The sequence below is a fragment of the Varroa jacobsoni genome, unplaced genomic scaffold (genome assembly GCF_002532875.2).
Source record: "Varroa jacobsoni isolate VJ856 unplaced genomic scaffold, vjacob_1.0 scaffold_1066, whole genome shotgun sequence".
In the NCBI taxonomy this organism is placed as follows: Eukaryota; Metazoa; Arthropoda; class Arachnida; order Mesostigmata; family Varroidae; genus Varroa; species Varroa jacobsoni.
In genome coordinates this window covers 256-72,344 of record NW_019213968.1, presented here as the reverse complement: position 1 = coordinate 72,344, position 72,089 = coordinate 256, and the positions used below count along the sequence as shown (strand labels likewise).

At 41.0% G+C, this 72,089-nt stretch overlaps 1 long non-coding RNA gene across 6 annotated transcripts; it reads right to left on the bottom strand.

Moving 5' to 3' along the window:
* Positions 1-39,614: 39,614 nt before the first annotated feature.
* LOC111266246 (uncharacterized) lies at positions 39,615-61,578 on the bottom strand. Of its 6 annotated transcripts, none has more exons than XR_015313357.1 (5): positions 61,392-61,576; positions 47,886-49,212; positions 47,382-47,421; positions 45,812-46,002; positions 39,615-43,404 (listed from the first exon to the last, which is right to left on the bottom strand). It is a non-coding gene; the product is annotated as an uncharacterized LOC111266246 (long non-coding RNA). The 6 variants fall into 6 exon arrangements; XR_015313358.1 differs by having other exon boundaries at positions 39,615-39,837; positions 61,392-61,575; XR_015313359.1 differs by having other exon boundaries at positions 47,087-49,212; positions 61,392-61,578.
* Between the last annotated feature and the right edge of the window lie 10,511 nt (positions 61,579-72,089).

Sequence of the window (72,089 nt, the reverse complement as noted above, 5' to 3'; positions counted from 1 at the left end):
GTGTAAGGCAAATAAGAGTGTCTGGTCGCAATGGAGTCTCGGAAGTCTGGAAAAACGAACAGGCAAAGTTGCACAGAAAATGGTGTTGATCGAAAGGGATAGACATAATGAGACATTGACAGTAGTTGACTGATGCCATAAAGACGCTGATACACCTAACCACAGCGAACAAACCTTATATAGTTGATCCAGGGCTTCTACGTGCGTAAAAATATATAGGCTTACGTAATCGGCTGTGCTGAAATTAACCTATGCTAGCATAAAAAGATAAGAGCAATCCTTGCTGTGGCCTGCAAGTGCTATGTCTTTATTTACGTTTAATATTTAGATCATTAGACGTTGCATAAGCTCTATCTATATTATATTTAAAGGCCGCTAATTGAAACGCTCGTATATTGTATTTTCTTGAAATTAATTCATAGCAGAAAACTAAATATACAAGGTACATCGTGATCGGTAATGCTTGCCTTCTATTTACCTATTCAGCTCCTAAAGAGCAGACCTTCATTTACTTTTCTTTCCTTTCTCTAACAACCTTCGTGATGTGTTCTTACCTGTCGCTCAAATAGAATCGAATGGAATGGGACGGCTTCTATAGTGCTACGCTCATACGAGCAAACAAGGTCGATCGTCCGTCGTTACCCCAACAAGAACATCTATGTCAAATAGGCAAGAGAAAATGAATTGGTAGGACGTATGTGTAATACAATATAGTTCGTAACGCAACAAGCTTTTCTCACCAAAAACGATACCGATCGTGAACCCCACGATTCATGGAATCAAAAAAGGCGATACTGCCAAGTGAGGGTGTGTTGTTGACACCTTCGTGAAGTCAGTACAGAAACGAATGGGTAAAAAGACATCGTCTAGCGGGATCTTTTTATACGATTTTTTTCCTTTATACACGAAAGACATTAATTCTATCGCTCAGAGCAGTAGGTATGATAGGTAGACAATTCAAAGATAATTAATCTTTTATTTTGCATTTACTAATCGAAAAAATTGGCACACGAACGTACTCACAACTGAGAATCTGCGAAAAAGAAGCACACAGAGGGTACATCTAGCCCACCTTTGATTTTCAATATGTTAAGTCATCTTACAATGTGTTTATGTAATTCTAGTCGTGTGCATTTAACTTTACTTTAATAACCTTTATGTATATATTTGTTTCATTCAGTAGCTATGCAAACTATTGCAATGAAAAGCGAACTTATATGTGGGGGAATAAGAGGGTCACCCCAATGCCCTCTTTATGCCTCATATAACACTATGTTATAATGCCATAGCATTAGTACACGTCTAAATTGCAAAAGCTGTGAAGTACGCGAAACGCTTATAGAACGTTAGAACTGGAGCAGCGTTGTTTCCTGTGAAAACCTGATATTAATGTGGCGGAGCCGTTACGGTGACAGTCCGCAGGTGTCGCATAGAATACGGATTACGGCTTTCATTGGTCAAGGTAACACTAATTGATGAAGAAATTCTAAGGGACTGACTTACTTGCAGATAAACCGAGGCCGTGTAGGCCATGAACCGGACAGGACATCATAGCATCGCCGCCGTATCGAGTTGTATGCATGACCTTAAGACGAGGCCGTGCTTAACGACTCACCCTTTAGACGAGTACTGTACAATGCATTCTGAGGCTGTGGGCTTATGTTAAGGACTACTTGTATCAAACATCGCACAAAATACTCGAGGACCTGAAACACATGATTCGTTGCAATTTTGGTTGAACTCTAGTTGAATCGTTAGCAACTCTGTCATACGAATTTATGTGAAATAAGAGTTAAATGGGATAAACTGTACCTAGAACGAGAGTTTGATAACGGGCGTCACACTAACAATCGTGTATGCTCGCATCTAATTCGGAAAGAATAAAAATACTCTGCTTTAAGAATACGCAAACACACGTCTAAGATCGAAAGAAAAATACAATAATTAACCTTATTTCCAAACTTGCAAGTATGATATTGCATCAAGTTCCATGTTAGATTCAAACCAAAAATTTTGTAATTTCGAGACTCCTACGCTAGCGAAAATTCCTTCCCATGGATATTCAACACTTGAGAATTAGTCGGTTTTTTAAGTAAAATAGTTAAACGCTGGCTAACTACAATTAATTGACCAACTATTTAGTTCTTTATTTCACTAATGAACATATTTTCTGCTACTTTATCAGCATAAAACGATGAACCTCCGATCACCAAAGGAGTTTTGGCCCACCCTGTATATCGAGGTATCACTGACATTTTGCCTTTAGATTATTGTTACAAAATTCAAAGCGATTTTAGTGCAATAAAGATTCTCATTTGTTTCTAGGTGTTGCAATTTATAAAACTGAACATGACTCTCTATGCGTATAAATCAAATGTAGAAATAAAAATATGGGTGTTCGTCTCGACTATTATTTCTAAGCTGCTTTTTAACTTCAACATCTTATCTGTTGTTAAGAAATTGACAATGATCTTTATTGGCAGTGCGCTTGGTTGAATAACAAGCGCTCGAACTGAAGTAACATTTGAAGACATTCTTCGCTCCGAGCAGCAAATCGTCAACCCTTTCCCTGCGCGCCCCCACCGCCTCCGCCGTTACGGCATCGGCCTATTTGGATCTGCGTCTGTTCTTGGCACCATAACATAAGCGGAGGATTCACACTCCACACAGTGTTTTCTCTCTATCCCTGTTAGACACTGTTGCGACGGGCGAGCTTTTATCACAAGGGGGCCATTGCTGAGGGACGAAAACTGCACCATTGAGGTCAGACTGACTATTGTAGGGAGCTGCGCTAACGCTGTATGACTGGTATGGCTGAGACTATGAATGCAAAGGTGGCAGTGAAGGGGAGGCGATGGTTGGTTGGCGGAGTTTGGACGGAAAAGCCGACCCTGCTCGTCAGCCCTGCGTTTGCTGTGACAATTGCAAAGCTGAATGGCGAATCGACCGTTCACCAACGGACGACGAGAAGAGTCGCCGACCTCTTCAGCAGTTTCCGTCGCGATAGCGTTGTTCCTGCTAAAGAAGCAAAGAAGCATACTGGAAGTGAGACGGGAGAAAAAATATACCACAAGGTCCTTATGACTTTTCCAATAAGGAACTACTCCTGGCGAGAGGAATAGATAGTAGTATAGTGTGGCGGAAAATGGGGCGGATCCATCTTTTACACAGATGTGCCTAGTTTGGCAGTAAATACACGCCACGGGCAAACGAACCCTGCATTGCCCTCATCCACAATTTACTTATTCAGCTAGTCGCTAGCGGTAGATGCATAAGCAAGGCATGCCATTACGCTCACTTCTAACACACCCATAGGCAAATACATCTAAAAAGTAGCAAAGTCATCGTCGAAGTCCGAACGTCGAACTCCAGTTAGTTTTGGCTGTTACTTTCTGTCGTCGTCCTTTATTAGTTGGACGACTTCTGTCCTATTCATTTCCATTTTTCACCATCTTTAATCTTGCTTTGGAATTCCATGGTCGTACGTCAAATGTATAGTCGATGTAAACAAGAACATACACACAAAGCCTCGTTTTCCTTCATGATAGAAAGTCCTATGATTATAAACATATCCATTGCATTGTACTGCTATTTAAAGATGGCAGCATCAAATTCAGAAGTGTAGAGCAATGCAGGGTGGGCAGCATCCATGCAGAATTCACGTTAATGGATGCTTAAGGACTTGCATTTGGTTTAGAAGATTTAATGTATCGAGTGATTGTTGTATGTTAGATATTCATTGAAGCGTATGAAGTTTTAACAGCGCTTAGAGTCCAATTGTTTGTTTCAGTGACATATAAACGATTAGCTAGCGGGTAGAGAAAAGGGGTGAGCTTTCCGCGTCTCATCTATGACCGTTTACACCTGCGCCATCAGCCGCAGCGTTTCAATACGAACGAGAACTTTATTTTCAGACCACCTCATCCGTGACGAGAAAAAGAAAACGAATGCTTCTTCACCCATTCACCGATACATGTGGCCCTTGGCGGGGCAACTGTCCGGGGCTTAGCGGCAGCACTTCTATCGTGAAAGTCGTTCGTTTACAACTTAATTCCCACGGCGTTCTATTAGCCTAAACGTTGCCCTACTCCATGGCGGCTTATCCCTAGTCCTCCCACTTGACTCTGGCACTCGCCTGAGCTTCTCACTTTCCGCCCGTTGCTTTCGTGTCGAGTAAAATCTTCATTGAAAATGTTAGCGCTGCAAGAGCGGCTGGCACTATAATTGTGAAGTAACGAAAATAGTTACTCTCGTCGATACCTTCGATCACCGAAAATATCAACATTCAAAGTAGTTTTTGTTTGCACACAGCTACTATGATTCAAATCTTAGATAAGTAATAATAGAAATTAAGTTTGTCAGCAACCTAAACGCTTGTACGTTGTCTTTTTCTCCACCTAGACTAGTATATACACTACCAGGCAGCGCGTACAGCAAACACATAGAGATCGTGATAGTATAGAATACAAAATAGAACTATACATATTTCAGGCAATGTTTTCGTTTTATCACTTCGTTAGGCCAACCTCGACAGAAATCCCAGTAGTTCGCTTTCGAAATAACAACATTATTATATGATCTATAATAGAAATAGATCAAGGGGCGTGAAAATAAATATTATAGCTATTATATGTCGTTTTGAATTAGTTTTGAAAAGTGTAAACAGGGATGGCTTAAACAAGCCTTTTTTGGTTGTGTATGTGTATTCTACAAGCAGAGCTTCCTTGTGTGCCAAACGCCTACGAAGCCCATGAGACCTCTCTTTGCTTTGGTGAAACCTTTATGGCTTCCCTCGTGGATTAACCACAACCCAGAAATGCAGATGTGATTCAAGTTAGCTTAATTGAACTTATAACTGTAGCCCCGTCTTCCGAAAAATCAGTGGTTGTACTGCGTAAAAGAAAGAAGAAAGCTTTACATTTTATTTCTACTGCCAGTACAACTATACTCGGCTTCTCTTCACACACCCATTTGACAATTTTCATAGCCCAAGTCATAAACGTATCCCTTGCCACGGCGGTTCACGTGTTCCTGAGCCCAATAAGAGGCTTCATTCAAGCCTGCCTTGCCTTGCCTGACTTTTGTCGCAGTTGTATGTGTCTGTCGTGATTATCTCTTGCACGTGACAGGCCGTAGAAGGCATTGTACATTAAAGCGTTGTATCGTGTATAACGAGTTCTTAGGAATATGGAAGTAGGTTTTAACCACTGGAACTTTGACGTCCTCAAGCCAAGTCACACAACCGAACGTTTAAGCCGTTGCATTAATGCCATGACGAACTCTCCAGCTTCGGATTGGCGAGTTCTTGCGTGTTGACGCGCGTAGGAATACAGGCATCTTACATTGGCATCGCTTCGCTGTTTCAATCAGCCGTACATCCCTCTCATTGTAGGTGTCGCAAGCCGCTAGGACAAGTAAGTAACCTAATGCCAATAGTGGTTCGTAAATTCGGTCGCGTATGTGCCCCATTCTCTAATAGTTTGTTTGCTACATTGATTCATTGACATTGCAAAAAAAGAAATAAATTAGTCAATATTTAGGCGATCGTATTCTCAAATGCGTCCTGTACCCATTTGTACCGAAACTTTTCAAATCATTTCGAAAAAGCACGCCAGATATTTCTCAAATTAATTAGATTCCTTGCAATGCTGCACGAAGATCTAGCTTTTCCTGCTAAGCCCTAATTATCAAACCGCTGAGTGGATCGTTAAAAGCCACTATTTGCCTGCATTCGCTGTCCGAAAACATCGTAATCGTCTTAGTTGACAATAAGCTTCAGGGCCGAAGCCCTATGATTTAGTTACTTACGTTGTGCAAATATAGCAGTAGCTCTCCAAATAATAACAATGTTTAAACTTTCTAACTAAATAGGCTTTCTAGTTGAGAGTCATTGAAAGGCCACGTCAGACATAAATGCTCGTAGCCTGTTTCTCCTGGCGCGCAAATTTAGTGAAAGCGTTACAAGCATCCCCAAGAGGTGTCTTTCCATTTCCTGTTGTCGTAAAGTAAACCGAGAGGTTGAATTAGCAAACGTTCTCGGACCCACAGCCTAATTGTTTTGCGTGTGCCAATCGGAAATGGCCGTTGATAAGAAAAAAACCATCCTGAAATTCAGGGGCTATTCGTTATCAAGGCTCAACACCTTGAAGGAGTGTAAAGGTACGTCTACAAGTATTACTAATGCACTTGCGATACTCAGCGGGAACGATTAGAGTGCTTTTCAATCCTGTACTTTAATTTTGCTCAGCTAATTTTTTCCGCCTTCACGATACCGTTGGTATTGAGGTCCGATTAGCCGCTGATAGAATTACGACTGAAAAGGTAGAATCGAAAGCGTAATTTTCGTGCCACATATCTCCTGCCTGTACGATATGTGTGTCTTCATACGAAAAGACTAAATAACGAATCAATGCAAAAAGGAACAATGTAAACAAAACTGGACACCTGTCAAAGTACACTTGGTGACTATTTAATGAACTAAGGCTATTGCAGGAGATAGCAATTCTAAGAAAAACATACAACAACCATTTTATACACAGTGTACATTCACTTCTCACGTCAGCGTTCAAACGACAAAGTTGACCATTGTTTGTTGACATAGAAGAAAATCTGCATTTGATTGCCCACTTCCTTGACACCATATACAGAGCGATATTTCCTACGGTAACCGTGGCTATATGTGTGCTGTTTTTTAGGATTCTACCTATCTATCTATCATTATTACTGCCTCATTCCTTTATCGCAGGCGCGCTGCATTACTTAGACGAACCGAATGCTACCTAACAGCCGTTTGTTGCTACTGAATATTAACCGAGTCCAGATCTGTTTGGCCTAACTTGAGTTTAGGTTGGTGCGCCTGTCCTGTGTGGCACAGTGACCTGGCTGTAATTTTCCATGTGTCATTGAATTGACTTTTTTGCTATATAAACAGGTCTAATGTTCGGCTTATTTTGATATGCAATTACTGTTGTTTTGTCGTTCGCTGATCACTCCGTGTTCTGATTGTAGGCAATCTATCACTACCATGTCCGCTACATTTAGCCTGTCAGTCCATTTAAGTGACCTCTGCCATGTAAGCTTCGAAATTTCATGCAAGTATTTTGCCATAAATGCTGAATCGAGGAAATGCGACATTTGAATAAACAGCAGAAGCAGGTATATTTTACAATTTTATGCTTCTGCTATAGAGTTCAGGCGATCGAGCAATGTTTTCATGTCGATACGTCACCAGCCTGCAAATAGTCGCGCTTGCCACGACTAGGGCTGGATTCTATGAAGAATTTTTCTTTCATTTTCAGCGTTGGAGCAATGTTTTTGAAGATATATCGTTCCTTCCATACTGTCTATTAAGTTAAGCCTACACAGAAAAATATGACAAAAATTATTGGGGCTGTTACATATCGATACATGTTCTTATAGGGTTCGTATAGGATTATTAAGTAAATGATCATTTCGATTAGAAACTCCTTGGATGAAACTTGCGGCATGCTTTACATCAGAATTGTTCCATACCATTCGAGTACTTGCGGTTAATAGCTGCTCAAGAATTGTATCAGATTATTTCTGGGTTCTAGCACTACTAGATAATATCTTACCCATACAACATCTGTAAAATGGTCAATTGTTTACAATAGATTTGGCGAGCAGGTTCCTTCTAGATATAGAGTACACCTAGTTCATGTGTACTATTTACATAAAAGCGAATTTCTGTCTGTGTTTTACATGCTCGCGCTAGCTCAGTCTAAGAAAAAAATGTGCACTCACATAAAAGAACAATGTCAACCAAATGTCCTTCCAAGGACTTTTGTATACCTCGATCCGCTTCGCATAATTCTCGATCACGCTTCTGCATAGTTTAGCATCAATGTCACCCAACGGACACGGTGCTTCAGGTCCTCGAGTATTTTGGACGCCGTTTGATACGAACAACTCTTTGCATAAGCCCACAGCTTCAAAATGCCTCGCAGCGTGATCGTCGATAGGAAACTGTTGAGAACTACCCGGTGAAAGGTGAATTTGTAGGCTCATCCTGCGCACAACTCCGTACTGATGCTGTGACAGCTTTTGCAATTTAGACGTGTACTAACGCTATGGCATTATAACATAGTATTATATGAGGCATAAAGAGGGCATTGGGGTGACCCTCTTATTTCCCCACATATAAGTTCGCTTTTCATTGCAATAATTTGCATAGCTACTGAATGGAACAAATATATACATAAAGGTTATTAAAGTAAAGTTAAATGCACACGACTAGAATTACACAAACGCATTGCAAGATGACCTAACATATTGAAAATCAAAAGTGGGCTAGATGTACTCTCTGTGTGCTTCTTTTTCGCAGATTCTCAGTTGTACGTTTTCTCGATTAGTAAATGCAAGGTTACTCTTTTTGAGTCCATAAAGTATGAGAGTTTACGATCGGTATCGTTCTGGTTGAGAAAAGCCTGTTGCGTTACGAGTTATGTAGCACTATACATGCACATACGCGTATATATAACCCTAATCACTTCGTTTTCTCCTTCATATTTGACATAGATGTTCTTGTTGGGGTAATGATGAACGACAGACCCGCTCATAGGAACATAGCAACCTAGAAGCTATTTCACTGTATTCAACTCGATTCGCGCGAAAGACAAAGGGACAGAGCGGAAGCCATTAGAGAAGGAAGATTAACTGAAGATCGGCTTTTTTGACATGAATAGGGAAAATCTGACGGCTCTGTATTTTTTAGGAAAAGTAAAGATATAAGCCTACTAATTTAAGTTGTTAAAAACAATGGGCCTATGTAGTTAGTATTGGTAAGCTTGTGTCAAAAATAGTAAAACTAGGATATTATTAATCTGCACGTTTCATAAGTACGCTACGAAAACATGTGCGGACAAAAATCAGTGAACATATTGAATGGCGACCTGATACTGTACATGACGATGCACAAGGACGTGCCCAGTACTAATCGTTTCATGTTAGTTTGAATATGATTCGCTTAGAGGCATTCCACGATTGTATGGGGTCGAATGTAAATTACACACAAACGTGCAGACACCCAGTTCTCGTGCATGCCATCCTCAACATTAACCCCATCTTTCCATTCAATGGCCTCTCTGGCATCGACCATTTTTTTCTGCCTAGTTATCTTTTCCTTTCTCTCGCATGCTTTCGCACTCGTAGCTTTTCATTTGCTCACTTTTCTCTTGCAAGCTGACCTTTAACAATTCCAAATACCTCTATGTATGAACATTGGAATTGTGCCCGATTCGTTCTACCTTTGTGGTTCTCCAACCAGCTACTACTATAGCACTACGATGGCACTGTTTTCCCGTGAAGCATTGACCGAAGCATTTACTACTTCGTGTGTTCCATTTAAGGTTAGCTCGTAGAGGAGCAAGTTCTTTCAAATGAGATTCGTCACGCAAACTGGGTCTCAGAGCCAAAGAGTGCTAACGACAAAGATTTATAACGTAAAACTTGCGTTTTGCTCAAGTGCACTCGCACTATCTGAGCCTCCAGTCTTAGGTCATTGACTAGTCAGGTCTATCAGTCCAGATGGTGAACTACCCTTCGATATCCACATGTATATATATCTATATCGTACATCTAGGTACATGCTTACATGCCTAAGACGTTATTCGAATTTATTTTTCAAACAATTCCTTTCATACTCTTCACAGTGCCTATCTGTAAAAAAAAAAAAACCTACAATCAGTCAATTGCAAAAAATGGTTCTTTAATCTCCTAGGGGAAAAATTCAAATCACATATGAGTTTTCATGTTATTGGGGCTGTTGTTACCGGACCTTACGCCTTTTTGGCCGCCTAATTCAATTATTTCATTATTGTATGCATGTTGATCAAGCTGAAACGAAAGTTCCCTGCGTTTTCTAAACAATAGAAGATACGACATTTATTTATTCTAGTGATAATATGTTATGTTAATTGCACCAAATATTGTTTGTTGTTTCGCCGGAAATCGGCGGGTTTCATTTTGAAAAAATTCCCAACCACGTTTTGAGTCGTTGACCCGTATCGAAAGCAAGGCCACGAAGGCTATTGTCAGGAAAACGGAAAAGGTTAAACTCGGTCAATACAAGGTCCGAAAAATGTAAAGGATGCAACAAGACCTCTTATTCGAAGTCCAGGAAGACAGTCTTCATGACGTTTGCCGTGTGTAACTTCACGTTGTCATCAAGTAGAATGACTTGACATACCCTCTTGAATAGCTTAGTTAGCTCGATGCGACCGAGTCAAACGAACGTAACCGGCTAGTCGCAAAGGGCAATTCCCACAGTGTCTCACCAAACGTAAATGTAACCTTTTTTTTTTATATGAAGATCTGGGTAAACTCTAAACCTTGCCTTCTCTTCTTGGATCCACTTAGTCTGACCTTCGGTTCACATTGACGTACAGATACTAGTTCTCGTCATTAATGACAACGTTGGGCAAAAATCCGTCACTGTAGCCGTCGTGGCTTAATACCGGGCGATATACTTGGATGCAGCGTTATGCTTTTATCCCTAAGTGGATTAAGGGAGTCCATGGGATACCCAAGCTCGAAATTTCTGTGTAAATTTAAAGGACTTAAGGTGCGGTTATGTGGTGGAAGCCCATATCTTTGGCCGATTCCCGACTTGTTTGTCGGCTGTCTTTTTTAAAAGATGTCTGCAGATAATTGGCCAGAGCACAGGGCAAGCTCTATGTATCGGGGCAGCATCTTCAAACTTGACAAACCCCTCTTGAAAAATCTTTCTACCGATGGAGTCACTACTACTGTACACAAGGCAAATGTTTTGGGCTGGCAATCAGGACAAGCGCGGGAACTCTCTCCAGCATACACACACACACACATATATATATATATTGAATTACTTTAATCAATAATTTTGAAGTGGTATAAGTGTTCTAAAAGTAAGTTGAAACGAAAAAAGACTTACGCCAACTTTAAGGAACCAAAACTAGGAAAGGTACGAATACTTGTTCTGTTTTTCATGATATAGATTTTCTGCATTCTCCCTACAGTGTGTTTTAGAACTTCCACAAAATGGGCCAAAAGGTTATATAAGGGTATAATAAATGTAACTTACAATTTAGGGTTAGTTGTACAAAAAGACCTAAGCTTACTTTAATGCATGCCACTACCGTATCAATAACAAAGACGAGATTCGGGAAAGAGTTTATGCAGAATAAACCAAAGGCCGTGTGCAGAGTATTTCTATACACATAGATATATATTAGACGCTAGTGTTTCTAACAATAATTTTTAGACCGAAAAACTTTCCATCAGTTCATCATAATTCCGTGTTGTACGATTTATCTGATTTTATCTGCCGCAGACGCGATTATAACATCAAGTGAAGATCACTGCAGCGAACGCACGGAACTTCGTGAAAAATTAAAACTATGCATGAACCACATAAAAGCTTTTTTAAAAGATTTACTTTATATAGCCCCATGAGTGAGTTTAGCGTTCATAGAGCTTTTCTCTATCTTATCTAACTATGTTTAACGTTAATATAAGTTACGTACAGGATACTTGCAGTCTTTCTGCTCCTATAGATTGGATTAGCTGATCACGTTTGATCACCATAAACATTCACTTCAATCGGTACTAACGTACGATTGTTCCCTAGCAAAATTTGCTACCAACTCAACTTTTTAGGTACTTTATGCTGCAACTGCGAGTAAGCATAAATTGGCGCCATATTTACGTGTAATATCTAAAAATATTCAAAAATTCACCAAAAACCAAACTGTCAATTCTCAAACATGAACATTTAATATTTTCGCTACGACGGTACTTTGAATACCATAATAAATAGCATTGGTTAGAGTATTCGAAGATGGGTAAGGTGGGTGGTTAAATCTGTCATAAAGGCAATCACAAAAATATGGAGGGCTCCTTGATTTAAGTACTTACCTAATAATTTTACTTTAAAAAAAATCTAATTATTAGCTAGCTCAGCCTCTATATACGTATTTGGCTTGAAAAGTGGTTCAGCAGTGATTGTGTGACCGCAGCTAGACCTCTCTTATTTTGATGTATATAAACGTACTTTTCGCTTGCTTGCTTTCCGACCCTTTGCCAGCTTCGAATGTAATTACCTCGACAGTGCCCTAACTGGCGCAGAATGTCATCATCATTAGGAAATCATTCTGAAAATCATCATCGTCTGCCATAGCAACAGCAGCACATCGGTATAATTGCGTTGATGGATTAGAGTTGTTGCAAAGCGTAATCTGTCTAGAAGAATACTTAGGGGAAGAATTACGTCTAAGATAAATCTGCAGCGTTTGCAAGGATCGACTGCAATGTAACTGGTGGGGTGGAGCCGCCCACCGTAATTATGTTCGATTGCCTTCTTTTTCAGTGACACAAATGTGACATTCTGCTCGTAGAGGCTGCGTGAAGACTGCTCCCGCTGCAGTCTGCGTCATCGCTGTGACACAAAGGAGTCAACGCTAATAGGGGCAGGTTACCGTAGAAGAGCGCCCCCCTAACTCTTCTGCGCCCCGCAGAAGAGTCAGGGGGCGCAAAGGGGTGTTGTCACTGTGTCGCAAGCAAGTTAGGGTGGCACTGATTTAGGCGTTCAAAGTTTAAAAAGAGGGTAGCCTTATAACGAAGTGGCTGCTGGCGGTGGCGATAAGAGATGTCCTGGTAGTGAGAAAAAGGCTACAAGTAGCACACGCAAACCGACAGCAGCAACTGACTAAAAAAGGTCACATTTATTGTCTGGGGTAACGAGAAGCTGATTTGCTGTCGTCATTGCTTCTTAAACTGGATGCGGTTGTCAAGCAACAGGCACTTAGGATTAGAATTAAAGCTATCACTAAACTGTCTATTATATGTCATTCTAAAAAAATTAAATATAATTGATTTGCGCCTTTTAAAGAAAAATAACTGTCTAGGTATTAGCTTACATTGAAGGAGACTGGAACGTCGCTTTTGAGTTGTAAATTCGTTATTATTTGGTACACTTATGTTAATGGGTGGCTATTTCTTTTGTTCTGGGCGCCGTTTATCTAGTTGTCTTGAAAAGTGCCGCTACATCAGCTACTAGTGGCCCAGACAAACAGCTGGTGATTTCAACTAACACGCACACAATGGAGATAAACCCAGCGCCATCATCCTCCATCCCCACAGTCGCCGACTTTCCGATTATGTTCGTTATCTAAAAACTTGCTCTTTTTCTGTTTATTCAAGCATTTAGATTTAGATTCTAAAACGTTTCCCAGCAAATTGACATAGTTTTTTTTTATCAAAAACATTAACACCGTTTTCCGACGTAAAAGTTTCAAACGTTACTATTAAGTGTCTTTACATTAACAACAAGTCATAACAGTGTTGCTAAATCGATTTTTCAAATAGATTTTAAATTACAACAGGCACAATCAATGTCCCATTTCGTCTTACTGATTGTCTACTTCAAGAACAATAGCATGTTCTATTTATAGCAAAACTTAAACGGTTCTTTAGTGCTTAGCCTATTTCCGGCATGAAGTCTCCTAGAGACGGCTACCGCTCTGGCACATCATGGCACGCTCCGTACCTCCATGTGCCGTTCTAATACTGCTGATATATGGTAGCATCGTTCGTTTGATGCAAGATGTCATTTCCTTCCAAATTAGGTCAATAACAATCTGCTATCTTATATCGAGTCGATCACAAAAGACTATTAAGCAAAATGCCAGTTTTCAGTATCGAGCCCCCTGCGTATAAGTTTAATGCCGAAACGATTGGAGTCTGGACCTCCGATCTTATTCAGAGATATTCTTCAAATCCATTAATATGCGAATTGAAAAATCAGGATACGAAGCATCATCAGCAGACGAAACTCGATGAATGTTTATCTCATGTATTCAGTTATCGGTAATAATAAATCTTATTAGAGCATAACGAGTTTAGCTACTGCTGAAAATTGACATGCAGTGATGAAGTTTTTGCTCCTCGACGACTAAACTGCTGGCGGAATCCTTTGAAGGTCAATGGGAGGACCGGGTGAGAAAGTCTTCAGACAAAAGACGAGTATTGCGGTTAATTGAAGAAAAGAAACTGGGAGGTTGAAGACTACCGACGACGTAACTGTAGCAAGCGGTTTACAAAGTTACTGTGATTATGGAAGGTTTAAATAAAACATGGTACGGATAATGCTTTTTTGCGTGCTCGATATAAGACTTTTCGAAACGAAGGAGAACACTGAAGATGAATAGCTGAGGAAAATCTAGTACCACATGTGCTCCAATCTACTTATATTGCTAAAAAGATTTCGCACAGAACATACTCGGATCTTAAAATACAGATTTCGATTTTCGCCGTTTATTATGAGACTACCCTACAGAGTAGCACACGCGTCCTGTTTTGTTGGTACATTACAAACAAGATGACAACCGCCGTACTCAAGGTAGGCTACTTGCTAAGCTAGTGACGCCAGTCCGCTTATTGGACATTCGAATGGTGAAATTTCATTGTTTGCCTTCCGTAGACATCCAAGACAGTTCCACTCGATCCTTGAGTTTTCCTGGTTCAGCATAGCACCGTGCATCCGAGATTATATGAGACGTCGACTCTGACAAAGTTAGTGAACTCCGCTCATATTTGGGGATCTTTCGAAAAAAGAAATTCCGCTAGTTGACGATGTGGTGCGTTTTGCGCACCAGTGATACTCTGTGGTACCAAGCGGAGTGCGCGCAGAGTTCACTACAAAGTACTGAAGAAACTTTTTGTTTGTGGATGTCAAGCAATTTTTGGAAAGGTAATTTACTGGGAGCGTATGAGACCGCCGCGAAAAAAGTAACGCATAACGCCGTCTCGTAAAAAGTGGCTCGCGATCACCAAGAATGCAATTATTTCAAAAACTTGCTTCAATCAATGAAACTTGTGCTATAATTTTGTGTCGTAGAAAGGCCTCGTTCAAATGGGTGCCTAGTTGATTAGCCCTACAGCTTAACCTGCCAAAAAATAGAATCTTTAAGCCTATCTCATGCTACCAATCACAAGCAATTCAGCGTTGTGCATGCCGCAGTGAAACAAAGTCCGATGACAAATAACTTAACGTCGTCCTATAATTTTCTTCTCCAAGAAGACACATTCTAAATCAAGAAGAGCGCCTACTCGCTTAAATTATATGTTTCACAATATTCTAGCGGCGGTGTCAAGTAAATTTGTAGCGTTAAAGTATCCAAAAATCTAAATAAAGGAATGCTTTTCGTTACAGCTTTGTGAATTTAAAATATATGATGGACAATCGACCGACTTATCGTGCCGAAGGTTCATATCATACGCGGAAGAATCACGCGGACCAGACAGAATGCATGCTATTGCACGTTGGAAGACGAGATATTGAATGCAGCACAGAAATTCAGGATTGACTGGGTATGTAGATTTATCTTTCAGTTAAATGATAGACGTAAATTGCACATAATCTATATATATATATATATATTGTCCTTATATTATATATCGCATCGTAAATTATAAAAGAATACAGATATCAGGCATATATATAAACAACCACTTGAGAAATCCGGCACGTATACTATCGGAGATTCTTCCTTGACAGATCTGCTAGCATTAAATAATATTAAGCTTTTTCCTAGAGAGAGCTCCTATAATTAGAACAGAATCTTATTGAATTTGGATGTGACATTATGGATGGAAATCTCGTGACTAGCAAAGACACGTTTTTCGGAAGTGCTTGCTGTCAACATTTGATGTGTTCGTTTAAGTGTCGTAAGGAGCGCGCAGTATCATGTCCTACAACACAAGACATTATTTTTGCCAACAACAAGTTAAAAACGAGAAGTTCAATAGAAAATCATCGCCCAAACTAATAAATGACGCATTTAGCCAAAACATGCTAAGGGGAGGTAACTGGCATGTTCGTTTGATTGCTTTCCGTGCACAGGTACCGGCCATAATAAGTACACTGCTCTTGCGTACCGATATAAGTTTTTAATAGAATACCGTTGTGCACTACCATCTTATGCACAGCAAACGCGTTGTTGCTCTATCATTAAGCACCAAAGGGATGATTTCGATTTCTAATTGTTTCCTGGATGCAGGACGCGTTTGTTCAATTCGGTAGCTTGTTTTACTAACCAATCAGTTTGCCAAAGAGTTTACCACTGTTGTCAATAGTTTCTATTAATCTGTTTATTACCCACAATCAAATGCCAAAATGGGCGCAGGCAGAAAGAGCTTGAAACATTGTTTTCACACAGCATTTTCAGCGGACACATCTACATCAATAAACCCGAATAGTTAAGTAGTATCAATTTTGGCATGGAATTGTTATGTAAAGCGAATAATTTTTCTCGCCAAATATTAGCGTCAAAGCTTTACCATTACAGTTAACTATTTATTAAACGGCCTACGTTCAAAGCCAAAAAATGGTTCAAAGCCAATCTGACTGTTTCGAACCACTGCCACCCTCTCTTTTCCTCGTAGATTCTGCCCGAATAGCCGAACACCGCATTTTACTCAATGGTCCAATTGACTTGACTAAATGAGCCACGTTTCTGCGATAGGCATTTACTTCTAAGAGGCGGCAAGGACGATTGCAATCTCTGTTTTATCCTCTCCTGTCCTTATCGCTTTGATTCGTTCTCCTTTTTTTTGGCCCCCGCTACGGACAAAACTCTTCCGTGCCGCTATCACTTTCACTGTCAAATTGAGCCAGCGATGAGATGAAAATCTAAACAGATTGAACCGCATCGGAAGCTACGAGGATTTGCTCACCTCGTCTAAGCCTCTTGTTCGCCACTGGTGTGGCCGTCGGCGCACAATGAAAGACATCTCAGTAGATTGATTTTATGGTACCATCAAGCAATGGCTACTTCATTTCAAATCAGTTTATTGGACGGATGAGGCGTAAAAAGCTCTGCTTGTCAGATGCTGTGCGAATAAAATTAGTAAACAGAAAAACCTGTCCTAATAAATTTATCAGGCATGACTGCTTTTAGCGGCAGAAAACAGGTGTTACACCCTATGCATAATAAGGTCAAAGGCAAAACAGCTTTTTTAGACTGTCATCTTCATTACACCGATGATAGGGTAGGCTTTTTAAAAATAGTACAGATAACTTTTCAGAGCTCGAATTATTGACCCTAGCGTATTTAGTGTCTCACATATAACGTACCTTTTTACTATAGCTATTGACAGAAAAAATTATTAGCTTTGGAATAGCATTTGGTATTTTTTTTCTAGTAATAAAAATGAGAAAATTAATTTTTGACACTACGAAGAACCTCTTCGGATGTTTTGTGCCTAGAAATGCTCGCCGGAGAGTAGCAGGAATTGATGAGTAATAGTAGACAGGCAGGCCCGAATGCATCAACGTACACAAATGTCACATATGTCAAAATTTTAAACTAATTATTTTGAATTTTAGCTCCGTTTGACTAACGTGAATATAATAATTTGACGATATTCTTTCTGTTTTATTATCTCTACTTTACTGATTTAGACCTCATGTATACTAATTATCATTAATTAATCAAAGATATTTCAAAACACGCTAAATCATGCAACGCTTGAGATAGTATATGCGTCTTTCTACATCTAGGTACACTTGAGAATATAGATGCACTTAAAGAGTAGAACTACGAAAGATCAGAAAAATACTTCTATCTTCCCGAAAAATTGTTATCAAACGATAGATTCTGACGACATACATGTCTTTAAGAGACAGTAACCAAATGAGAGAGATCTAGACATTGCTATTTGTTTCATTTCTACATAAACGTGCGCGCTGTTTGCTGATAATAATAACGATTGAATGCGCTGATGTTGCACGGACTTCAAGCTACAATACGTCCCAGTAGAGATGTCACATCTCTTCTAGAAATCTTTAAGTATTTAGTCATCTAAACTTCTCTCAATTGATTCATAAACGTTATTTATATAATGCCTGCTTAACTGACTACCAGTAGAGGCTCATGAGATGTTTCGCACGGCGTAATGGAAAGGTATGTCTGTACCGACTTTATCAATGGGTTCTCATTCAGTTAGAAAAAAAAACATAGTTCCATTTTGAATTTAACGACGCGACGCGAATGCACGCGACGTCCGATACGTAAAAATCAGTCAGCCTTAACACCTACTCTTATCGGTATGGTCGTTATGGCAATACCCAGCGTCAAAAGCAAATACCGCGATGGTTACGTTGCCGTCCTTTAGTAGCTCAAAATATATTTGTGTGTCCAACCGTGTGCCAACGTTACTATTGCTACATGATGTGTGTGTTTACGTATTGTGCTAAGATACCTATGAGCTCCATTGGGAGCCTGGGTTGGTCCTACAACTATTCCAGCGGTGCCTGCAGCGAAGCTGACGCTGCTGCAGCCGCTGCCGGTTGGATGTTAGCAAAACTGGACAATTTCCTTGCGAGCGGATGTTCATGAAATGTGCCGGAGGCTGTACGGGTTTGTCCGGCCATATAGCCGGATGATAGCGGTTAGGTAGAGCGAAACCGGTTCGCGCCTTCCCTTATTCGTCTTTGCTTGCTGCATTACACGTTCGGTTAACAGCAGCAAGAAAACAAAAAGGACAGACGGCGGCCGCTGTATAGTGCAGAGTTAATATCACAAACGTTGAGGTAGGCGCCCCAGGCCACAGAAATACGACAGCGCCCATTCGCTGCCCTCTGCCCCTTTATCTCACCCATGCGCTCGCTGATGCAGCGCAGAGCCCTCACTGCAACAATCGGGGATACGAATCGACGAGTTCCCAGGCCGCACCTACTGCGGTTGAACGTTGCAATGACAAAAGAACAAACGCCGTCTTAGTCATGTCGATTAGATGGTTACGAGGATATAATGACACAGAGCATTAACAATTTACAAACGGCTATCTGGAAATGTGCCATTGTGCTTTGAACTAACGAGGCCCCTGTGTATTATTCTGGAAAAGAATCACTTACTGTTATAAACTGTTCTAATTAGTGTTATGAACTGGGCGTTTGGCATCGTAATTATGTTTAAAATCATAACTAGACTAAAATTGCTTGCTAATCAGCTGTGTACTTCTCATCTGAAATGTTGCATGTCACGACTGAGGATACGGCTTACGCCAAATTTTCATCTACGTAATCGTTGAAATATCCAGAAACAAGCAGCACACTTTAGGTTCGCAATAGGATTTACAGCGAGGTAGGCCTGATGCCGCTAAATAGGACAGGTCATAACATGAGCGGATAACATTTTCAGCCATAGGATGGTAGGATTTCGGCGCCATTTGTAACACTTCTGAATCAACTTAATCCCTGCCATTTGGCCGAAGATCCTATACGGTGTCGCTCGCGTCGTTAGGTTCCGCTGTTACTGCAACTTGTCCTACTCGCTGTTTACTTCCATCAGCCTCGCTAGTTCCTTCTGTCGGCGTTAGCCATCAAAGTTCACTCGATCGAGTAACTTACCCATCCATGTATGTGCATGTGCATACATCTATATACAAACCTTATTCAAATCTGCATTGAATAGCGTACTCGAAGCAGCAATAATACAATTCCTTTATACAATGGTATATACTCGAGCGTGAGGATTATGTCTTTTGCCAGATTAAGCTGACTTGATATTATACCAACGTACTTATAAATCTAATCATTTCAAGCTGTGCGAAAACACGGCTACGGTTATCTTTTTCAAAGTATTATACCTCTTCGAAACAGGCTTTGAGGGGTGGGGGTCATAAACGAGCTTTCTGAGAATATGATATGGCTGGCTGTATACGCTATTCTGTTTTTTCTAACAACGGAACATTTCTTTTAGAAACCCACATAGGCTAGCGATTTACTATAATCGAACTAGTTTTAAAGGGTAGGATTATCCGAGACCTCTAGGTACTTGTTTCGTATGTTATCAAACTGTATAGAAGAAATATAACCAGCCCATATTTACATATATATATAACCAGCGGAGCCACTTTCTGGATTATATTTTCCAGGACAGACCAAAAGCAAATTACGTTTTATAGAACTCACAGTACTGAGTTATATTACATGATCATTTCGGAAAACATATAAGCCGCTACCCTTTGGATGTGTACGAAATAGACTAGTGTCGATTGGTGATTTGATGGAGAAACAAACAGAACAGATGAAAGTCTCAGGGTATATTAGGAGTGTGTATTTGTGTAAATATAGGTCAAGGTGAATTAAGGCATCGTATTTTCACTGCTATCATTCCATAATCACAGCCCCTTGTCGACCGACGATCATTTTCCTCGTGCTTTGTTAAATGAATGCGTTTTTCGCCCATAAGATCCCATCTCGGATTTGTGAAGCATCACCTTTAGAACCTATGTAAGCTAAGTAGCAGGTAATAAATGCCTTAGATGAATAATTTTTCAAACCTTGACGCACTATTTTAGTCATTAAGGTGGAAGAATCTTTGTAAAGCACACGGGTCTGATATTCTTCAACGGTCGTATTGCGCAAATTTCAGTTCATATAACATCACAGTCTTTTTCGCCTCTTATGATATACACGGTATTTTGTAGAAATATTTGGATGCTTTTCTAAGCAATCACAAAAAGACTGTATCTACGACTAAAAATAAGGGCTAGTTAACTAGCTTCTCGAGGTGGCTTCCAACCAAAAATATAAAAAGAACCTTTCTGATGGCCTGATGATGACTATGGCGACGATAGAATTAATGATGACGACGGTGACGAGAACAGGTGTACTTCTCATTTAGGGATCAAAAATAGAATCGGTATGTTTCTCTATTGAAGCAGCTGAAGTTACAGATGATCAAAATTAACCACGTTTTTTTGTAGTAATGATACTCTCGTTGAACGCAACATGTTTCCATTACCAGCATCATTGTTATTGCCACACACTGTTTGCCCAAAATGTTCCGCGCAAAATAGATCATCTTCAAATTCTATCGCCCCTTAGAAAGAGGATTACTCGTCTGATCTCGGGGTTAGTCTCATCACTTTACGCACAGCGAATAAGCGTTTGCTTCTGAAAAACTGGACCTTTCTACGGCAAACTCGTCAGAGGCCTAGCAGTCACTGCGCGCTTGCTAGAGAGCAGACTATCCCTCTTCTCTCAGGCATCTTAGTATTCCGAGATTGCTTCCGTCGTTGGCGTACTTTGCTAGTAGGAGTTAGTACTACAATCTACTACTACTAGTACTACTGATGCGATATAAAGGGTCCCGCGTTTCTGTCGGCTTGGGTCCTTCCTCACGTCAATGGAAGAAGACGCGCAGTTTCCGTCTAGCATGCCAAGTAGTATTAGGGAGGCAGCAGCAGCAACACTAGTAGGAAACGGCACAGACAGATCCTGTCAAGGTCCACAGCTCCAAGTTGTAACTCTGGACATGTCTTGTACTAGCTTTAGCGTTTTCAGTGGTCCGTCAGTGGAGGAAAAGGGAAAGCAGAGAACATAGCAACAACGGAAAACGAGGCGCTGCCTGCCAGCAACTGCCTCTAACCAGCAGTCGCGTTCGAGGCCATTGTGGGTCTGGCCGTTCGTTCCCAGTCGGCCAGCTTGTCAGTTGGCTGCTGCGTGAAAGCACAGGTTTATGTTCGTGATGGCCATGCTCAGTGGTCGGCGAACGCGCAACGCCGTTCGCCTGAACGGTCCGGGCCGAAATGTCTGTCGAGGGAAGAGAGTTGCAGTGGAGGTGGGAACGAACGGCAAGAAAAGGCAACGTCGTTAGCAATCAGTCCCCTCACTACAAAGACCGAACTGACAAGCACTGCATGGTGATGGTGATGGTAATACACCGACAATGATACACAGCACTCGTCGCTACTACTGATGCCGCTAGCTCTCAGTAGGAGCAGCAGCAATATTTTGACGTGTCCTACCTACGGAACCTTTTTTTAAGCGTCGTAAGCCATACTCAGCAGGAATAACCATATACGCGGACATTTTCGAGACAAATATAACGGAAAGATAGATGTTCTTCTACTGCTTATATTGATCAAATAGATTATATAGTGTGTCGATGTACGCTCAAGAGGTGTTTAAAATTGTCAGCGGAAAATTGAACTCCAGGCTGGCACCCAAGTGACTGTTTCCCTCTTCACTGGGCCTAGCAAAGCAATAGAGGCACGCCAAATAAACCCATAGAACTTTCCTCCGAAACATTTTCTTCTGAATGATTATGATTAGGGAAAGCAGTACAATATGAAACCTAACCATATTGCGCTTTACAAAGGAAAGCTGTACGTTTTATGGGCATTTGAAAACACTAAGCAGAACGTTAGTTTACTTGTAGCCAGCCCTTATAGTCCTGATGGCCGCTTACTAGTTTAAACCAAGTGCTTATAGGTAGCTTATTCGTCATTAGAGCTTTTTTACTTTCGTTTTTCTTGCTGTTTGTTAAGCACGCAATAAAAGTGAAGCTCTCAAAATCAAAGGTGCAACCTTGAAGCTAGCCATATAGTAAGTAGTCTTTTATAAAAAAATCCCATTTCAAACGAAATGTACTTCGAATTTCATATTTTCAAAAGGGTGTTTAAATTTATTGTGTAAGGGAAATTGGTACGAACTATTAGTGGGCCGACATAATTTTCTTTTTTAAAGGGAAATTGTGTGTAGCCCATTGTATGTTATAACAAAGGCTTGCAAATTGTCCCATGAATATTGCTCTTCGATATGTTCAGTTTCTCAATTCTAGAAACCTTTTGCAAGGATATATGCAACTAAAGTATTTGCAAGTTCTGCGAGAAGAATAAAGTTGGTGTAAGTGTTACGCTCACCGGTATAGTTGAGCTGATCGTGAAATAGGAAGCGTTACAGGGTTTTTATCTGCGTACAAAGTTCCGATGCATGAACTCAAAAACGGCGTCCACATTTCCACTTGAGCAATCGTCGTTGGTCCGTGTCATACGTTTATTTAATGGTCGATTATCATTATCGTGTACTACTCTGTAGGGGAACTTCGATAAGACATAGTGATTGGTGAATACCACATAAGTTGATGTTACTTGAACTAGGAACATCATAGCTCTAAAGTACCGGGTGTAGCATACCAGTACGGTCACGCAACTTTCTGCAGTACTTCCGCGCTGGGTAAGATGAGTAGGTCATGGTTTCGTTTGTGAAAATCGACTATATATATATATATATATATATATATACAAATATATCTAAGTTCAATTTCAAAGTGAAATGAACTTCGCATCTCAGCGGAAGATGACAGCATCAAGAAGGCATAACTTTGTTCATGTTAACCGCATATCACGTACGTATGAAGTATACTGCTGTAGTAGTCATGAATTAAGGCGCGGTCACATGCAACTTCCGAGTATCCCGTTTAATTTCTAGCAGGCCAGATTCCTCGTCACATTTTGCTTCCAGTCATGCTATACAGTCATGTAATGATACAAAACATTTCCTACTTATACTCGCGTATTCAAAGAAGCATTCTGTGTGAATAACTGTGCTAGTTCTGGGCATCTTAGGCATCCATTGAACACTTAACTGTATTTCAGTCAAACAACCTGTTTTTTACAGTGGAAAATGATAATTTACATTGTAAAACAGATTTTTATGGTTAGAGGCTTTAGATTCGGACCTTTAAGCCGAGCGGTTGAACAATGTTTTTGTCAACGGGAAAAAAGCCTTTTTCATAAACTTTCGCGTATGGAGCCTCTAGCGGGCAGGTAATTCGTTTCAGGCTATTGGAATTATTGGTTATCAAAAACGAAATAAGGAGTCAATTTTTTATAATAATAATAAAAAAAAACGAATTTGAGTGACGTACTTGTAATTGAAACTGGCTTATCCTGTGAGTTAAGTCTTTCCGACATGGCAGACAAAACAGGAAAGTGCCTTATGCATGCTTAAATTTTTATCTACAAAATGCAGCATTTTAGCAAATTTTTTCACTTTGGATACACTGAATTATCCTCCTTTTTTTTTTTTTTTTATTTTATTATATAAAATGCAATAACACATCAATTGACCGTAGTAAACGAAGTAAGAGTAAATGGGGAACGACGTTCATGCTATTTACGTAATATAGAGGGGTATAATACATGCGATTAATGCAGACCGCATTAAAGCCAATTAGGAGAGTAATACAATTAAATTGCTGAGAACTACTTAACTACCTGCTATTATAAGCAATCATTTTGCGTATGAAAATTAAGAAGCAGAAGATCACAGACGCTGTGACTACACTTCTGGACCCCAGACAAAAAACAAGCCGCGGTGATCACGAAAGCTTTCAGCAAAAAATTGTATGGACAATGCAGACTTCCTGTTGGCTCGATATGGGATCGAAGCACGAAACTGTCACCGAAGCGCCAATAATGAGGCTAAGCATTAAGCTCCACACAAAGTGAATCCAAGACAGATAGGAATACGTATAAATTCTATAAAGACCATTTACGCAACAGCAGTATTTTCAGTAGACTATCCACTTAGCGCCGTAGCTATAGCGAAGCACCAGGCGACAACGTTCGGCCAAGTATAGTCATGCTATAATCAGGCCCTGCACTAACGAGACTGGATTTTAGCTCCGAGTATTCAGATGGCTTAAATCATACGTTCGGACATCACTAAGGCAAAGTATCGTAGTTCGTAAGCACCGAGCGTGAGACCCAGCGTCCAGCACTTCCGCCCAGACCGCAACTCCCCATTAACTCTCAATTTCTTTCTGATACCTTGCTCGGAACCACGCTAGATCTTCACCTACTAACACTACCGGTTTGTAAAATCACCGATAATGAAATTAGTTTGGAAAACACAAATTACAGCTACTTAGGGGCTTTGAAAATAATGAAAACGAGTACGTAAACGTAATACGGAACTTCAGTTGTTCTACTTTATATGGCTCAGCACTTAGTCAATCTTTTTTGACAAGCTAAGTAACTCCACAAAAACTTTAAAACAAAAAAAATTAAGACAGTCGTCTTTTGCGTTGATTGCTTCACGTCTCTGATTTGTTCTTGTGTGATGAACCTTTACAAAGCTCTTTTCTCGATTATATAAGATTGCTTTAATCGGAGCCTTTGGTTGATATCAGCAAATTTCTTCCCCGACATTGGGTTCTAAGGTTCCGCGTGTCAAGCCAAAGAGAGGGTTGCGCCAACGTTAAAACGCCTCTTCCGTATACCAGAACAAGTTATTCCCTTTCAAGAACGGTTGAACGGCATTTTTGTAAAAGCCGAAAAGTAGAACCGGGTGTATTGCTTTGGCCCAGAATACCATTTTCAAACTTAGCAAGCCACCTTCTACCAATATTTTCAGTTGTAGAGTGTCGTGTTTATCAATCGGAATGATCCACTTTAGAATTCGAGTCAAACAATGGCCGCAGTCCAGAGCAAACGAACAACTTCCCGGCAGCATAAAGGGCTTGATTGTAAGTGAACGAAAATCAGAACGGGAAATCATCGACTTATAAAAACAATACTAACAAACAATCGACAGAACTTTCTTAAGAACCTAGCGGTTTCGACATTGAGGTTTTATTCAGTAAACTTTGCATACATCACTGCGAGGGGTAAGGGTCAAAGCCCCATAAGCGAACACTTCTCCAACATATCTCTATGTTGAAAAATAGATTATTAGAGAGCGGATAGCGGTGGAACATATTTCAGCGTCAATTTCCTCGCCTAAAGTCTATTACTTGCGGTCGAGAGGGAAATCAATTGAATAAAATTACATTTCCCTCCCACGGTCGCCGTCTTACTTTACAGAATCTTGCGAAAATCATTACTAACTCATTTACGAAACATCACCAGCTCATTTAAGCGCCATATTAGCAATAATTTTGTATTGCACTGCAACAATTTTTTTCGAAAGTGTGCTCTCTTGGGATGTGCTCTGTGTAGTAGTGTACAGTTGCATGCAACCTGTAAACACGTACAATTAAAGTAACGGTGCCTACTTAACTTAAGTACCTAATTAACTGATCGTTGAAATGAGGACACGTGTGAAAGCAGGTAGGTTACGATTATGTCGAAACTAATTTGTTAACAAGAAAGAATATTTGATTTAATCGTGGACGGATTTATCGTGGCAAGTTTAACACGCCGTAAATAGATATGTTGAAGAGAAATTGTATTAGGATATTACGCTTGTGACATTTAAAAACATTTTCACAAAACAAAAACTTCCTTTACGAAACGAACAAGGAGGATAGGCTGAGTCTTAACTTACAATATCTATGAAGTTCTGTTGTCCTCTGGCATAGCAAAGCTGGCATAGTGGATGTTGTAGCAACACTATTGGCTCAGATTGAGAGCAAATAGGATCTTTCAGCGAGATGCCGGTGCCAAGTGCCTTTCCAACAATTCAAAATCGAGATGGATCGGTCTTTGGGAAGTGATTTCCATTCTAATGATATAATCATTGTAAACATGATTTATTTTTCAGTGTAACCTGATGAAGCAATATGAACATGATAAATACTGGAAAGTCCATTGTAAGCGGTTTTCGATTATTCCGTACGCGTGTACTGGCAAAAAAGGGACGAAGAGCAGAGCAGCTATGGTTACATTATCCCGCTTTTCTTTTTTTTGAGACAAGCTAGGGCCGTCACCGTGGCACTAGCAATATAGAACAATGACCTGGAACAGTCTTCACTTTGCTAGCGAGACGGGCTTCAAGGACGCATAAAAACCGTGCTTGGAAGACAACTGACCATGTGATTGCATTACAGCAGTGGGTACGAATGGCGTCTCATTGTTTGCCTATAAGATATTCAACAGGGCTCGTCCTGGAGCACGACACTCGATGGTCCTCAGAACGATTTTGTTATTATTTTGTATTACATTATTAAGGGCAGCTGAGATCAATGTAATGTTGCTTTTTCCACATTAGCCCACGCCAGGTTTCAAACGCTCGAGAATTCGTTACTCAAGTATGAACAGGTGCTTAATAGCGAAGGTTTTACATAGGGATGTGATCTACGTGATACAGAAACGGCGGTGAACAGCAAGTGGAACGACATTCATTTCGTGAAAAACAGCTTCACGAGGGTGCTACAGGAGCAGGCACTCGGCTAGGTCTAGGTCACTCGGGAGGACACTCAGGTTCCTCTTGTCGTGGTCAAAGTGCGGTCTATTCGTTAGTTCAGTTTAGCTTGAGCTCGCAGCCGTCAGTCACCATTGAAGACTAGGCCGATAGGAACGAGTGGCAACTGTTACACAGTTGTCGAGATGCTACCTACAATTCGGATAGCGCTCTTATAACTATACATTCGATCGTCAATATCGATCATCGAAAAAGCCCCTTCTATAGGCATGACCACAAATCGACATTCGATATTTCTGCTAACTTAGATACAATTGATAGGGTCGAGAGAACTCTCCATCCGTGCAAATTCTACCAAACCAAGACAGACAAGACAGTTCTCAGTGCCAGCCACGCCATCTGTGGCAGATTGCGATAACTAGTAACTTACGATGTCGTGGCACTACCTGATATCAACGAGCACAGTTTTAAACTCCGATTCAAGACCACCCAGATAGCATCTGTCGGCGAGAGGACGAGTCTAAGCGATGCTTTGGAGGACTTGTGCGACACACGTTCAACAAAAAGAACTTGGATTCATTTGCCTTTCGTGCGCGTAAGCAGAAGCTCCAACGCTCATTTTGCAGCCGAGGCTACTTGCAAAGCGCGTACAATACCCCTGCGTGTTGAAGTCATATAACCCTTGAAGGACTCAACGCTCAACCACTCACCATAGAGCACAAGAAATTCGGGAATCTCAGCGATCTGCGACGCCTTGATGAACATTAATATATTTCGAGTGGCCAATAATACATAGACTCGAGCTCATTTACTGTCAACAGCAATGTAAGACGATGTAGTCAAAATCAGTGCCGGCGACGGTCAATGGACACTGCTGCCGCCATAACCAAGGCGCTTGTAAAAGACAACCTGACGTGCTTTTGACGTCAGGTTGTCTTTTACAAGCGTGTGATTATTTGATGGATGCATGGGCGTATGGTGATTCCCATGCTTGCATACGTGGCACGAAAAAATTTTGCTTTCCTCATTGTGCCGGCTAGCAAGGCATACAAGATATTGTTTTTGCTGCTCATAATCGTAATCGCTGTTGCACTGTGAAGCCTGATAAGAAGTTTCTTTAGAGAAAAATAGAGTCTTTTTGGAGACCTTTCCTCAACGGCACCCGCCATAGCGAACTCGCGTTCTAGTTGAAACTGTCGGTTGGTCGAAAATCGATTTTGGCCGTCAGCTGTTCGTGATTGTTGCCATTGTGATCGATGCCCTGAGCCCCGATATTATGGTGAATTTGCTTTGTTTTCCTTTTTGCGCCCAAACGCGTCTTCTGAATGGGTGACATCTGCTCGATATACTGATGTAGGTACGCGATCAGAGCTTCGATGCTCCCTGTTGCCTTTTAATTCACGCCTCCTGCAGTAGATGCATTCAAGTTTAACGACAAGCTGTCTGCGTCGCCTGTATTGATCAGCGGATCCTGATGTGCATTATTCAAAAAGGATGTTCAAGGGTATCGTCATCCTCAATTTGGTTTCAAACACAAAAGCGTACATCGACAATTCGATTTCTAGGCTCTTTAGTACCAGGAGCACGGCTTAAGTGTAATTCACCGATCGTCGAGAACCTTTGTTGCTGTCTTTAGAACGAACAGCTGGTGGATTTTCTGGTGTAGTTAAAGCTCGCTTCTCCTTGATTTCAACTCTGCGGTAGTTGTCACCCAGTACGTTTAGTGGCAACGCTGTGGCCCTTTGGGCGCTCCGCGCAATAGTTTCATCAAGGTGATTTACTTGTTTGGATCGGAGGCTGTTGATTCCCATTCTATTCTTGCGTTTAACTGGAATCAAAACGACCAGCATAACATCTTCTATCCGACAAATGGCTTTGACTGCGTGTTAATCAACGGCGCTGGCGGTACAACAGTGAGTGGGTAGGAAGCCGTGATCTGTTGTTGATTCAACCGGGACGATTGAATATGGCAGCTCGGGTGTATATTCATTGTCGGTTCGCTCCGTTGTACGTTAAGCTCAACAGCTGGAAGCTGCCGTGGAGAACGAGCTTAAATTTGGTCGCCCAATCCTGTAATTTCGTTCAGATGGTTCTTTTGATTACCGCTGGTTATATGATTCGTCACGATTTTCCAGCGTTACGGGACGTAGAAATGGGCCCTATCCTTCTCTGTGATAAACCCATTTTTACTGAGCGTTTTTCCACGCAACACGCTGAATCTGCTACCGATGGATAGTTTTTCAGCTATAGGTACCACGTCTTGTAGGTTTGAAGACTTAAGTGGAATGATCTATTCGGATTATGCTCGACAGGTATGGACGACCTTGAGTACAACACGCGAATAATGGAATAGTAGGGCATGCAATGGTCAAGTCGTTCATCAAGTCACGCACACGAAGCCACCAGGTCGTTCCCGCTTAGGGATATCTCGCTGTGTAGAGTTTACTTATAAGTGCAGAGAGTATAAGGTTATCGCAGCGTAGGTTTGTCAGCGGTAAAAATCGCCTGCTAGCCCTTTTGCCTTCCAAGGTCCTAACGCGCGTCTTTCCAAGCAGCGCCATACGCACCGGCTAATTTAAGACTTATGTAGCATGCTTTTCAGTCTGCTCTGGCGAGTTCACGTCACAGCTACGGCTTAGACGGCTCCCGTCGTCTTGAAGGTAGTTTGTTAGGCAAGCAACTCGGTAGGATCGACAGCAGTTTAGCTCAGCGCAAGGCTTTTGAACACTCGCTGCAGGAATGTTGGTCCTAAATCCTAGTCACACCACCATATATAACTGTTTTGTCCTTTGGTTGAACGTTTACGAGTCATCGGGTAGCTAGCCCAGCACTTCAGCCTGAAACTAAAAACAAGTGGAACTTTTTTAGCCGAGAGCCTGTGGAAGTCAGCAGTAAATCTTGTGGGTATTTGTTTATTTTCTAACAATTCAAAACCGAAATGGGTTTATTGAGTTGTCATACTCAGAGGACACCGTTTTTACTCCAATAGTTAATGGCCACCGTGTCATGGGTCGATTTTGGGGGTGATCCATTGCTGCCTTCAGCATTCTACAGGGACCTGCTCGCAGATACGCGTGTTAATATATACATATGTATTATATTGAAAGTCATACATATTTATGTATGGAACAGGGAGCTCTCGGAAACGCGAAAGCAGCTGATTGGTTTTGTTACCCTAATGAAATTACGGCTGAATGGAAAGATGACAGGAATGCTAGCTATAGACGGCAAACAATGCAGTTTGCCCTTTGGGAATGGGGGCTGAATGACAACGACAGCACATTTTATGGAGACACTCAGTCATCTAAACAATCCTGACACGAATCTCGCCCGAGGCACGAACGCGGATTAGGGTTGCGGTAATTCCCGAACGTTTAATTAGCAAGGAACAACTAATGGATACAGAAAGCAATTGCTTAGACAGATAATCTAGAAATTGAGTGGAGATTATTAGACAGCGCAGTGAGGCAAAGAAGGCGAGAGAAGGTGATGGTAATTCGTCACTGAAGTCGCAATAACAGGCTTTCATGTAACACTTTTGTCGTTTTCTATGATATAAGCCAGTAAGGCCGGAGTTTTAATAGCGTGCGAAGAATAACTAACGGTAATATCTCCTGGTTGCTTAGTCACCGCGCGTCAAGAACACACTACTCTATCGTACGATCGGTGACAACCGTGTTAGGTTGTTTCTATCGTCTCTTTCAAATTGGTTGAATGAGCTTACTGGCCTTATTGTTAGCACCGTTTTTCAATCTGACTCTAGTATTGTATATCATTTAACCTAATGTCTATGTTGGTTTATATGGGGTACACCAAACGTCTGTATTTCAGTCTCTGCCTGTATTTGGAAACGGGAAAGAACTAGCAGATTGTCAAGCAACGAATGTAACCGTGTTTGCAATCTTTGGTGATGGCTCACTACAATTTGGTATAATTAGTTTTCCGTCGAGCCTTACTATAGAAGTCGATTACGGTGGCACGCGGTGCGTATGCTACTGAATATGGACGCCACCTCGTATCACTGAGGCTATTAGCCTAGAAATTTGAAGAGATCCCAAATAGACTTATCTCTGTAAGATCACGAACCAGACAAACAAGCCGCAGCGTACATCCCAGAAGTATGGAGCAATATGTATGCCGATGCACGATGTCGTGCTCAGCAGCTCGACCTATCGAAGAATATTCTGCAATGCATTCCAAAGCAATATTTGTATCCTTTCGTACACCGAAACGGGGGCGCTGGATGCATTGATTTTAACAAAATGACCCAACCTGCCGACTTGCATGTCGGCTGAGGATAAATCGCGGCGATGACATTGGGTGGCTTACTAAATCTAGTGACCTTTGTCAATTTTTTCTTTTGAGACTACGAAAGTCACTAATGAACGCCAAAAACAGTCCACAACCGGAAGCACCGCAAGAACACATTACAGTACATACAAGAGGTGTAGACAAATTGATGGAGATATCAAACGCCTGCCTTGAAGGAGAATGTCTTCTCTAGTGTAACAAAACATTATGATACTGTACCTATACATACAAGAGAAGGCCTGTATTTCAAAAGCCATTTCTGTATGTATATATAGACAGCTGAACCAAATCATGTTATCGTTAAACGCTGCTGGAATCTAGTTACTTCGTCACTACAATAACAAACTAAGCGACGATACACGTACCTGCTTATATAAGAAGCAGTTCTACAACGTTGACCATTAAATGGCTATGAGTGGAAGTCCCGACTTTATAAACACAAAACAAATGACGTCAAACAACCAAAAACGTCTACTCAAAGGGCTTTTGTCAGTCTCTGAAAAATATCAATAGAAGTCCGAGCTAACATCATGAGCAATCATTTTGCAGTAAGTACATTATACTGATAAAGTGACAAGATTAATAATGAAGATTTAATAATCATCTTCAGTTAGTGACAATGTAGCTTGAGCTAACGATTGAGATCCATAATCTCCTTTTATACCGGTGCAATTGTATAGAGTAAACATTCAAGGGTGTCCGTAGTTCATCAAGTATGCTTTACGCTACCCAAGGAAAGATCTTTATATCAATGGCGACAGCGAATTGTATCGGACGCGGTTTAACTCTGTTATGTTATAACAATTTTATGTTACATTAACTATGGTTTGGTTCCAATATAAATCCCTTATCCCGCCTTTGCCCTTTACTCATTTCATCAGCCTGTTTTAATATGATTCGTATTGAATCTCATCTGCCATAGTTCCATTGCAGTGATACGGCTTAACAGTTATTCTATTGAATCACTGCTAAGATTTCCTTTCTAATTATCGCATCAGCATACTCTAATATTTGATTCATGTTGTTACACCCAACCTGACAAACTACTTTTAGCTCGCAGGTCGACATCTTTGCAGGCGTTTGATTGTAGTTGAGACCCCGTCATGTTAAACTGTTGTGCCAGGGTGATATAGTAAGTTATTGCTCTGTTGTTCTATTAGTCTATTCCAGTGACTGGATGCTGCAGTTACTTCCTTATTAGACTGCGGTTAATAAGTTAACGCAATGTATGTATCTCGCAGTTATTCTCAAAAAACGGGAATTTTATTTGTCGAGATGATTATGTTTCATTAACTGATGAAATCAATACCAAAATAATAGATTCTTTTTGTAGATTATCAACCGCTTTGATGCATAGATTACGTTGTCTATCACTAAATCACAAGAAACTGAAATATCTAACCTTTTCCTTAAATTCAATATCGCGTCTATTTTGTAAAAAAAAAAAAAAGACAAGCATCTTTGCAATACTTTTTTCTCTTCCAGAAACTTTAAGGGGTTAGCAAAAAAACAATACACAGATACAGAGAGATACAAAGATACAGAGTAACGTTACGCTGTATGAAAGAAAAACTCCAAGAAAAAAGTATTAATCTAATCAGTTTCATCTTACGCAAAACTCCTCAGGCGAAACTCTAACGATCCACAAAAACCATCCTAACCTAAGCATTCTCTGATAAAATACTTGTCGCTCCTGCGCTAAATGTGGATGAGGTGTCGTTCGAAAAGGATCAGGAAGGATGTAGTTTTCATACTATTCATCCTGTTCGTAAGCAACACCTCCTACCGTCGCTTATATATACGAAATGCATTTTCGTCATAAATTAGATGTTTCGACCACTGACCATCTTTCACACAGGGCAAATTGACTATATAATATGGACCATGAGTCATTTTTTAATACTGTAAACTGCTTCTCTTTGATATTTCAGCTTGCACAAATGTGCCGAAATTTTGTGGTTGAGGTCTTTGTCGGTCCACACCAGGATGTCAGTCCTTTTCAGAGGCCTGAGTTACCAAACAGGCAAAAATACTTAGTTAGCATTTAAATGTCCTGCCGAAAAACAGCCCTGCAAAGGCGAGCCCATGGAGGGCAAATACACAACAGTCGGCAGTATAATAAAAGAATACAATAACTTACCTTGTTAACGAATCTACAAATAGAAGGCCGCATCAATTCGCATGTGCTCAGCCAGGTCGGAATCGTGGACCCTCAGGTTCCAAATTTCCGACAGTGCTTCTGATTCCATCCCGTGGGCTTATTTTGTAGTCACTTAATTCCCTCGTCGTCATCATAGATAACCATCTTAGATTAACATCGGAGCGAGAAGTGAAACTTGTAGGGCAAAAAATGAAGACCCAAGGGAGGTGAGAAGGAAAGACCCTGGCTGGAGAGTAGAACAAGACATTTCGCCCCTTCACCTTAAAGTCACGGGGAAGAATAAAAAGAGGCGACGAAGATGACCATTCAGAGATTCGGCGTTTCCTCACCGGCGAGCAATGAGCAAACCGGTTTCAAACACTGAACATTTTTTTTTTAATTTCGGACAGATTAAGCAGTTATAAATGGCTTCTATGAAAAAAAAAACCTTTGCAGACACATCACCGACGTCGTGTCAGCTTTCAAGGATTCAGGTCACTTATTCCTGAATAGTCTCGGGATAGTTGCAAATGGTACAGAAACGTCATATTTCAAAGATACGAACTCCAAATAGCGATGCAGGGGACGCCAAGACAGCCAAGAAGTTCAGAAAATGTATGAGTCAACTGTATGAACGGTGCGCATGCAAGAACGGTGACGGCGGGATGTTAAAAGGTAGGTTGGTGGTGCTTATTAATTTCGCAGAAACTTGGGAATTATCATTTGGAGTAGAAGATAACAAAGCTAATATTCGAATTGATTATGCAAACCCTAGAAACATACAGAGACAATGAACGAGCCTTGCAAATTATAGCAGACGACTGAAAGCAACACTACAAAGCAGCTAACAGTCAGATGTTGTAGCTGTCGTGAGGTCCAGCATAACAAGCAGGGTGCAAGCACGCCGACAAAAGCCTGGCGCGCAAAACACTAGCGAGCACGCGTCAACCTAAAAAGGAGTCGAAAATGTTTACAAAAAAAAAGAAGTTTACGGAAGAAGAGCACGGAACCTTGTGTTTTTCTTGACATCGGCGCTACGTTCAACAGCATGTTTCTAAGGCAAGCCGAAACATGAAAGTTAAACTAAAGGATCTGTACATTGGCCACAAAGCCAGAGTAATTATCAAATACACAACTAGTCAATGTTGGTGACTGAAATGTCAAATCACACTACCTGGAAGTAAAATTTTCTAAATCTAGTTTCGAGACAAGAAGAGGTAATAAACGTGGTTATCGAACTAAACAGTGGTTGTTGGAATAGCTTTTCAGGCCAAGGTCATTTTTGAAAGGCTAGGCCAACTTCTATAGTTAGTGAAAATCTACGACAGTAAAAAAGTTAAGTTAGACTAATTCCATTACCACCACGCACCATGCTAACGGTCTTCGCAAAGGCGATAATGGATTGCGCGAAGGAACTAAAAAATTTCAGTATCGCTTAAAACGTAGAATATCGTAACCGTACATTGACTTGGACACAAGAGCTATTTAGGATCCACACATTTTAAACCAATCATACGACGAGCTACATTATTCATGTCTCCGCTCAGTGGCACACTACCGATTAGGACAAGCAAAGGTTTTCTTGGAACTGATTACTGGAGGTAAACTCTACCAAATGGTGTCGAACCTCGAGAGTTGAGACTATACAACATGCTAAAGTACAATAGATTCATACCAGTATTGCAGAGTAGCTCAGGGAATCGCTGCTATCCCCAACGAGGATTGGAGACGTCAGGTACAAGCCTCAGGTGGGCCCACTAGTGGCAGGTAATAGAATTGCACCGGAAAAGACAATACAATAACTCAAGCTACAGAGGACCAATATGACACTCTTCGAACTATTTTCAAAACCTTGCTAAGGAAATTGCGATGCAACAAAAACAGACTACATCTATGGACGTCACAAGTAAAGCTTATGAGACATGTAACCAGCAGGGAAGGTCTAAAAGCTGATCCAATCCCTAATCAGGACGATGCCATCATCTAAGGATGTAAGGAAGTAATAAGTAAGTTTCTTCGGGTATGCTATCTTCTGTTCTTAACCTCTCCTAAGTTACAGAATTTATTCGAAAGCTTACTTGAAAGCAGTACGAATGCCAATAGGACGCATCGCATAGAAGCTTACCAGAACAGACTCCTGTATTTTGACCAAGCAACTTCCTTAACGATGCTAACGGACGTAAGCGAATAAAAGCGCGATGGAATATTCATTTGAAGAGGCAATTTCGTAGCATATGCCGCTCATTAACAACAAACAAAAAAAAAACACTCAGTCATAGAAAAGAAGAGTCTAGCCATACCTCTAGCATGCGAAACGTTTAAGATACATGTATAAACAACGAATGATGTGGCGTAGGCTACAGGCATTTGACAAGTATATTCTTAAAACCCCTAGATTCATGTTCAAAGAAACTTCAACGTATAAAAGACGATTTGACAATGAAATATATATTAGGGAAAGTGGAACTTGATTGCAGGATGATATAGTCAGCACCCTTTGGAAACAATTTAAGTATACGAAAGCATATATAGCATAGAGCTAGAAGAAGCAAAACATTACATCTACAGCCAAGCGTCAGATGCATTGCTAAAGATGGTGAGATTGAGTTCATCAATATAAATGCTATTAAATTTGTTCAACGAGTTTGGACATCCTAAGCAACATATTTTCCTACTGAACATTCGCTATGGAATAATTGAAGATCAAGAAATTCCACACAAAGTGTATTTTCCCCGCAGAATTTCTTCATCATTCGACAAATATCATCCAGCTTATGACGCTAAGTGCGGTCACCCAAAAATTCAAAATGACCTGAAGGATCTAACAGAGGTGCGGATCAAAGCGATGAGCTAAACGCAGAAAACTTATGCCAAAATGATCTTGCTAAGAGATGTACCAAAACGTTTTTGTGTAGGACCACAAATGCTACACGGTCATCGTAGATAGCCATATTGAATTGAACCAACTAGGGTAAAATACGATAATTAGTAACATCATAAAAAAGACAAGTATTCATTCTGGTGGGCACAGGACATGCACACAAATTGTTCTTGTTTAATAGCTTTAACTTTTCAAGACGGGGTAGGTCAGCCATGTTTTAACCCCACCCCACCAACGTGAAGTCACAACTCAATGACCCTGTTAGGCCAATGAATCTAGTCGCAATCAATTGATTTTTTTACCTAACTGAAGGCTGCGGTAAAAGCATTATTCACAGAACATACAGACATAAGCGACACCTACCACTTGTTCTTACATCGAATGTTATCAGCAATGATCAATTCATAAGTGATTTTGTTAATTGGGAGAATGGTGTCCATCGAGCCCTAGAGAGCATCAGATCGACGAATCGAATGTGGATGTCGCCAGCTCGACGAACAGTATCTTCAACAAAATCCGAAGGCCAACACAACACAAATGGCAAAAAGGCTTTCTAGCAGCATCAATGATAGGTAATCTCGCAAGCACTGGCACTGGATAAATCAAGTCATTTAGTTACACTACTAGAGCGAAAAGTGCCGTCGCGCCAATCAAAAAAGCGCGTGGTACAACGCACAACAAAAACGGTAAGACAGGACAGCGGACAGCAGGCCACTGCGCAGCAGGACAACGTGTAACAGCCAACACCGGGCCTTCAAACGATGCGCCCTTCCGCGCATATGGCGCACGACCGAGATGAGGGACAGTGAGCGGGACAAAGTAATGCCAAAATGCGACCAACAGGCGGCGGCGAGAAAAGAAGAAGAGGTGTCCTTTAGAAGCAATGACGAACCAAAAAAAAAAAGCGCTCTGTTTAGAAAAATCAACGCATATAGTAAGATCACATCGCCTAGTCGGCAGTGGGTTTACTACAGCGTATAGTCTAATCATGAGAAAGTCCGCTTGCATTACCCTCTCAAGCAAATCTGATCGATCATCCAGTTGTTTGCCTTTGGTACGGTGACTTATAATATACGGTTGGTGTGTACTGGAAAAAAAGAGAAGTAATTTCACATGTATGAATGTACGTCATAGTGCCCTGTCGTAGTCCTGCTACGTATTTTGGTCCGCTTTTGAATGATGCCAATGATCGATATTAAGCATTGTCACCCAATAAGAACTATACGCAGTTATATGATTGATGCAATTTAGAAATGATCTCTGGCCTGTTTTCTTCTTCTGGAGACTGTGTTGGTAGCGTAGGATGATGCGTCACTGTGTCTTACTCAACCCTTGGGTATTTTGAACAATAATTCCTACTTGCTTGGTGGTCGTCGACCGGATGAGCGTGTTTCGTAGCTCTTCAATACATTTTCTGGCTGTGGTCACGTACAGATATCCAAATGTAAAATTGTCCCTTCGAAGGCTTGAACGATGGCATAAAAATTTTGGACAATTCGTTATTTGTGGACGACGTTCAAAATTGTATTGCAGGTGCACAAAGTAGATTGGAAACTAGCACCGTTTGTTGTCGAGTGGTCCGATTGTACGATGAAAAGATTTCTATAACTAATAGAAATTTGTACATTGCCTCTGAAAGACGTTATTATGTAGTGATATATTATCATGTTGTCTTATATTTTTTTTTAAAGTTTTTGCTAGTGATGTAGTGTTTCGACAGATTTTACTGCAAGTTATGCCATATAATTTAATTTTTGCTTATATGCAGCGAAGTTTGCCCTTTCATCTTTGAGAAAATTCCTTTTACAATAACGTCGAATTCTATCCATCCCGCCAACACCTGTCAAGATGTTACCCATTGCTCAGGGCTTTCGGTATTAAAAGAACGTTGCTTGTCTACGTTTTATTTTGCCTGAAGCTTTGTCATTCGTTCCGTTTTATCTATGCATATTTTACGCTTATACTGGCTGATTTGGCCCGAAACCTTGCTGTCTCTCGAGACTTTTTCTGTACTATGATGATTTGTTTCTGCATTGTCGGGAACTCTCGTCGCCCCGTTGACGTACCGGTCCTTTTTGGCGGTCGCTCTTGCCCACAGTGCTTTTGACACGCTAGGACGAGTCGTTAGATTATAAACTCCTAACGGGGTAAAATTTCATGGCTTATTCCATAATATAGCTTGGACACGTAACTCTAATTGAGTGCACGTTTCTGCACAACGGGAATTTCTCACAAATGCTCAAGTTAAGTTCTAAGTTTCACAATTTGGGCACATATGTTAATAGAGCATGTTGTTTCAGCGCAGTGAAACGGATCACAGATTCCACGTATGAGCTAGTTAAACAAGTAGTCTTTTATGCAATACTGTTAAACTTGTATTTCTAACTCCAACACGACACAACGGGACAGTACATAACGTAAAGAAGCGAGCCGCGTAGATTAATTAGCCGATCTGCGGTCGTATCCAACATTGCGCTCTATGGAAAAAACGAGGCTTGTCTTGGTGCAGGAAAAAGTAATACTATTATGTCGTTTTATGAACATTAATTAGAGAGAAATACAGAAAAAGCCGCCGAGAGTAATGCTTAACGGCTTAAATACAGACAAAAGAATTGACAGCTGTATGGCAAAAGACAGGGAGGGGGGGCTCATCCTGCACCGTAAAATAGGTTTCATTAGACGTGTATTAAATTAGACGGAACGGCGGTGTTTTTCTGGTGATCTAACGAATTGTGGGTAGTACGACTTGCCTAAGGCGAAGCGCAATGTACAATAGCGATTAACTCACTGCACTTAACCCCCGCCGCCCCCATCCGTTTGGTTACGATTTTACTAGTCTGTTCTTATCTGTAAGTATTCGATTCGCGAAACGCCTGCGCTAACATACACAGAGTTTAATTAGTTGAATTTCCTGAGATCCTGCACTACTAGTTACGTTATCCCGTTGTACTGATTCTGTCCACTTTATTTAGGGGCATTTGCCGTATTCCATGTGTCTCGTTCTTTCGTTAAAATGTCTCAACTTGCAGTTATTACTATCGGCCTACACTAATATCTGAGACGAGTCACGCTCAATCTAGCTCAAACCAATGTACGATAGTTTTCCCACGCTTCCATAGGCGTCCTGTTGCAGTTCTCGTACGGTCTGCCCTCCTGGTGCAACTCTCCGATTAAAATATCTAGTTCACGGTTACCCAGCGGGAACGATACCGCTTTACTAGTGGAATACTCCAATATCTTTGTTAGTTTATATTAGACAATCCGCTGAGGCACTGCATGTACCCTGCTCCTTAAAAGTCTAGTTAGAATTATTTCTTATACAGGAAAAAAAACTGGCACGCTTCATATTTGATGAGCTATAAACAGTTTGGACAAAAGCTATTTATTTACAATTGAATTACAAAAAATCACAGATTCTCAATAACTGTAATGTTTTCGCGACGGTGAAACGCAAGTAATGGTCAATTGCATACAATATTAACATTACGGTCTGTGGGAAAAGTGAACTCCTCAGGTAAGTATTCATTTAGTCGGCTCCACCTTACTTCTCCGAGTAAAACTGTTTCGACCCTGAAAAAATAAGTTGTGTCTGACTGCTTTATAGCGTACGTTTGAGTCGTATAAACGCATGCATATAGATACAGGGTTTTAGGAGTACACGCAGATAGAGTGGGGTAGATAAACGGATTGCTAATCTCGTCCCGTATCTATGTCGCTGTTAATTCAACTAGTTTAACTTGTCACTATTAGACCCAGCCTAATTCGTTGATTGATATGAAGAGGAAAATGCCGTCAATTGTAAGGTAGTCACGCTATTCTATATTAGGCTAGCTACAACAGACCGTATTCCACGCGGAACGCATGTCCCGGTTTCTCGCAATGACCTCTTGTTTCATGTTTGAGTTATTCTATGCAAGCCAATAAACGAATTATTGTACATGTAAACTATTCAAGTAAATCTCTCGCGTATAGCATTCACTGTCATTTGTCCGTAACGGCTGCCCTATCCGAGCTAATAGAAAAATGGATCTGATTGGCGCTATATCTCTTTTAACATAAACTCAGATACCAGAGATCAAAGGTTTGAACATAAACAGATCGATTGCAGACCTATAGCCTTTCTGTTTACCGACACATTTTCAACTATTCGACTACAGTAGTTGTAGTCTATTACCGTGTTCCAATAGTGACTGCTTATTATTTCATCTTGTGGTATGTGCTATAAAGATAAAAAAAAACTTCCTATAGCACACCACGTTAAATTAAAATTTCATCTTAGACTAGAAACCTACAACGTATGTGTGACGTTTCAATTTGGTCCATAGGGTTCCCGATCGGTAGCAAAAGTATCCTCTGCGTAGCCCTGCATGTAAAATGTTTTCATTCTAAACAATTACCAAAATTAAGTTTCACCATTCTTGTCTCTGCTGAAATATCTATTTAACTATAAGGATATGTGTTGCATCTTTACTGGGCTGACTGAGATCAATTAGCCTCAACAATTAGCGCGGGGAAAGTGGTTCTTGACGAACGTTTCTTTAATTTTTTGGTATTTTTTTGAAAAAATCGTTTTTATACTAATTGTGTTACTAAGATGTCCGTTGTAACTGTCCATTTAACACGTATTAGCAATTCGCTTAGAACGTTCAAGCATTCTCACTCTACTGCCGTACGAGGTTTGTCCTATTTTGCCATTTTCATGGTATGGGTATTAAGGCACTGGTTGTATATCGATTCAGGTCAGCGATAGGTTTTGTTTGGCTGTGGATATTTCCCACAATAGATGTCGATGTATATGTCTGTCTGCTATTTTTCTGCTATTTTTTTCGGTAACGTTCGCCAAAAAAACATATCTCTCAAACAAAAAACTATATAAAGACGATTATTCAAGACGGATCCCATAGACGGGTAGGTAGTACTAGCGGTAGACAGGTTGGCGTCGTATCTAACTAAAAACAAACTATAGTTTGATTGAAAATTCAGCACCACTTAGTCAATATATTAGCGGCCATTGTTCCGTTGCAGTTGACCTGCACCATGTATTCCGTCTTCGCATTGATGTAAATTATGAACGCTGCAGTTATCCCATCAGCCGATTCCAAGTTACGGCCGTACGTTCAGTTGCAGCTTTCTTGAAATCCTGTTATATCTATTCTGTTGTCCCTATACATAATGATATTTTTTTAACTTCGTCTTACTTAACATTACTGATTCCGTTAGTTTTCTACTGCAGTTGTCCTATTGTCCTGTTCGAGCGACGATTGCTTACTTTGCTGCAATAATTCCGCCTCCTATTTTATTTATCATATTCATATCGATATAATCGGGAAAACAGCTAAGCCTAATTGAAAAATTGCCGATATGAAACAACGTACATTGTAAAATTAAACTTAATTAAAATTTTAATCAACCCCAATCAACTCCTCCTCTCCAATTATTGTTCTCCAATAGAAATAGTGTTATCGTTTAAGTACTGGATTGCTTTTCCATTTTAATTAATTTCATCATCCGAAAAAGGTATTCATCTAACCGAAGGACATCAGTCATATAGGCCAACATGCTCCGAGCTTCATGACTATTCTCCGATTTGAATAGGTTGAGAATCACGCCCCTACCTCTTGTAAGGAAAAAAAAAGTTAGCTGAAATAGTTTATATGTCATTAATTGCAAATCATATCGGCAAAAATCACTATTGCACAGCTAAACAGTAACAATATAAAACTTAGATGTTTTATATTAAGATGTTTTATATTATAAGTTATTTCCAAATCCAGTATTGTGCCTGCTCTGTAAGTCTTGGCTTTCTAAGATATATTTTGTGGAAACTCTCGACGGCTATAAAGAATATCACAAAAAACGACCGGCAATTTGGCCTAATTAACATTTCCTTTTATAGGGGAAAAAAAAAGCTTTGCTCTTTAGGAAAAAAGGAGGCTTTATCGCAGACGCAGCTCTTCCCAAAATGAAACTCGTCTGACTCAAAAGAGTCAACCTAATCCGATTACTTTACGAGGGTCAAACAATCAAACACATGGGCACAGTGTGTATTCTTTTTCGAACCAGATTTCGAAAAATTTGTCAGTAACCTTGACGGCGTATGATCATCTATATTTAAGCGTGAAGAGGCCGTGTTCAGCGTGATCCACGACGCTCCGTTTGGATCGAGACTAGAGGAAAACAAAATCGACGGAACTTATTTCTAAGTTTGGTAACTTTTTTTTTTTTTTTTTTTTTTCATATATTCGTCTATTACAGTTAGCATGTTAATAGAATTGATCAATTACGTTCCAATTAGGCTTGCGCTGCCACATTATTCCAGGTTCTATAAAATTCACTCGAAGAGTTTCGCTGAGACATGTTGTCAGATTTTGCTAGGTACTAAAAGGAGCCTAAAAGAAACCCTAATTTCTTAGGTTTGATTCAAATGAACAAACTGGATTCGGTCGATTGACACTTAAGCAAATATCGTAACCTGCGTTATTTATACGGGAATAGTCAAATTCGGCTCAACTAACAAAGTCCGCGTTCTGCGGCCGTAATAGCAAGTATTTATCACTAATGACCATCACTGTATACCAACCGGCCTTGTCCTTTTTCTCACTACAAATTCAGTACACGATCGCTCCTTTGTTAATGGCATAGGAAGGCCGGCACTCGTCAATTTCAATTTAACTCCTTCCCCACCTCTAGACTCCCGTTTTAGTAGTAACAGATGTAGAAATAGGAGTACTAAGTACTTCATTTGTTTCGTGTAGTCCGGGTCACTGTGACGATCCAAAAGCTCCATGTCTCTTGCATTCTTTGCATGACCATGGTACCAATGCAGATAGGCCTTCACACTGCCCACGTTCAACGATTTCCATCTATACCCTCTGGGACCTGTGAACTGCCGAAACAGGCAGGAGCCGGACCGGCGTTCAGGCCTATCCCCAGACCGACCCCTTCTCTCCTTCGAAGTCCTTTCCACGTTCTGCCCGCCGCTGCTGCTGCCTTGGCTGTCGTTCCATAGTGTATAATTCACAACTGGAACACATTGCTAATACAGTGTGTCACCACCAGTTTGCCTGGAGGACTCACCGCGTCACCTCCTCCGCGTATCGAATTTTAGAAAACGAACGGAATCCATGGTCACTGCGCCTGTATCAACAACAACAGCGGTTACCAACAGCCGCAGAGATTTGGTAAAACCTGCCGCTGGCAAGATGTTTGTGTGTAGATGCACATGTGGAAACGGCTTCTCCTCATATGTTTGGCTATTTACATTATGTTCCTAATACATCGATGCAAAAGCTGACCCTGAAAGGTAATGAAGGCTTATTTTTCTGGTACTATGCTAATTTAATAACTTCTTATGTTTCACAGAGGCTCGAAAACGGCCGTAAGATTTGTCCCACTGAACTTTCCGGTCGCACTTATAGGCCTTATTCGTAAGGAACAGCAGCGTTCCTAATTATATTGCCCTCTATTCTCCGCCACCTACCGGTTTGAGTACGAAGTACCAAATTTCATTCTAGAGTTCCACGTCATCTAAATATCCGTGCGAGTCTTGTATCATACGTTCCGACATTGCTCACTCAATAATTACTCTGCCGTCCTTAACCACCGTCTAACGAAGGATTAGCGAAGAAAGTGTTTACTTTGTGCATTCTGGCATGCCGTGTACTGCTCTCTAATGCATTTTAGCGGTCAACATACATTTACACACTTAACCCAAGGTCGCCGAAAATAGAAGTTCCATTTTCAGGTCATTAGTTCCGTCAGAGAGCCTTGTGAGCGGTTTTTTGGCAAACCAACGCTGGCGCCCTTCGGAATAAAAGCTGGATCTTAAAAGAGACTCGGTGAACAGCCGGCAAGCGACTGTTATGAGTAAAAATTTGCAACGAATACTAGAGTGGTCACTCCACGTATGGCAATATTGATACAGCAGTTTACAAGGCTAACCGATATTGATCGGCAGAAGGAGTCCGTAATGTAAGCGCAAACATGCGACTATAGGGATATATATGTGTATGCATATATCGCCGTGAGGTATTGTTAGCTGGGGGTTGATCTATTGCAGGGCTTTAGCATTAAACCTTGCCACTTTTATGCACCAGTGAGACGGGAAGTTATTGTACAGAAAGATGATGCAAGGATAAGGGTCGCTGCAATAAGTCCCGCAGGCAATCTATTGCGTAAGTAGATCTGCAGTGCAAACAAACATGTAACAAACGTGTTTCCTTAGAGCACACCGTTGGGGGTGTTGGATCTGTGCAGGGAAAAGAAACAAGTACTAACCCAGCACTCGACTCACTTCATTTTCAATACCTCCGCCGCCAGATTCCGTGTGAGGTCCAGCAACTAGTATAGGTTTCCGCGTCTGAATTTGTTTCTGCAAAATCACTGGTGCTATGTAGCTCTCCCTATCTTTGTTTGTCTCTCATATCTTGGAATTTTACTTCCGGAATAACCGTTAATCATTACATCGGACTTCCCCCAGCAAGGAACAAATTGTCTTTAATACGATTGCGTTACATCTGTTCACATGTGTTCAAGTATGCAGACACGTTACCACTGAACTATCTCGAGGACTATTTGACACAGCATCTATATGACGTTCCTCACATACGCACTTAATCATCTTCCGCTGAAAAAAAGGCAGGCTCTTTAGCAAAAGGTCGGCGATATAGCGTGTGATACAATGCGCCAAAAAAAAAGTCCTTTTATATACCGGAATTCCATTGGAATTCAGTCCAATGGACCACTAAAGTGGATCTCTTAGGTTTTAAGAAAATGACACCGTTCCCCCAGCTACTGCACGTTAGATCTTGTTAATCTTTCAAGAGCTTACTTTTTTTTGCCATTGTCCCGACAGAGATAAACCGATACATTTGTTTCTGGTTGTTTCTTGTGCGATCATGTAACTTTCACAAGTTCAATGTTCGAAGTTTATTTGCTTTTGTTCATAAGATATATAAGCTTATCTTACCGAACAGCTCCGAAGAGGAAAATAATGTTCGAGCAATCGAGATAACGGAGGTAACGTAATTTTACAATACGCACGCATATAATTGTTGTCGAAAATTTTCGCTATCCAATATCAGCTCCGACTCCCTATATACAATGAGTGAATAGATGATGATCACATACATGGTGATAAATTTCCAATTCCTTTGCCATTGTAACGCTGAAGCTAAACTTAGAGATAAATAACTATTGTAAAATTGACTGGTGATTTAAGAAGTGGAACTAAACTTAATCTCTCTAAACATGGATTATAACACGTAGATGACTGTAACGTTCCGACCGTATATATGCATGTATGCGTATATATGCACATGTCTGCATAGAGGCTAATATAATCAGCCCAACAACAAGTGCAAGATGATTACGTGTAATGCGAAATTATGAATGGCCGCCTTTTACGTACGTAAGCCGTATATATTTGTAATGTTAACAGTTTGTATTGCCCCCTAAGGGGTATTTTTCGTTTTCGAAATAAGCTGCGGTTTTGTAATTTTTTAATGATGTTTATATTATATGTGTTCCGAAAAGATGCCTTTACCTCGCAAACGGGAAGTTCTAGACGTTGTATCTGCAGGATGCAAGTCCTGCGACGCGAGATCGGTTCATCGGCATTGGATAAGGACTGTTAAGGAAACTGTCCATTTTGTAACAGTGACCAGCGGCGATTTTAGCAGTTCGTCCGTTGTTGACTAGTGCGGGCCGTCGCGGTGCATTCGTTGCCTGCTCAAACTGTAAGTACTACAATGATTCGAACGTACGTTCGTCTGGTCGTCGCCGGCAGCTGGACTAAATTGCCCGGAAGTGTCGCTGCTGATTCCGCCTCCACTGCTGCTCCTATAGCTAGCGTTAGTACAAGCAGTTGTTGCTACCACTGCGACTGGACCGGGAAAACCTGGTAGATGGGAAGTCGGTCAGACAAACAGGGGCAAACAAGCAGCAAGTAGCAAGGCTGAAAAGGTTGATCATCGAACCATGCACACGTAAAAGGACGCAGGCGTATAGCCATACTGTACGACGGCCTGTATCTTTTTGGAACTGTGACGACTAGGCCCAACGGGAACGATAGTGGCAAGGTGAAGTTTGCGCCTATCTCTTGGAGGCTGTAGTAGCAGCAGTAAGTGAGGCGCGATCCCCATTTTGACCCGCGTGCTGAATGCGGTGCTACGCAAATCTAGCACGAACGAATTCAGGCCAATCAACCGTGTGCATGTACAAGTTATCCTGCGCCTCTAAACAGATGCCGTAAGCTGTCTGGATGCGATACAGTTATAGCCAGAAATAAATTTAAATGCAACGTCTTCTTTTGTAATTTGAAAACAGTAATGGTTTCATGCGGCCAGACGTCATGGCGATGCAATAGATTAGGTAACTAGACCGGACAGCTTTCTGAAATACGTAACAGCTTACCATATTGTGAACGGGTCACTCGGACTGACACAACACAATAGCAACGACGTCTAGATAAGTGGCTAGAAGCTTTGGATGGGAAAGCATCACCAATGAGCGTCGTACATTTCAAATTAAAGGTATGTGTTTCGTTAGGTAAAGCTGCAACAAACATGTTTGGTACAAACTGTATTTGCTAATTTTAGAGTTTATGCGAGAAGAGCACAGCTCTTCGTCATATTCTCGCTCGAATCTTCGTTCAATCTCATCGTAACATTATGTTGAAACGAGTTTACTTAGCCAAACCCAACATTTAGGAAGCCTTCTACCCTTTATAGGCAAATATTTGCAAGCAACGCTCTTGCGAAATTTAAAAAAAATTGTAGTGAAACTCGTGCTAAGGTTGCCTTAGACCGCCTTTGTTTACCAGCTTGGGGCTTTTGGCAAATTGCCTTATACTCGATAGGCGAAACGGCGACGTTCATGTTGCATAAAAGAAGCGGAGTCCAGCCGTTGGCTCACCGAACTTTCAACGCTCAGTCAACATCCCGCTGCGTACGTCCTTTCGAGCTCCGCGTTTTTCTCGTTTCGCTACTTCCATACGAATGCAGGTCATAGGTCAGCTAACGTAAGCAAAAAGACGACCATGCTGAAGCAAATCTTCTGAAAACCTTCGCGCGAACTCAACGAAGCAATGACATGCACAAAATCTGCTTGTTTACCAGATAGACGTTGAGCGGATATTGCGCAAACAATGGAAGACTGAAAATTACAATAGCCGTTAATTTGAAATTGATCGTCAGAATAATCGTATAGCCACATACAGTCAACTTTAAATTTACTTTTATTTCTCGCCTAGTTATTATGTAGTTTATTCGACAAAGGGACATGGGTTATTTTCGTTATTAACGGAAAAAAACTTTTTAAGTATATGTGCTCACTTAATGCCAGTAATCTGCTAACTCTTGTGTTAAATCTCTTTAGTTGGTAGTACATATCAACATGCAACAGCTACCTCATTAATTATGCTAATTCGACTTAATCGGGTTTCTCAGGAAAACTCCATTGTGCTAACTCACAGATCCGTGGGCAAATGAATAGATCAAACTTTTAATTGTGTATATTCATCTGAACCGGTTCTGAACGATACCGCGTCGAGCACTCTAGGTTAACAAACTCGAAATACTTATTCAATATAATTTCTCAACTTACCGATGATTACTTACCAATTCTCGCACAATAGATACCTGTAGAGTATTATAATTTTGCAGTACTTCATTGAGATGGTACAATACAATTGATCGAGTAGATTTATACGGTTGAAAACGTACGAGCGAGTCTGAGTTCAAATCTCCGATAGGAAAACTGTTCTTACCGCGGCTGTGACAACTCCGAAGCCGCCACTTCAGACAGGATTCATTACAGTTTATGTATCGCTTACAACGAACTCAGGAAGTCCTTCCTATTCAGTCAACCGAAAGCGGAGGTGCGTTTCTTTACTAGATTACCAAATATATAATTACGGCAAGCTGAATGTAAGCTTCTAAACATGAATGTTGTCGTTGATGAGGACCCTTTTCTCTTTTTCCATCTGCCTGAGCCAATTCAGAATACTCAATGTGCTATATCCGCCAAATGAAGCAGTCTTCTAGGTTCGCAGCAAGTGACGATAGGAAGGGGTCAGAATAACTCCTAAGGAGTCAACCCTGATAATCTTCGGGAAGATCCAGCACTTAGTGCTTTCAATGTCCGTAAACATAATTTTATATAACAGCAGTGCACTCGACTTCCATAATATTTATGATGTATTGATCGTCAACTTACTTCAGAAGAGCCAACAAGATTTTTTCAACTGAATTCGTTTAAAAGTAGTGATAGTGTATTAAGGCAATCGCTTCTCGTAGTGAAGCCTGCAAAAGCAATGTAACAAGACGAGACCTCCCTCGTTCCTCGTTTTTTATGCGGAATCAGCGCTCATATTTTTCCTGCTACTACTGACAGAAGACTGAAATGATGACGATGAACTACCTTTTTGTGATATAACGACAACAAGACAAAGCGATTGGACAAGTTGCTTTCTCGATTGCTGATTGAGGCCGTTGTTACTGGCCATACCATTGCGCTGCGCTGCGCTGATGCTAATGGGTAGGGGTATGATCATGACTGTGATGACCATGGTGATGTTCGTGGCCTGGTACGTGTGTACGCGTATTGGGTCAAAGGACTTGTCCGGACAAGCCAAGCGAGCTAACTGGTCCAGAAGGTCGAGGCCGTTGTAGCGTTTCACTCCATTCCAGTCTCATCACGTCGTCGTCCTCAAGCTGCCTCATGATGGCGCGTCCTTTTTCCTCTCCTCTTTGGCTCGTGGCCGGTCGTGTGTGTAAGGCAGAACTGGTCAGTGCGTTGTTGCCGGTTCTCGACCCAGCGAGGTCTGTTCCCTTAGTCGCCATTTTGAGGTCATGCCGGACAATGAGTTGCAGCAGCAATAGAGATAGCAAGCCGCTGAACGAGCAATTGGATGAGTCCGTTGTCGGCCTCATCGTTCAGATTCCCCTGGAAATGAAAGAGCTATCCTTAGCAAGGCAATGAACGGGCTGATGACGCCAAAATGAAGAGATAAAGAACGAGGATAGTTCGGGTGAACTAATGAATCTCTAAACAGCGTCAAATCTGAACCAACGCAGAGCGCCAACTAGACAAAAATGTATAAAAACGAATCCACCGTCTCTAAGGGCACTCTTGTAAGTTACGTACTCAAACTATTCGCTAATTGTAGAAAATGAGTTACAATACAGAATGAAAATAATTCTCTGTCGAACGAAGGAGCATACTTGAGATAACTAGCCTGATTAATTAGAATATTATGCACCATCTAAAAAAGTTTGCGTAGCCAATACTAAATAAACATGCACCTTACTTTCCTTCAAAATTGCATAACGTCGACTTGTCTGCCACCCACCAAAACTTTTTAGTATGTTTTCTATTCTTTATCAGTGATATATTATTACGTTTAATGTCGTATGTTAAATTCACGTACCTAGTGGATGGCCTGCGATTTCAAGACAGTGAGTCACGTTAAAACTATCGGGTTTTTTAGAATTTCACAACGACAAGTCAAAAGCAAAAGCCGTAGCCACCGATATTAGCTGTTACGTGAAACGTTCGTCAGACGAGTTTTGCGTCTGAAATGCACGTTCGACGTTTGCTGGTCGGTTAGTCGTCGCTAGTGAGAGATGGAGGTTGTTGTTAGTTGGTAGCCACCCGTTCGATTGAATAGTTAGCGCGTTCACCTATTGATGACCTGTCTTTCCCTCGCTGCGCTGTTCGTCGTTGAGGGAGCCGCCTTGCATAGCTACCACTGTTCTACTCAAAGGCTCTTTCCCCATCTCTCGAACTCTCTCAACGAAGAAGGATAACTGTCATTACAGCAGCTGGTGCTACAGTTTTCGCTGGTGGCTCTGATGCCGTCATTATTGCTACTGCTTTAACTCTAGACCTCGAGTTATCTCGTAAACGGACGCCTTTCACATAAATACAACAATAAAAACACTCTATGAACGGAGCGATCGCCGCCGTTGCCACAGGAGTCCTGTGCCATTTGAGGGAGCATCCGAAAGCAAAAAACTACGCTGCTACTGCAGCCACAACCGCCATGACGACAGCCAGCGGGTGGCGAGAAAGATTAATGGAAGATTTCGAGAAAGTGGCCATCTGAGCTGCCCATCCCCATTGGGGTTGGGTGCCGCCATCGTACGACAGCGATCGCTTGCTGTCAGCAGCAGCAGTGACACTGTAACTACGGCAGTCTAAATCTCCGCTAAAACAGGACGACGAATCCTTGTCGACGGCCCAACAGCAATACTAGACCTAACATCAGAATGATCTAGAAGCTGGTTGATGGCTGTCTGGCGGTTCGCCTAAAACGCCCAAGTATGAATGACCAGAACGAGCCTCGCCGATGTCTGACGCCGTCATGCAGCATCCTTGACACTGCTGGACAGTCTTTCTTTTTTTACCGACTTCGAACAGGGAAAAAAAAATAAGGATACTGTGTGGATCGGTCCAAATTATTTGTTTAGGCCGATGGATGACCAAAATAGTCTCCGAGTGTTTGTTTTCGTAATCAAACCATGCATAACTTACCCAAAGTCGGCTATAGTTAACTATTGAAGTTCAGCACCGAGGCGATAGGACACGGTAATATCCAATAACATACAAGTTAGCAGTTAAACATCCGTAATAAGCTATTTCTGCTTTCTTTTTGATCGTATTATTTCAGCGTAAAGCTGTCTACTGGCTATATTCAGCGTAGAACGCGTCAGATTTGCCCTGTTGTAACCCAGCGTAAGGAAGGCCAACGATTTTTCACGGCTACAAGATATCGAAGAGGCTCGGTGAGGTGTTAGCGAGCACTTAAATGTATAATTCGAAACTTGGATCGATAGGAGCATGCGCCTCTTCGTACAATAAAAACAGATGTGTACGCCCTACGCTCTGTAAAGGCAGTTGTCAAGGGTTGGCATGACTAGTTCAAGTAGAACGTGTTTAGTGTCTATCAAATTTCTTGCGGAAATTTTAAAGGTAAGGGCTTAAGTATTTACTTTAAAAATAAATTCCGTAGAAGTTCAATAGAAAATGACAGTTAGCCTAAAGATGATCCTTGTGAGTAAATGCTTCGAAATACCGACTTGGTCTACCGTTTACAATCACGTCCCCTGTGGCCAAGGATTCAGCCTTGAAGATTAAAACACATATACATCTATATGTGTGTGTATGTGTTTTTATAAAGAGACCCTTCTGTTAAGCGTTCGTATTGCAAGAAGGCTTTCATTGTATTTTCTGTTTCTTTTTTCATGCCAGCTTTCCGTCCAACATTGGAGACTCTAAGTAATAAATTGAGTTTTGACTTTAAACTCAAATTTCTGTGTTTTGCAACGTCGATATTGGGTTTTGTTATGGTGTTTATTATGTTATTTTGAAACGAATGTTCACGAAAGGCCAAATACCGACTTAGTTATGATCCATTGGAAAACAGTCGAGACTAATTTGTTTTATTAATGGAAAGTCTATGGTATGGGTATTAATAATCTTCCAAAGGCTTAGTTAGATCTACTGAAAATACTGCACAGAGTTTGATATAACAATTATTTTTTCTATGTATCTGTACTTTACCATCTGTATGATTTATCATTTCGGAAACTCGATTGGTCCGTACCGTTTTCTAGCTAGATGATTTGATGCGGTCCGGGCCGTGCTTTAGGAAATATTATAGGACCATCCAATGATAAAGTTGTATTTTATCTAGCCCAACCCATCTCAAGTCCACTGCGAAATATCCATAAATAGGTACCCACATTTATCCATATTTTCTATTGCACTTATAATATTAATAATTACTAGAAATAAAATCTTTTGATTATTATTATCCAATTTTTTAGGTTTCAACTCAAATTTCAATCAGATTAAAGTTATTTAGCTTAACGTTATGAAGTTGGTCCCACAGTACTTATTCAGAAGCATAAGTTACTGATATACTCCTTCTTTAATTTTAGCTTGCAGCGATCAGTGACTACGAAGTTATGTTTGTTAACAGTTAGATGCAATTGGCATCATGAAACCTTCAAGAAAAGAAGCTCTTGGTAGTAAAGCAGTCCGATGCATTAGTGACTGATGATGTGGAACAAAGTTTCATTGTACCTTTTAAACGTACATAATGGATATAGAAAGATGGCAGTTCTCACTTCGTCATGAGGTCTGCCTAATAGGGGCTACTGTAGGCTAATAATATAGATATGGGCTTACGATCCCCGTGATAGCTTGGTGGCTAACGTATTTGCCTGCTGATTCTAGGGACACGTCGGGGCCTAGATTCGAACCCGCGCGTAGGTATGTTTCGCGCTGGGAGCAAGCCATCTACTGTCTAACAGCAATACCGAACATAAACCTCGAAATGTATCTTTTGTTTCTAGAGCGTGCACTGACGTACACATAACACTTTTAAGAAGAACCTTTACTTGGTTGTCATCAGGTATAGCACATTTCTTTCATGGTGGTAAATCTCAGCGGCAGCTGACAATTAACAAGCCTTCAGTCGTCACCTTAATATATTCAATTCTATTGCTTTATAACGAAGACTGCCCTGCACCTTACGGTAAATTAAGTGCGTATGACAGCTACCCGCGCGGTCATATTTAACCGGAGTGAAGATTTTTAAACTTTGATCCTATACGTTCATCTACCTAGACGTATATTCAAAATGGTCCCCGCGGCTAAACGTGTAATGAGCGATGAGCTGCTTCTTTGACAGGCTTCCCGCCCGCCCTAATGCACGGAACGTGCGCAGGCCGAAAGAATACTGAACAAAAGTACGATCTCTTATATTAGAATGAGGTTATTTGAACAATAATGTGACGTTTTAAGACTTTCGTTCTATGGAATTTTATTTTTATTAGGCGACGATTAATTCGGTCGGTTGAGAATTGTACGGTGCAGGTATGTACGCGTTGACAATAGTCTGCTGAGCCACATAAACTTTTGTTGTTTGTAAATAAACTCTGTTCATATACACAAACCTAAAGCCGCATCAATATGAAGAGTGTAGGATCAGCTGAAAATCACATCGCGATGTCTGTAACATATCGAGCTCGTAACACTGACGACTATTTTATTTCTGATATAGGGAATAAAGGGTGACTCAGACAATTGATCACATATATGAAACTATATGCACTTCTGGGACAGTATCTACCTAAAGGTGTCGATGACGGTGGAAATTGGGTCATTCATATAGTTCATGACGGGTTCGTACATTGATTTGTACATCAGGCAACGTCGGAGTGAATATCGCTTTGAAACAATACGAAAGCTATGCTCAATTTTGATATTCTAAACAATATCCGGATGGCATCGTTTATGAAATGACTTATTCGTGGAAACCACGAAGCCATCCTGATAAATAATCACCGGTTTATAAAGGGATCTATTTAAAAAAATATAGGTTGGGACCAAACAACACATACATTGAAATCAGCGTTTCAGACGTAGTTTACAATACGGACTGACCCAGGCTGGTCTTCCACCCGAGACGACTATTCGTTAAAATTGACTGAATTGTTTGCTGATGAAGCTCTATGAACATCCCAGTTTCAACTTGTAACGAAACGTAAATAGTATCGCAGATAGATAGAGAAACAAAATAGAGTATATTTTCGCGGGGCTCGGAGTGAGCAACTAGGACATTCAGGACAGCAATAAATATAGAAGTGCCCAGAACAGGAATTTGTCGAATTAGTACTCACTCGAGGTTGTAGTATCAATTGGTATAGGTAGTAACGACTGTCCGAATAGACTTAAGCTGATCGCAGAAACCTCAAGGAAGGTCATTATAGGCATGTATTTCTTTAAAAACGTCATACAAGAGAGTGTCAAATGTTTTCGTAACCACAAGTGCAAAAGAGGCGTGTCATCTACTTCCAGAACCGGTTATAGAGCTATAGGTATTAGAGGAAACAAGATGACGGACATGCGAGTGATGGAAGCCATTTTGAATTTGAAAAGCATCTATGCTCAAAAGGAAGATCTAGTTTGATACACTTCCCAAGGCCCATTGCGCCGAATTGAATCGGAGTCGTTGGTCGATAATCTGTTGGACTGTTATGGCCACCCTTAGCTTCGGATAAAGGGGTACTTCGAAAAATCTTCGACCATGGAAGGACCGAAAAGAAAGACGCCTGAAGAGGAGGTGGGTGAGAGACGTGTGTCATCGCGTGGACAATTACGTTCAAGGGTTGGTGGGAAATTCTAGCTGAAGCTACAGTAAGCAAATTCAGCGAAATCGGATCTCTCAGGCACACGAAATCGGCCAACTAATTCTTCGGCAATGGCAGTGAAATGAAATAGAAGACGTAGGGAATATTCTGGAAGTAGCGCCGAGACAAGCGATAACAGAGAGCCTCGTTAAGCCCCCGAAAACAAACTTACTTTTACAAAAAAGAAAGGTAATAATTCAGTTACTACATTAGTGCTTTTCAGATTGTACTTGGTAGGAAATTCCTTTTAATACGTCGAAACGATTTAGGGTCAAAGTGGGGCGTTATAGGTTCACCTATGTTCCTGCGGCCCTCTTGACTAACATGTAGCTCTTTAGGACGTGTTCTTACGTTTTTGATAAATGTTATCGCGGACATATATTTTTCTAAGCTTGTCAAGAATACGCTTGGAGTAGCGAAGTTAGAGAGTGGGCTGCTTGCTACGGATAAAGTTCTTTACTGGGACAACAACGTCGGAAGAATTATACAATGCTGTGTGAACAACAGACTGCCAAATCCACGTCTTCAAACACCCAACAGAGAAAAAGGTGCCATTAAAACTAGTTGTAATTTACCGTTAGGTTCTCCGAGACTCGACGGCTCAACAAGCAGGATCCGAGAAGACACAGATGAGATCGTATAATTGTTGAAGTGATCTTGATCACGAGAGAGCCTACTCTATTAATTACAAATAATAGACCCGTGCAAGAGGGCTATGCTACATAATCTTAGAGTTTCTCGTCTGCAAGTGGTGAATTTACATTCGTGTTTTCAAAGACACTCGTAGCTATTTATTAGACGGAAAGCATTTAGCAGATCGCATCTTTAAAGGCTCGTAAGCGCATAAAGGCACACTATCACCGCTTCGTTCCGAGCGAGTTGTCGGAACTCGTCCATTGGAAATATGGCAACCCTAGAATTATTTAAGGAAGCGTTCGAAACACTTTTACTTCTGCTTAGTAACTTTACGAGTTGCCGATATTAATTTTTTGCTTTAATGTCCCAAATTTTAATACGCATTGCGGTAACGTTTGCGGCCTCATGACAAAGTGTACTCACTGATCACGTTATCTTATAGACAGGATTATTTTTTCAGGGATTGTCTTGAGATCTAGTGATTGGTCCGTAGAGGTTTCATTTCGTCCCTGTGTTGCTCCTTTTTTTGTTTGTGCCAACGGGCTGCTATCGCAGTAGCTCTTTTCCGTTCCTGACCTCATCTCCTGCGTCGTCCTTCGAATTACCACCGCTATCCGCACGTTCATCAGGAGGGTCATCATGACACCCACTGTGCTTGTGATGACGATTGCATTGATAGTTTATCGGCTGTTCTATCCTCAGTTGTTACGATGCTACCTGTTGTTGTTGCGGCAGACGGCTTGATAATAAACGCACATTTTTGCACGTTACGATCTTTTAGTGATGATCTGGTTTGCACGTCAGATAGGTAGCAGAACAGTTCTCATCAATCGGTCCGAGGAATAGGCATCTAAAGCAAAAAGGCCGATATACGCTAGGTCACCGCATGAGCGGGTTGAGGATAGCCTTGACACCGTATTATAACTCCTCTACAAATAACAGGTATCTAGTACGCACGCACTATAGTAACGTTTTACCGAAGCTTATGAGTGATTTGAATGATTCGGCGATATTTTAAGAACTATTTCAAGTTTACTGTTTTGGACCGCAACTGGAAGGTCAGCTATACCGAGCATTTTATGCTCCGCTCCTGGCTACACGCACGGTGATTTCGTACGATGGTGGGCCGTAAAGATTTCGGCTGCCAATACTACTGTAAAATGGATAACGTACTCCCTGTCGATATATCAGATCTGATGTGTCGAAATGAATTGTCGCAGGCGGGTTTTGGACGCAATGGCGATATCGATGACGATGTCTGCTGGATTCTCAGTAACCTGCTTAACATCACGTTTTGAGCAAACTTCACTTTACTAACAAAGCAGTCAAGGCCATGCTTACTCTTTCCTAGCCCTGTTTCCATGGTAAGATACTAAATCTTATTAAAGAAAAGTCTGCACGAGACCTGCCAGCTCAATCAGCTGAGTGACTGAAAATTCGTAAAACCATGAATTTACCGGATAATACCCTTGATTTCTGAAACACGCCTAAAGGCGGCATATGAAGAGACGGCAGCTACTGTGTTAAGCATGCAGTATAAACCTATCCTGTCCTAGTGGCGCTTTCTCGATGATAGAATGGTAACAAAAAAAAATCTTTGTTTACGGCCATTCACGGAATTAGCTGAAGTCGACCACTCTATCAGCTTGGTCAAATATAAATATAGGATTAATAGCAATTCAACTACTGCTTTTAACTATTATGAAGCTATATATATGCACCTTCTACTAGTTTCCCCTTTAAAATTCACTCTCAACTCAGGGGCGATGCTTAACAAACTGGGGCTTTGCGATAACCGCAATTGTAGAGCCGTATTGCAAACCCAAAAAGTTCAACAAGCCTATTTAATAATAATCCCTGCTACTAAACATTCTCACCTTTCTCTCAGAAATTGCTTAACCTTAAGGAATTTGTGATACTGATAGAGAAAAAAATGGGGCTGGTCAGTGTATCGCGCTTCGATTCAGTGTACGAAAATAGATGTAAACTCTTTTTTGCCGTTAATTGTAACCTGTATCGCTTGCATCACTGTGAAAAGCATGAAAAATCGGATGTCCATATGCGTAGCCATGCGCCTTTCAAATCAGGCAACAAAATGAATTCCAATAATACCTTGTGCCTCTGTGGTTTCGTTAAAACCACTTCCGCCCGGTTTGAAACTGTTTATCTCCCCAACGGCCCTAGGAGACTCACTCACTCATGAATAGATAAATGTTTAGGTGATTCCGTCGTGCCTCTTTTCAGTTCCGCAGAACAACGTGAGCTGGATTGGTCTGTCAGTTGCAAACGATAGCACCGCATCGAACGACGTACAGCACTGTCTCTTCTGCCCTCCTTCCCCACTTCTAATCCTCAAGCAGTGAAGTCAGCGAGACAGCGGTTAGAAAAAGCCAACCGTTGGAAGATTCGAGAATCGCACCAAAGTCTCTTTCCCCGCTTGTCGTATCTAGTAATGAGAGTAGAGACGGTATGTTTACTAATTGTCCTTTCTATCGCTTTTACGCACACACATCATATCAGGTAGTATCATGAAGTGAAGCCCGCGTTCCTCGCGGAGTACGGGAGACAAAGGCGTCAAGTTCTTTGGGTGGATCAGGCAAGAGGCGCTCTTGGGCTTTTTGAAACGAGGTATTAGAAACTTGAGACATTGACGCAATGAAGCGCTTTCTCCGGCATTACAATATCGTTTACTGCTGACAAGAAAGGAGCCCTTTTTTGTGGAGGTTGATAAACCTAATCGCGAATAGCGGATGTAATGCTAATGGGCAGGGTGATTAGTAACACGCAACACGGGTTATGTTTATAACATTATGTACGAAATATACATAGTCATTTTCCAAATATTAAAAAGAGTACGTATTCAAAAAAAAAAAGAGCACAGAAAAAGATGGTACAAGTGTGTATGAGCGACACTATAGTTGTGATCCAGATATTTGAGATTACTCAACGTTTGTACTGAGGCTCATTTAGATGTACTGCTTATCAAATGACACATACAGTTGTTAAGATCAGATAGTCCGATCATATCTGTTTCGAGCCTAATCGGTAGGTGTTTATAAGGCCTTGTTGGAACTTGCAAACCCTTGTTTCTACCGAAATGCAAAGCAAAATTTAGAGGCGGACCGATAAACCGCTTTGTTTACGGTATTGGTTAAATAATTCTCTATCTAACAATCATTGCTCTGAATTTTGAAGTGTCATAGTAAAATAAAGAGGATATTCTGGTAATAATCATAATAACGCCGAAGAGCATACAATTGATTATTTCTATGTAAGTATGTATGAATTATGTTTTTCTTTATACAATACAAACGGCGAGTGTAACGAAATGAAGTCGAAGAGACGTTGAAAATACAAGAAACCCAATGATTGTCTTCTAGCTGACGAGCTTGCCAGCGATATCAATAGTCATTACACAGCAGTTACTAAGTTTCTAAGAGAAAGTCAATGCCATAAGCAAAAAAAGTGTCCCTAATGTTTTGTTTTGGCGGTACAGACCACAAATTTTGCAGTTTATCTCTAGTTTTTCAGTATCTGAGGATATCATAAAGCTAGCATTTTAGTGCGGTTTGCACTAGAGAACTGAGTATTTGTGAAAATGCGAGATTAGCCAGATGTTCGCTTCACCTAAGATCTTCGATTGTGATTGCCGAAGTAAACGACGGAAAGGCACCAAGATAGCTACGATCGATAAAAAAAAAGACAAAAAAAAAAGCGAGTTTGGCTCAATCGATTTGACTCTGTGGCCGCCAGTTAGGATCGACGAGAAGATTGCCGCAAGAAAAAGCGAAAAATTCTACTTCGCTCCTGGCAAGCAGTATATACTTGAAGAACTCGATGGATCTAACAGATGCCCCAGAGCAGAAGTTAGCATAGATGGAAAACGCACGGACCCTTAGTAACGGGCAAAGGCTATGTTTGACAAAAGAACCTTCTGGACTAAACTGTGTGGAAACGTCTTTACAAACAAAGCGAGAGTTGTTCTGGATAAACAAACATAAGTCGATATTATATGCTTTCAAATATCTGGCGAATTGTTGTTCGATTAGGCGCTCTAGTGATGACAAACGTTTTCTTCGGAGTCCTTTTTAAACGTGCGTCCATTTTTCTGTTAGCAATAAGCTTAGTAGTTAGAGTACTAACTCATTTATATAGTTTATTATGTCTGAAAAAAGACTCTCTTAATTATTAAGTTTGCTAGTTTCAACTTTATTAAGAGCTGACGATTCTCCAAAGTTACAATGCATATTACGCATATAAATGTAGGTCTTGTAATTTACTAAGACGTAGCCAACAGATTATAATATAGCCTAATTTTACTTCGTTTGAAAACCTCGCTCCGTTAAATTGTCTTATCATTTAGACATTAACACATTGATAGACATCAACTGAATCGTATATACTGTTACGAGGTCACGATGTCAATGGCTAATTATGAAGACGTTCAATTGAAAAGTGTAGTCTCTGTATATGTATGTAAATGTTTATGACTTCAGCTTAGAGCTTCGATAAACGTACGACTTCTATACTTCACTTATTTCTGTTGGATCGATGCGTCCTACGTTAGCGCTAGAGGTACGTAAATTTGCTTTCCTGATAATAATCATTTTCACGTTTGCATTTTCAAATTTAAAATTTCGCGCGTAGAGCGTGTTGATATTGGGGCACGGCTGGAAAAATTACGCCATGCGACAACAGTGTCCCTCGCTAGGGCTACAAATAAAAGACAAACCCTAAAACTATTTATATACTTTCTGAATCACAAATAGCTACCCCAACCAGCGTGGCTGATTTGCCGAAGTTTATTTTTTTAATAATCACTTAATCATGAAGGCGGTTGAAACGGGCTGTAAAAATAAATGAAAAAAGAAATGAAAGCACACATCAACAAGCTTGCTTATATTTGAATGTATGCGTGTATACAAGACTTTAGCAATTTTGTGTGGTTGTTATATATACGCATTGTTTTACAACAATTGTTTTTGTTAAACAAAAAATTCCTGTGACCCGTCATAAACGCGCGCATTACAAAAACATAGCTGGCATTATGAAAATTATTTGTGCTGTTATCAATAAAAGAAACATTGACACAAATAAACAGAGAACAGAAGCGCATTTCTCGACTCAGATTTACCAAATGATAACCTTCTCGTAACATACTAACTTGCTATTCTACAAAATAGCTCAAACAACTTTTTTTTTAATTTTGCATATCGAGTAACACTACAATCAGGGAAAGTTGTTTACACACGGTCTCATATCACCCGTCGTACTCTTTGTCATATCACTCGTGATACTCTATAGAGCCTTTCTATTTCCGACCTAGTGAGCCAGCTTGAGGAAGTGGCTTACTTAGAGCTAACGAGCACAATAATACCGATGTTATTTTTGTAGTATAATTAAGATGCTTACAACAATCAGTTAGGGAGAGTTGTTTGGCTCAACAAGAGAGGGGGGAATGGTTGTGCCCTTCAGGACTGAAACATCTGGAAACTTGCCAGGTTTTGGCAGGACCCCGAAAAAGCCCAACGCTTATTTCACGTCTATTAGCCTCGGCCCATTTCGCCGCAGCTAATGAGTCAGACTTTATTCCTGATCAATTTTATGCTTATGCGAGCAGTCTGCGAAGACCTACATCGCGCAAGAGTCGGACATTTTTCGCGGTTTGTTACATCTGAATAATGGTTTATGTGACGGCACGAGAAGAGGTTACGAATTTGTCGGTATAGATGATTGTAGACCATGACGTCGATAAGCATCTATTCACATGAACGACTATCAAAGTTGAGGTGCACTCAGTTACTGTTTATAGGCTAGGTATATTTATGTCAAATAAACTTCTAAGATGTGTCAAATCATACCAACAGGCTAGGTAATAATAGAGCGTTTGAGTTTTATAAGATGAGCTTAACAAAGCTCCCGTCGGTACCCAACAAGAGCATCATGAACGCCCCAGGTATAGGCCAACTTTTTTTTGTCGGAATAGCTATTCAGAAGAGTACACGATGTCCGCATATGTTGTGACGCCCAATACGTAAGCAATGTAATATGTGCAATAGCATTGAGGCTAGCGTTGGAAGGGAAAAAAGCTATCGGTTAAATGCAGCATGTGAAACGAATCCAGAATTTTTTTTTTTGGAACAATGTGCTTCTATGAAAGTTGTGTATTTACTGCAAGAGTGATCACAATGCATAGCTAAACCGCTATATATCTGAAAATTAGGGAGTTACTTTGCTTACTAAACATCTATCGTATATTCGCTTTTTAGGGAGTAACATTATGCTTACCTTGTCGCCAGCGGCCTCAAGCTTTAGCAGTTGAAACCCTCACGTTCACCGGGTTGCAGTATAATCGGGAGAAGCTGGAGTTGCTCACAGAGAATGGAGGTTGGCTAAATTTTTCTACTGCAGGAACGCTGCTCGACTTGCCAGAGAGGCATGAAGAAAAGTCTACTGCCCTACTCTACGAAAGACGGACGGGCATGATAGATGAATGTCAACATTTACACAACAATGGAGAGGGTTAGGAAGATAAGGAACGTCAACGAACCCGCTCGGTTGCTGATTAGAATCGCATCCGCTGGAAGACAAGCCTATCCAACGACGTGCGAGGATACACTCAATTGCACAACAGTGTACATCGCGAAAAATAGAAGTACAACTACTGTAGGATTTTCTATAATAGTTCCCATTATCGCCATCTAGCTAACACAGTTCCGACGCCGCAGAACATAATCCTTGGCACTATTTTCCAAGAAAATAGAAAATATTCGGGCTTCCTAGTATATACGTTATCGTTTCAAATGATTCACGATCGTATTTCGCCTTGATTCGGTTACCACGTATGGCTATGGGCTTAAACAAACATAACGCTTCAAAGGGTATTCACGCAGCTCATTGTACAGCCATATACATGTAAACAGAAAGAGACGCATGCCGTTTATTCAGGGACATCTGCGTTGGTCAGGTAGATGTCTATGATGTAGTAATATCTAGTTTCATTCACAAGTATCTCTGTTTTGGACAAACACGTTTATTTTGACTTATCATAACAGCTGAAACAAGGGCTTTCCTACACGTGCCTGGTCACCTGGTCAAGGCGTGGAGTACCGATTTTTGAAGATTGTTTCCAATCGGTACTTGGCACTGATTAGCACTCTGACGCTACAAACAGGGGGGTAACAACCTCATAGCCGCATATTGCTTCAGTTGTAGCCCATTCTGTTAGTTTAAGAAGAAAGAACTGTGTCTTTGACCAGATATAGGTCATATGCGCGTTTCAATAAAGAACTCCAGCTAATGGGAAAAATATGGACATATTGTGCCGATGTTGTGAAGAAACCACAGAGCTATTGTAAAGCAGGTTTCTTTGACGAACATTACAATTTCGTACACAACCCAGTAGTTTCATAGCACCAATGTAAAAGAATATCAGTGACGCGTTGATTTGAGTGATTCATAAATTGCTGTAAACAAACATTACACGATCACTCTTAATCGCTTTTTATAACCGCTTAGGCCCTAATACTTGAGGCCGTTCGGTTTATATTTTGCGGAGCTCTGAACTCGTATAGAAGCCGTTCGTGTACATACATACCTCAGTATGCCGACACACAAACTAACCTTGTTGTTGTTTTTCCTACAAAAAATGTTTTCGGAAAGGTAAATGATCAAATATCTATTAATAGTGAAATTATGAACCTTCATCATATCTGATCTATCGCGGGCGTTTGTGTTAGCGATGTCGATCGACACGTATCCATCAATGGATGCTGAAATAGCGGAACAGCGACAGTGGTCGAAACGAGGCAGCATCTACAACATGAAAGCTCGCTGTCGACTAACAACAGCAGCGGCAGAACGAACTGACGGATCAACCTTTATACCTAATGCTACCAGAGATGGCAACGGCGCCGGTGAAAATGACGACTAACCCAGGGCTAAAGGGCGGGATGATTAAGCAATGCCTGCCTGATTTCTCTATGCGTAGCAAACTAGATGATGGCCGGCTAGTTGTGCGGTGAAACCGGCCCTGGTTTGTCTGGCTCGACTACATTACTATTGCTGCTACTGCTGCTGTTGGCGGCCGTAGTCGGTTTTCGTAAGGCAGCATACAGTGCGTAGAGGCGTCCGAAGCAATAGCAGTAGGACCAGCAGGGCCTGGGGCAGCAGCGGCTGTGGAAACAGCAGCAGTAGTTCCTGTGAACGTGAGTGCAATCTTTCGTCTCGCTTGTTCACCTGTCACCACCGGCAGTGCCTTTTCGCCCCAAAATGAAACTCCCAGCTTCTTGCTACCCCCTCGCATTGGCCTTCGGCTGCTGCTTCCGATGTTCTCCACTCTCGACGGCGCCCTCTGCCGGTGACATCTGTCGATTTTCCTTTCTAACCAGCCCACTCAACTATAATAAGATTCCATTGTGGACATCTACGATTTGCCCCAGATGACCCACCGCCGGCTCAACAACCTGTCAATGCCCAATTGCTAATTCCGCGCACCTAATCCTAGCGCTTGCTTACAATGAGCGAGACGCATTTGCACCATCTCTATGTCCATATATGTCAATACGTGCCTCTACGATTGTACTGACTAGAATACGTTCCTGTTCGGAATCGGCTGAGTAACTCATGCGGTTTGAAGTTGCTTTTAAATCTGAGGTATGGCATTGTAGCGTGAGTTGTGTAATGAAAATATTCATTAAAGTAAACTGTGTGCGCGATTTGGTCTCTCGAAGCAGATCTGATTTAGGCTTTAAATGGGAAAGGACATCTCTTGCTTACGTTCCCATCTGTATTGCATTGTCCCAAAGGTAAAGAAAGTTAGGTAAAAGTTAAAAAGGATATTGTAAGAATATATATAACGCATATGCCTTGCCTTAACTCTTAATTACGCAGGCCAGCCATTAGCTGTGATGAGATAAATGTCTGCGTACAATATTTCGCAGGTGTCACCTATTTTCAATTGAATAAATCGATAATAATTTTTCATTATGTAGGAAAAGGATGGGTTTCCTCAATTGAATTTTATCGTTGCAATTGTATGCAAAAGTAGCCGAGTTTTCAACTAGGTCGATTCTATCGTAGATATAATCTACGTTTAGACACCGTTATCTAGGTACATAAAGTTTCGTACTGCCAGCCGATGTATCTATCTATACTGAATGGAGATATTACTTAGATTAGAGAGTTGCTCCTTTTGCACAGTGGCGGCTTCAGCAGATATGATGAAGGTTATGAAGCCCGATAGCGGATTCTATCAAGATTGACTTAGGCTATATCGAGTCCAATAGTCTCCAAAATGACACGGACCATTGCAGTGGCAACTCTTGTGAAGTAGGTGGGATTTTCTTTCATATGGGGCGTGTGTGCGCACGTAAATCCGAAGACTAGCGTGCCGATTAGCATTACATCGAATCGTAGAAATGTGGCAATCGATTCGAAGTATCGTAAAGGGAAGTTTGCGTCTCCCTGTACGCGTTCATGTCAACATTGTGTGAGAAGCTACAGCTGTTTCTACGTGCCAATTGTCCCTTCCAAGCTTGTTCCCAAAAAAGTTCCGCGATGAAATTCTACTTTTTATCATAGACGGCAATAAATAACATTCATCGTGCTGCTATACCGATCAATTAATTTCACGATTGTTACTCAACACGAAAAACGTCGGGTTTTCGCTACTGTTATGATCTATGTGTGCGATACCTCACGTAACTCTCACGTAAGTTGCGCATTATTGCAGTGCACACCGCCACCTTAGTACATCAGTTACGTCGATATTTCCAGCTTTTGAACGTTGAATTACAGGCTAGCAGAACGTCAAGACCACATTATAGGAAGGATTTCGATCACTGACAGTTGTAAGCCAAGTACTGTCTGACGAAGTTCAATATATTTAAGATAAGTTTCGGACGATTTTTCCCTGAAAAACCAATTAGTGGTTCCGCCATTATCTTTAGTTCTCTGCATACGTTCCGATTCCGGCCTAGCACTGGCATTGATCACAGTTTATATAGCAATAGAATGTATGTTGCGGCTCTAATATTATGGATCCAACGACTCTAATAGTAAGTGGCATAAAGGATCGAAGATTCGGAATTGTTTCCAATGTAACGAAAGCGGACGTTAGCTGTGTCCAATCTGTAATACTTGGATCTTCGAGTGTAACTGGTAGGTTATTAGTGGTCATCAGGGGAATATAGTCATTCACACAACTCGCTATGCCGGATTTCTAGTCTGTCTTAAACAGATACGTTATCCGTACGTTATATATACACTAATAGTAGGTTTGATGTATTTAGATTGATCAGTCAAGGATTTACTTTACGCTTTTTGATCGTGGCAAAATTTTTAGCTGGAAAGTATCGGCGATCTATATGTTTCTATACTCTGTTGATACTTTTACCCATACGAGCATAATTCTTTTGTTAGCGCACTCGGTGTTCCCGTATGTATGCGCTGCTTTGTTTTCGGTGTCATGTACAGCTGTATGCTATAATACGAAGCCTTTGTACTGACTACCGCTGGCTAAAAATGTTTGTATTTTAACCTTAATTTAGGTAATAGGTATTTATTTATTTGTTCTTCGGGGGGTATAAACATGACATAGAAGTTAAAATGTCTTTCTAGTCTACATACTTAACTCTCAGATATGTCTACTCCGAACTGATCACGAGATCTCTCCAAATAAGTGCATATACACGATACATGCAGCGGCTTATCTACATGCGTACACGTTTATGTGTAGCCCATCTTTATAAGCGCTGAGCGAGCCTTTAACTGTTGCTCTACCATTTAACAAGGGAAAGCATATGGACCGAAGGTAAACGTCTCTAGTATGTAGGGACTGCAAGAAGTCACTTCTTAGTATCCCCGACAGTTTCAATATCCTCGCGGCAGAGCTAATATTCAAATCTCCTCGGAGTGTGTCAACGACACTAGCGCCACAAGCGTTGTGTAAACGCATATAGATCGGACGCCAGTAGGACCTTATGAATTTTGTAAGGCATTCGGAGATAGAAGACATATGTGCACGCATGCATGCATACACGACCATTATATTTGTATATAGTTATTAAAATAAGAAAGTCGCGTCAACGATTACTACGCAACAGGTATACCGTATTGTGGCAAAAAAAAATAAGCGTATAAGCATACATCTCTGGGTACGTGCAAATACACGCAGTTTAAACACGCATATATTCATACATTACCTTATAACGGTAAGAGCTCTATGCAAATGGAGTGTTACGACGGCTGTTTCTAAGCGACTCGTTTTCAATACCCATAGTCAGGGCTGCGTTTTTTCTCAAACCCTATACATGAACCACAAAAAAGCTGATTAGTATAGTATAAAGTGCATTTCGGCGTCCTTATTGTGGGTCGGACACAAATCGCAACCAAGACGCTTGTTTCAAAATCAACTTTAATAGAGAGTACTGTTTCTCCGCTTATATGCAATAGTTATACGGTTGCCAGCGACGGTCCCAAGAAAGCATGTTCTCAATCGTCGTTCCGCAAACCTACATAAAAACTTAACAGCGTTATTTCGATGATTCGCTATTAGTTTTTCTATTACTGTATACTTAAATTGAAAACTAAAAACTATCGTAAATCATACCAGTAAGAACATACCATACGTTAGGTGTGAGCGTAAAAAATATGGGCTGTTCACGCTTCCGTCATCAGCAACCAGCAGATCGCACCCGTTCAAAATTCGAGAAATGCTACTACCTTTATTGACGCAGTGGTAGAGCCCAATGTAATTTCCCTTTTCAGACCGTCTACCGATCAACTAGTTCATACTACAGATATGCGAATAAGGCGAAAATGTTCTCGGCTTTTGGAGGTCCTCGCTTGAGTGAACAGTCTGTGCAGCAACGGTCTTTTTCCCAACCCACTAAAGATGCTCTTCTTGGCTTCACTCGCCTTGTAGACGATATAGGCACAGTTATGTAGTACAACATTGACCCACGCTGACATAACACTATGTCTGCTACTACGTTCGGTGGAACCTACTTGAAATTGTCAAGTAGTCGAGCAGTTTAGTGTGGTATCCCTTAAAAAATCTATATTCTCATTTCCGTTCCCATACATCGTCCTAAGGTTGTTCTCGTCTCACTATACATGGACAGAATTTTGATAGTGGGCATCTGCCAAACAGCAAAATCAAACAAAATATAAGTACCACACAAAGCTTTTGGCTCTCCTTCCCTGATCAGGTTACGCCGCTATCAAGAGGCCTTCGCAGATATCAGCTGTGCGAAGAAACGGTCGTCACCGAATCTTTCGAGAATGAAGGTACACCAAAAGCAAGCCAATATGCTGGTTAAATAATTCTGTCTCTATTTGTTGAGAAATTCGGCCTGATTTTCTTTTTTAGGTGCAAATTTGAAGACACTGTTGCAGATACTTTTGCCTAGATACACGTTGCCTCAGGAAACATAACTATGTGGCTTCGCAGTATGAAATCTTGGTTCAGAAAGCTTTGTATAGGGAGTTTCTCTTAAAGATTGACCTCAAAGATAATCGTCATTCAGAAGCACCTTTTCTTCCTGAGAAAGGCAAGATAAAAATCGATGATTATGAAAAAAAAAAACACCCCTCGCTTAACTTTGCCATTATAGCTCGATAGAGGTGGGTATATCGTAGGTAAGGATTTGCACCCTATGGGAGAACTGTGGGTTCGAAAGGTTCCTAGTTCGTTGACCGATGACCGAAAGGCATACGTTCGTCGTCATTTGTTTTTTCAGAGCCGGTTCTTCGGATTGGATTCTCGCAGGCCACAGAGAGCGGATTAAATAGGACAATCGAATGAGTACTTTAGGCTAGCAAAAGGTGACCCGGCCCAACCACATCCTAAACAAGAAAACAACAAAAAATAAAGCATTTATTATGCCTTTAGTAGATTACTGAAAACATCGTTGCTACGAATTTCTAAAACCACGCATTACGGGGAGGTCAGATGCGTCGTGCCGAAAACAATTTCGCTTCCTACAGGGGAAAACATTTTTTTCTCACAAAACAACGCGCAAACATGAGCCATAAGACGCCATTGCACTACTATGATGTGGGAATTTTTGGTGGGCTTAGTGATAGTACGCAATCTTATATCTTCGATTTACTGTCGATTTTGGAGCATTGAAAGCCCTTTTGCCGACCACGTCTTCACCACAGAAGACCAAGCCACAAATGTCGTATCCGCGGACCTTATTCACTGTCGATGGCAGAGATGCGTATGTACGGAGAGGAAGTATTTCTTCAATAGCAATCAGTTACTTAGAACACTTAAACGATGCCTCACGCCTTGTGGACGATATAGGAATACGGCACAGTTATGTAGTACAACATTGACCCACGCTGACGTAACCGTCAAGGACTTGCAGCGGTAGCTATTTAGGAATCCAGTCAGGCTATATAGGATCACTTATTTTCATATTTATTTTTAGGGTTGCCTGGGTGTTGTATTAGTTTGAAGCCTTCCGAAGATGATGTCGCACTGGCTCCATTATCATGCTGACGATGGGAGTAAAAGCGAATTGATAAAAGCGTGTCAATGAGACCAGAGACACCGTGACGGAGATAGAGCAGCTTGGAGAAATTGACCAGTCAGGTAGAATGTCGAACTTCGCTTATTTTGACACTACTGCTGTGGCCACCGCTTGATGATAGACACTGAATGACGCCATCTGGTGACACAGCCGTGAGCTCGAAGATGCTGAGCTTTCGATTGATTCGCGTACACGCTGTTTCCAGACGGTCGAGATGGCCTGCAGGAAAAAGAGGTACCCAGAATGGCCTGGAAGGTTGGTAAATCTGTTTTTGATGAGGGCCCATCATCAACGAACGGTTCGGCATGGCATGGCATGGCCACACTCTGGCCAGATGAGTGGATGGATCGAGGTGGATCTGTCCCGTCTCAGTTGAAGTCTTCCCGAACCCACCGATCCCGCCGTTGGCGGGGACGCAGGACATTCGAAGCGAATGAATGAACGAACGAGCATATTACTTCACGTTAGCTGTTGTGCCTATATAGCACATTCTGTGCTGTAAGAGTTGGTAGTGGGCGATGCCGTAGTTGATTTAGGATTTTTCTTTCTCTACACTATTTAGTAATTTTAACCTCATCAGTAGGACCATAGGTCGGTACTATTATTACGCACTGTTGCTTCCTAGATCTCTTTCCTACGTAAAAATTGTAAAAACGCTACACAGTATTTGATTATGTCTCTACCAGTTGCATCAAAAATGCCATTTCTGGTAAAAAGCTCGGATAGATCAATTCACACTCAAGAAGTGACAACACAAGTGTTAATGATAATCTATTAAATATGTGTATTTGTCAATCATGCTCTTAATGACGGTACCTAGTGCCCCTTAAATCACGCAGGATATTTGAAGTCGTTTCCAACATGAACGACATGTTCGGCCAGCGCTCGATCTAAAATAGGAACAGCAATACTTTTATACATCGTTATTATCATCACGTTTAACTTGCATTGGTTACGCGCGTAACAAATTCTTTAAAAATGTCCTTTCGGATCGGTTACAAGTACAGGGTGAGTTTTGTTGAGCGTAAGTCGTCTCTCGAATCTAGACTATCGTGATGGTGGTTTTCCATTCCTTCCTCGAGCGCCCAAACTAAAGTAAAAAGCTTTTTCACAAAGACTCGGGTGCCCTCTTGCTCGTTGAACTTTTGAGAAGATGCACCCACCGCCGGGTCCTGACGGTCGCTGTCGGCCGGGACTTCTTCCCTGTTTCCAACACTTCCCCACACCTACCTACAGAATCCCGAATAATAATCCTTCCTTCCTTCCTCCCTCCCTCCCTCCCTCCTTTTCCTCCTTGATCGCCGCATGGGGTCCGCACGAAAAAGAACGTACAACCTGCCGCTGCTGGCATCGGTCGCATGGCTGGCCGTTCGGGCGCCCAGTAGGCCGCTAAGGCCGAAGTAGTAGCTGACGTCTTGTTATTTTACCTTTGCTTCGCCTTACTACGTGAGTTTGCAGTTGACCGCTGCCATCTGTGCTGCTGCGTCTCCGACGCAGAGGGAAGGCGGTTCGACCTGAGAGCGAGATCCACCGCGCTTCTCTTCCTGTCCCCAAAACCACCCTCCGATATGGGTGTTGCTGCTACTCCTGCTTTCGCTGCTTAGGTGCTTCATTTGGCTTTTTTCGTTAGATGCTCTTGTCTCTCGGCGTTTCCGCCTACTTTATCGTTGTTTTTTCCCCAGTCTTAATGGCAGAAATATAAATTGCGTACCCATTTGTCTTTCCACTCATTTTTACGTCACTTAATAAACTCGATCCCTAATCATGATCACGATAAAATAGGTTGCTAAGGACGAAAAAAGGTTTTTGCCAAATCTTCTAGATCCTACTCTTAGGCGCGCTCTCAAATTGAATAGATTTAATCGGCTAGAGTCTCTTACAATATGTAGAATACGAACCTCATTTAATGTACCCTAGACGCTACACAAGAAAATCGCAATATGCATCACCATGGTTCTATTAGCATTGAACAAACCGTCCATGTTTTTGGTTTGGATAGACGAAAATAAATAGAGAAATTATTTTTGTCTATAGAAAATGCCAAGTGTTTAGCATAACATTTAGATACCTCAGAAGCGACCTACAAAAATGATATGCCTAGAACCCTATGTCAGTTGGCCCACCTTATTAGTTACCACCTAATATCCATAGCAAACGTTTTAGAATTGCGCGAAATTAGATATTTCTATTGGGAGGCAAAATAAAACTTTCTGGAAAAGCGCATCACTAACCGGCGAGTGTTTATTTCCACGGTTTCCATGTTTTTTTTCTAATAGAATGACTTGAATTTTCCGCATTCGTTTCAAGGTATGTACAGAATGTATTAGCTGACTAGATCTAAAGAAGGAATTTTAGAGTAAAAAGACTTCCCTATATGTCGGGTTCTACAGTTGGCATCAGAGGTTTTCCATGTACACTCAATGTATTTTAATTCTTCTAACAATATTTCAGCGACATCGATATAAGAAAGTACTACGGAAACTTCATCGAGCAATGATGCAGGTTGATTTACTTCTAGCTGCCTCAACGAATTATTTAGCCTCTTAACTAATGAGGTCTATAATCTAAGAACATCCTAATGATATCTAAACAAATATTACACAGAAAATATAGCACGGGATGGCCAGGAAACTGGGGGAAGGGCAGATGAAGGCCAAGTGCATATGCGACAAATGATTGTAAAAGTGTAATAATATAGCGTATGTTTGTTGCGAGCAGAGGGACAATCCTAGCTAAATAAAGTTAGTATGGAATCCAAATGACCCAATAGAAACGGGGTGCTGGTCGTTTGCAGATCTCGGTGCAGTGGATAATGGACCTAAGACAACGCGCTTTGGAATCAGCATCCACCCCTCACTCTCATAGAATATCAATATGGAGATGTGGTTTCGATTCACTCTGAGTGTATGTTATAATTATTGTTGTAACTGACTGGTTTATACTTGACAATTTGAATTAGGTTCAATTCAAGTTGGGGGTTGTAGAAGTTCGTCCTCTAATAACTAGCGAGTGCACATCTGCCAACCATGAATGTTAGCTCGCACGTAGTACTATGGTGTTTCAAAGTATATGTTTAGTATTTTATGACACCGCACCTATATAGCTAAAAATCTTGATAAATTGTGAGTGTCTCCAACGACTTAATGGTGCTGACATCCGCATCACTTATGAGGCTTGTTGTACATCAAGGAACCGACAAACGTGCATCATGAACAATGCTCGTCCTTCAAGTAAAGGTCTGCTTACTTATCGTTGTTGCCTTTGCCAGTACAGAATTGCCACAGTGGAGAATTTAATTGGGCTGGAAAGGTACACGGAGATATTTTAACATAATGCTACACGTGCTTTCTATGCATGAGGATAACGTTTAACAGTACCTCAAAATCTTAGTTAGATAATATGATAACAGACCTTTCTCAGTGGAATGGCTTTTAAAAATAAAGTT